At 42.5% G+C, this 72,089-nt stretch overlaps 1 protein-coding gene across 2 annotated transcripts; it reads right to left on the minus strand.

Annotated features, from left to right (window-relative positions):
- Nucleotides 1-14,407: 14,407 nt before the first annotated feature.
- LOC307066612 (zinc finger protein 550-like) lies at nucleotides 14,408-49,817 on the minus strand. 2 transcript variants are annotated; one of them, XM_079723815.1, is made up of 6 exons: nucleotides 49,795-49,817; nucleotides 44,943-45,084; nucleotides 37,984-38,021; nucleotides 22,025-22,151; nucleotides 19,738-19,833; nucleotides 14,408-14,544 (listed from the first exon to the last, which is right to left on the minus strand). In XM_079723815.1, exons 3-5 carry the CDS (start codon nucleotides 38,014-38,016, stop codon nucleotides 19,751-19,753), a joined length of 243 nt encoding a protein of 80 aa, XP_079579941.1. In that variant the 5' UTR covers nucleotides 38,017-38,021; nucleotides 44,943-45,084; nucleotides 49,795-49,817; the 3' UTR covers nucleotides 14,408-14,544; nucleotides 19,738-19,750. The 2 variants fall into 2 exon arrangements, with proteins under 2 accessions (XP_079579941.1, XP_079579940.1); XM_079723814.1 differs by lacking the exons at nucleotides 37,984-38,021; nucleotides 44,943-45,084; nucleotides 49,795-49,817 and adding exons at nucleotides 33,391-33,461; nucleotides 34,973-35,041.
- Between the last annotated feature and the right edge of the window lie 22,272 nt (nucleotides 49,818-72,089).

Here is a 72,089-nt window from a genome sequence, read left to right on the forward strand (position 1 = left end):
TCTCCTGAGAACCAAGGTCTGTGCTGGGCTCAGGAGGGAGGTAGATGGTGCCTTTGACAGAATACAAAGGTGCAGGAGAGAAAAGCCGCCTATATGGGAATCCACTGGAGAGTGACACAAAACAATGGTAATCTTGTGTGGACTGTGAGTCCATTACTGTAATTCAAGTAATGATAACAGCAGCAGCAGCTGAGCCTCATTGGTCTGCACTGTTTGCCTGCACCTAAGGGCTTTCGATGCTGTGTTAAAGCAACTACAAGTCTCTAGGTCTGCAGCTAGACTTCCTGGGGCTTAAATCCAGCCTTTTGACGCTAATTTCTTTGAGCCTCAATTTCCACATTAATAATAGTACCAACTTCACCATGTTGTGGGAATTTAAGTGAAAATGTTCATAAAGCAAACACTTCAGCGCCCAGCATATGTCAGTGCTCAGTGTGTATTTGTGAATCTCATTAATCCTCCTGCAGCCCACGGGGTAAACACCATCACTGTCTCCATTTCACACGCAGCAAATGGGGACTCAAAGTCAAGCTGCCCAGGGCTTCCCTGGTGGCGCAGTGGTTGAGAGTCCGCCTGCCGATGCAGGGGACACTGGTTCGTGCCCCGGTCCAGGAAGATCCCACATGCCGCAGAGAGGCTGGGCCCGTGATCCATGGCCGCTGAGCCTGTGCGTCTGGAGCCTGTGCTCCGCAACGGGAGAGGCCACAACAGTGAGAGGCCCACGTACAGAAAAAAAAAAAAAAAAAAAAAAAAAAGTCAAGCTGCCCAGAGTCATATGTCTAATGAGAAGGGGCAAGATTTGAAACCAGGTCCCTCTGGTTCAGCCACGGTGGGGGAGTTAGATTTAAGTATGATGGGAGCCCCAGAAGGTAGAATCTTTCACTCATCAACTGCTTACTGAACACCTGGTACAGGCCCAGCACTCTTCTAAGCCTGGGGATAAAGCAGAGAACAGGACTCACACTCTTGTCAAGGAAAGATCCTTGACAAGAAACTAAATAAATGATCAAGATAAAGTCATATGGCCCTAAGGGCTCCGAAAAAAAACGCCAAAAGTAAGTGACATGACTACAAAGATTATGGGAGACTTTATGATACGGGAGGCTTTAGATGGGGCACCTGGGGAAGACCTCTCTGAGTGCATGTGGAACAAGGCTGGAATGAAGTTAGGGAGCAAGTCAGGTGAGGAAAAATGGGTAAATAAGAGAAATAAGAGAAGTTCTGAAGGTGATCAGAGCTATGATGAGAGCAAACAAGGTGGCATGCTGAAGAATAACTTAAGGCCTGTCCATGTGTTTACATGCCTTGAGACAACATTCCTATGCACTGTCATTAAGGAATACTGTAATGGATTCACTTTTCAAATATAAGTAAATGTGCTAGGAAAATGGGTTCACTGCCATAAGTGGCAAGACAACTTCACTTGTGGTACCCAGATGGCATCTGCAGAGATAAATTCAGTGACTGGCTTGTCTTCTGGTCTGTCCAGGGAACTTCTACTCCTGTTAGAGGAGCAGCAATTCCAAAAACGCTGCTCCCACCTCACCTCTGCTCTAGAGGCTCTCTCATCCCAGTCTCCCAGCTTTCAGCTGGGTTGAGACCCGAGGCAGGGAGGCGTGAGGGTCAGACTCCACCTGGGTGTGAGACTAAGATAATAGCAGGACCAGGAGAGTCCCTCTCTGGAAACCACATCGAGAGTGATGCTCTCTGGGTCCTGCTGAGCACTGAAGGACATTCGTCACACGCATATCCTCTCCAGTTCCCTCAACCGAAAGAGAAAAATAGTTAATAGTCCAATTTTAGACCCGAGGGAATGGAGGCCAATCGACAAGCTCAAGGTTAGAGCCAGAAATGGGTGCCTCTCCACATCTGAACCCCTGGCCCGGATTCAGAAGCCTGGGTTGGAAGTGATTAGCACTGTCGTTCCCACACCCCATTCTCACTGGACCTCCAGATCCGAGAGTATTAAGAGGGAAAGGCGAAAGGTCCCGGGATTCCCTATATCACAGCGAGTGGAACTGTGCTGACAGCGACCCCAGCGCACATGGGCCTGCGGAACCCTCCACTCACCAGCTCCGGCGCCGCCATGGGGCCCAGTGGGCAGAGCGCGACGACGAGAGGCGGCGACAAAAGCCGGTCCAGCGGGCTCAGCCGACTCCTCAGGCCAGCCCTGGGCGGGGGCACCTGGAACCTGAGTGTCCGCGGTGTGGGATGCGCACAAGGCCCCGGGAGCCGCCTCCGGGACCTGCGGAGACCGAAAGCTGGGGCCGAGCTCGGAGAGTGCTCGGCTGACAACCCGCTCGAGGGAGGGGGTCACGGCTCATACAAAAGCGTAGAGGTGGGTCCCATTCTCCTCGCGGTCCTTTGCTCGGTCTTGAAGACCTTTTTCTGAGAAGCGGCCAATGCCCAGTGCTCCAGCCAGAAAGGCCCGTAAGGACATACCGGCCACTTCCAAACGACGCCCTAAGACCCGACGCCAGAAGCTCCGCCCAAGCTGCAGCAGGCAGCACCCGCCTCCGCCGTCCGTCATTGACCCAGCGCCCACCGCCGACGTTCGAAGCACTGCCTTGTGGGTAACGTGATTTCTGACTGCATCCGGGTGAACTGGGGAGCTCACTTCCTGTTTTCTGTGAAAACTGTACCCTGAGGTTCCAAAGAGGGGGCGTGGCCTCGTTTCTTCTTAAAGGCACGCAGATTTCCTTGTCCCTTCAGGCAATGCCCCGCCCTTAAAGGTCTGTAACACGTGACCCATGCCTTGACCTTCCGCACTGTACTCCTGCCCCAGGGTTTCACTTCTCTGAGCCAGGATTTACAATGAAAAATGAAGATTATTCTTTAAGGTAGTAATTTAAAGTGTTTCCCTAATCCGTGGTTTCCAGCCCACAGACCACATCAGCATTACCTCGGAATTTGTTACAAATACAAGCCCTAAGACCCCACTTCAGACATACTGAATCATGTACTCTTGGGTGGGGCCGCGTACCTGTGCCTAAGCCCCCCAGGGGATTTTAATGCTCCAACACAGTTAAGAACCGGACTCTTTAAATTCCAGTGAATGAGACAAAACTATCTACTTCCTGGGAGATAACTAAAAAGTGCTTAGCACTAGGCCTAACATAATGATAAGTACTTAAGAGCTTTTGCTGTCATTATTATTTTATATTAGTATTATTGGCAATGTCTTCACAAGGATCTGGCATACACTGCTGTGAGAGTAAGTCTGATATAATTCTTTGCAGAGTCATTGGTGATATTTGTCAAAACATGAAATACATTGACTCTCTGGCTCAACAAGAAGCCTCCTAAGTAGTGTTTAAAACTTTTACATAATACAGTGTTGTACCATTTGGCACATGTAATTTTGTTTTTTTTTAATGGTCCATGCAGCAGCGTTTCATAATATAGGTAAATCTATTGCCCAAGGGATACTTCCTTACAGGTCACATGATTCAAAATTTAGCATCACCAGGAGTAATTGCCTGCAGGCCTAAGTAAAGAGTAAAGTTGACATGGTTTCTAGTTTGTTGGTTAAGATGACGTTATTTTTCATCTTTAATTCATAGGAACCAGGACCTCACCCTTCCAGCCTTCAGGGCAGCCAGGCACAAATGAATGGTCATGAGACAGACAAGTCTAACACCCAGGGTCTCAGGGTCACCAAGTCTTGTTCTCATCAAGGGACTGTCAACCCATCACCCAAACTTAGAGTCCACAAGAAGATGGCAGTAAATCCTGAGGGTTGTGAGAAGTGAAAGCATTAAGTCCAAAGAGGCATTCCGAGGATGGAGCAGAAATGAGAAAACATAATGATGACAGCTTCACAATCACTTCTGCCCATATTCCATTACCCACAACTCATTCATATGGTCCCCAAATGGATTGATGACCACCCAGCCATTTTCTAGCACAATCCTTTAATTTGGTCATCAGGTCTCCTTTTTATTATTTATCCTCTATATTCCACACTCTCACTTACTCCTTAATGTGACAAGCCAAAACCCTGTCCTGTCTCTGACCTCATCTAAATGTTAGAATCTCTGAGTGATGTGTCATATTACGCATCTGGTCCAGATTTTGTCCCTCTAAGATCAGGAAGCTCAAAACAAAGCTAAATGTGGCTTCTACCCAGACCTGATGTGCAACTGCCAGTCAAAGACATGATGGAAGGACATAAACTACTGGGGAAAAAACCCCTGCCAGCTGAAATTTCTATGCACAGCAAAGTACCTTCCAAGAACAGTGTGAAATAAGACCATTTAAGGCCAAAAATGTGAAATTAATGGAAAAATAACCCTCACAAAATGACAATCTAAAGATCATGTTTAAGGTCAAAGTAAAGTGATTCCAGTTGAAAATTCGGCAAGATAAAAGGAATAAGTATACAAGAAAGGTGTGTTTGTGCATTTATACAACCACTCATTAGCTATATGAAATCATTACATTTCCATTTTGAGTTAGAAAGATGAACTTACCATATATATCCTCAATAACACATAATTTAATATGGGGAAATTGTTCTAAATCCATTATATTGTCCAAGTGGAAGTAAAGGAATTTATAAATCTATACTTTAATATGTTAAAGATGTAAAAAGATGGAAAGATATTTTGTGTTAATGAATTGGAAGACTGAACACAGTAAGGATGTCAAATCTCCCCAGACTGATATATAGGTTTAATACAATTCCTATCAAACTAACAGGGCAGGGTAAACAATTTATATTCAACTAGTTTGAATAATTTCAATGGGCTCTAAGTCATAGGGGTGGTAGCTGGTTGCCTGGTACCTGGCCCTGGAATGATTAAGGCAGAGGAATATTGCTTCCTGGGGCACACAGGCAGATAGAGGAGGTATGGCTCTGGATTGATTAGTTTGCATGTTCTGGGCTGAGTCCTTTGCTATCCTCAAGAATTGGCTAGCCCTGGGAGGGGTAGTCTCTCCCCATTCAGAGCTGCCCCTTCTAGGGCTAGCCAATTCTTAAGGGCAGCCATACCTCCTGAAGATACATTGTTTACCCTGCTCTGTCTTGCCTTTCTCATGGAAACCCCAATAGTCTGTGGCCTAAACCTGTCTCTTGCTCCTGCTTCTGTTTTCTGACCAAAATCTCCTGTGGCCCTGCACGGCATGCCATTCCTCTTGTTTCCAGGGTAACTGAGTGACATTATAGGCTACTTTCAGTGGCATTGAGCTCTCTATGTTGTCACTCAGTCACCTTTAAAGATTAAGACCCAGGCACAAAACAGTATGAGTGCAAGTGAGAGAGGAGAGGGAGAGAGAGGAGGAGAGACTATAAAGGGATATCATGAGGGAGATTTTCATGGAGATAGAATGGTTCTGTATCTTGATTGTAGTGGTGGTTACACAATTCTGCATGTGATGCAATGATGTAGTATTACATGTACACATATTGTATGAGGGTTAATTCCTGGTTTTGATGTTCTAATAATTACCTAAGAAGTAACCATTGGGGAGAAACTGAGTGAAGGGTAACATGACTTCTCTACTATCTTTATGACTTATTTTGAATCTATAATTATTTCAAAAACAGATCATGTCACTATCCTACTGAAAACCTCCTATGGACTCCCAGAGTAGTTAACGTAAAATCCAAATTTCTCATCATGACCTACGAAGACTTGTGCCCCAGCCCCCTGTGCCCTGTATCTCACTGCCTTCCACTTTTTTCCTTCAGCCACATTGGCTTCACTTGCTTTCTTCACTAGACCAAGCTCTTTTCAGCCCAGGGGTTTTGGCACATGCTAGTTCCTTTATCAGGAATGCTGTTCCCCACCTTTGAACCTGGTGAGACTATTCCATCCTGCAGGGGACTGCATGATGTCAGCTTCTGTTTACTGTGCTTTCCACCCTGAAGTTTGTACCTTAATGTCCATTGTCCCTCTTTTACCAACGAGAACACTGAGAAGTGATATTAGCAGGAAATGACAGATCAATATCCCTTACAAATATATCAACAGATACAAAAATCTTCAACAAAATATTAGAAACCAAATCCAACATCATTTTAAAATTTATAAAGGATTATACACCACAACCAAGTGGATTTATCCCAGGAATGCAAGAGTGGTTCAATATAAGAATATCAAGTGGGGACTTCCCTGGTGGTGCAGTGGTTAAGAATCTGCCTGCCAATGCAGGGGACATGCGTTCAAGCCCTGGTCCGGGAAGATCCCACATGCTGTGGAGCAACTAAGCCCGTGTGCCACAACTACTGAGCCTGTGCTCTAGAGCCTGCGAGCCACAACTACTGAGCCCATGCGCTGCAACTACTGAAGCCTGAATGCCTAGAGCCAGTGAGATCCACAACAAGAGAAGCCACTGCAATGAGAAGCCTGTGCACCGCAACAAAGAATAGCCCCTGCTCGCTGCAACTAGAGAAAGTCCGCGTGCAGCAATGAAGACCCAATGCAGCCAAAAATAAATAAATAAAATAAAATAACATTAAAAAAAATAAAATCAATAGACCACATTAATAAACAGAAAAAAGACATGATAATCTCAATTGACAAAGAAAATGCATTTGATAAAGTCCAACACCTTTTTATAGTAACAATAATAGTAATAAACACTCAGAAAACTAGAGACAGAGGAAACATTTCTCAATGTGATAAGTGGTATTTACAAGAAAGCCACTGTTAAAATTATACTTGATAGTGAAAGACTGAAAGCTTTCTCCCCAAGATTAGGAACAAGACAAGGATTCCCGCTTTTACCACTATCATTCAACAATGTACTAGAAGTTTTAGCCAGAAATTAGGCAAGAAAAAGAAACAAAAAACATTAAATTTGGAAAGGAAAAAGTAAAACTACCTCTATGCACAGATGACATGATTCTAAGTATAGAAATTATCATAGAATCTACCAGAAAAACTACATGTATTCAGAAAAGTTGCAGGGTACAATATCAACATGCAAAAATCAGTACATTATTGGTGGGAATGTAAAATGGGTCAGCTGCTGTGGAAAAAGAGTTTGGTGGTTCCTCAAAAAGTTAAGCATAGAACTACCACATGGCATATGATTCCATGGCTAGGTATACACCTCAGAGAATTGAAAACAAGTACTTCAACAAATACTTTCACACAGTGTTAATAGCAGCACTATTCACAATAGCCAAAAGGTGGAAATAACTGAAATTTCTATCAATGGATGGGTAAACAATGTGTGCTATAAACATACGATAGAATGTTATTCAGCTGTAAAAAGTAATGACACAAGGAATTACACAATGTGGATGAACCTGGAAAACTATGAAAGATTTATAGAAAAATAGAGAAAATGGCGAAGCCTAGATAAAGAATTCTTAGACATGATTGCACAGGACAAAAGGGAAAAAACTGATAAATGAGACTTTATCAATTTTAATGATATTTGTTCTGTGAAAGTATTTTGAACTGAATGGAAATGAAGACACAACATATCAAACTTTGTGGGAGGCAGCTAAAAGAGTATTTAAAGGGAAATGTATCACATTAAACACATTTTAAAAAGGAAACGTCTTAAATCATGGATCTCAGTTTCCACATTAAGAAATTAGAAAAGTAAGAGAAACCAGGAAAAGGATATAATAAAGATCAAAATGGGAACCAATGAAACAAAGAAACAAAAACTAGAGAAAATCATTGAAACTAAAAGCCTCAAGATATGTAAAATTGATAAACCTCTAGCCAAATTTTATTAAGAAATAGAGAATACATAAATTATGAAATCAAGAATAAGACAGCAGACAGACATCACCACAGATTCTATGGATATTAAATGTTAATACGGGAATACTGTGAACTTCTTTTATGGCATTAATTGAAAAACTTAAATGAAATGGACAATTTCCTTTAAAGACACAAACCATGAAAGCTCAGTTAAGAAAAAAAAATAGTTAACTTATTTAGCCCTATATCTATTATAGAAATTAAATTTCTATTTAGAAACATTCCCACAAGGCAAATTGCAGGCTTAAATGGCTTCACTGTGAATTCTACCAAACACTTAAGGAAGAAGTAATAATTCTACACAAACTCTTCCAAAAAGTGGAAGAGTAGGGAATGTTTAACCAATATATGCTGTGAACTTAGCATTCTGTTGATACCACAACCAGACTAAGGCATTACAAGAAAAATGCAAACCAACATTCCTTATGAACATCCATGCAGAAATCCCAATAAGATCTTAGCAAATCAAATCCAGCAATGTATGAAAAGGGTTGTGCATCAAGACAGAGAGGAGTTTATTTCGGAAATGTAAGGTTTGCTTTTCCACTTTCACTGCACTCATAACTCAACTCTTCATTGTCAACTCTTTGATGAGCAATGAGAGTGGAGGTCCGTCTAAGGAATTCCCCACACTACGCCACTCCACTCATAAGGCCTTTCTCCAATATGGCTTCTCTAGGGCTGACCAAGTGTGAAATTGTAGCTGAAGGCTTCTCCAAATTCACTTCACTTGTAATGCCTCTGCACAGTGGGAAAGGCCACTGCACACTTGGTGCTCCTGTGAGGTTTCTCCCCTTCCTGGTCATTCCCTGGTGAGTGACCTGACACTGGAGAAAGCCTGATGTGACCAAGCAGTCCTTCCCAACCTCCCTGCATCTGAAAGGTTTCTCTGATGTGTCATCTCTACAGCTCTTACAAAGGAGCCCCTTCCCTCCTCCCAGAATGCTGATGGACTTCTTGACATTCTGCTGCATCTGTTGCTGGTGAAGTTTTACACTAAATCAGAACCTTCTCCACATGCCACACCAGTGTGTGGTCTCTGCCCTGGGTGTATGGCTTGGTATCCAGCCAGGTGCAAAATGTTTTTCAAGAGTAGACCATGCAGGGCTTCCCTGGTGACGCAGTGGTTGAGAGTCCGCCTGCCGAAGCAGGGGACACGGGTTCGTGCCCTGGTCCGGGAGGATCCCACGTGCCGCGGAGCGGCTGGGCCCGTGAGCCATGGCCGCTGAGCCTGCACGTCCGGAGCCTGTGCTCCATGGCGGGAGAGGCCACAGCAGTGAGAGGGCCGCGTACCGAAAAAAAAAAAAAAAAGACTAGACCATGCATGTCACAGGGGTAGGTCTTCTGAGTGGAAGGACCTAATTGAGTGGGATTCCTAACATGCGACACTCCTACTATGCTCAGAAGGGGACCCCTCACCCTCCACTCTGTGCCAGAACACTGAAAGCTGAGACATGTTGGAGAAATTATTGTTAACTTTGGTGGGAAGAAACAGCCCATCACAAACATATGCCTGACCCAGGAATGAGTGCATGGGATTGTTGGGAAGGTTAAGGTGTTGAGGGCAGGGTAAGGAAGGGAGGCTGTGCACTAGTCAGCCTCTGAAGGTCACAGAATCCAGGGGCAGCCTTAAGAGTGCCACATACTCGGGCTTCCCTGGTGGCGCAGTGGTTGAGAGTCCGCCTGCCGGTGCAGGGGACACGGGTTCGTGCCCCGGTCCGGGAAGATCCCACATGCCGCGGAGCAGCTGGGCCCGTGAGCCATGGCTGCTGAGCCTGCCTGTCCGGAGCCTGTGCTCCGCAACGAGAGAGGCCACAACAGTGAGAGGCCCGCCTACCCCCCAAAAATAAAAAAAAAATAAAAATAAAAAGAGTGCCACATACTCACCAAAGCCAAGAATACAAGGATGGTACATGGAACTGGATGGAGAGGCAGGGTTCTCAGGTTACTTCTCTGTAAACACTTTTTAGCGAGGCCTTGGCTGCCAGTAACACATGAACCCTGTGCAGAACCAGGCCCCAGGAAAATCTGATTACAGCTGAGTTGCTGGTGTCCAGGGGCTATTAACAGAAATGTGCACAAGTCACAACACATTAATCATAGGCCAAGTTGGAGAGCCCTAGGGGTAGTGGAGAGGGTGAGATGTGGAGACTGCAGGGGGATGGAGAGTGCAGCCAGGGACCCACAGTCAGAGTAGAAATAACAAGTGGTCAAGTTTCAAGAATGGGGAAGGAATGATGTAGAGGAGGTATGGCCATTAGCTTTGGAACACAATAGTGAATAGGAGACATGTCGCTGGTGTGATTTGAACCTAGTCCTGACGTCATGCCATCCCCCAGCTCCCACTCAGCAAGGCCGGACCACCTTGAGCACCCCTTGCCACAGTTGCAGTCATGTTTGCTTTGCTCAGGCACATAGGGCTCTTCCTTCAACTCCAGTTGGGAACTTAGAAGATGAGAGTCCTAAGGGAAAGATATGGTAGGTAAAGTTGCCCAGGTGAACTACTCTACCATAGACTACAGGAAAGAAAACCTAAATGAAACAAAATAAAACAAACAACCCCCTCTGAGGAATGTCTGGCAGGAATAATCCAGTGGTCCCAGACACATAGTGCCTATGTCAGTGTCTGTAATTCCTGGCACAGCCAGAACCCAGGAAATGTCAGCTGAAAGGGGCGGCAGAACCCAAGTCCCAGAACTGTCCCAGAACTGGACAACCATTTAAGGAGGGAATGGCTAAGCCTGATGGGATCCACCAGACTGACCTCAAGATTAATGACTCTCGCCCCTTAGCTGCAGGGCTTCAGGGTGGCAGCTGTTGGGGCTGATAGAGGACTATACTGCTTAGAGTAGTGCATACAGCTCAGCCCTGGAACCCTGGCACCTATGCCAGGAAAGTGGGAAGGAAGACGTGCCCATGCTCCAGCTGTGGGAATGAGAGCTGCCTCTGGGGAGAAGGGGACAGGCAGAAACCAGCTCAGGTCACTGGGGTAGATGTGAAGGCCTTATGCAGTGAAGCTATAAGTGCAAAGTTGTCCAGCACCACTTCCCAGTACAGGATTCTCCGAGCCTCATCAGGCTGTCCCCATTGCCCCCAGGGAAAACTAAATGGCAATATCCTCAAAGGTCATACAGCACTTGGTGTGGGGGCAGTTGATTCCATGATCGGCAGGGCCCCAGTCCATCCTCCCATAATCCATCCCACGCTCAACTTCTTCCCCAACTTCACAATTCAGAGGAGATACCAGACACTGGTGCTCACTCTCAACTAATACCCCATTGATCACTGTGTTAACCCACAGTGACAACAGACAGGCAGGCAGATAGACAACAACTAAGCTCTGGGCCTTGTAGGCAAGGTATTTTAAGATGTACCTGGGGTTTGTTTTTATCAGGTATGGTAAGATGACAGACACGGAGAAAACTGTCTTTGAAAGAAGAGTTTATTACTTACAACTCCCATGAGGAAGGAGCACAGCAAGCCATGCTGGGCCACATGGGGAGGCACCAGGGTTGGTCAGGAGGCAGAGGAGTGAGAAGAAAACAGGCGCCAGAGACCATTGTGGTTTTTCCAGGAAGGAATGGGCAAAGCAGGGTAGGCAAGCTGAACAGGTTTAGGATTGGAGAGTTTGAATAATTTTGGTAAATTCTGGGCTATGAGGTGGCATCTAGCTGTCCAGTACCTGGCCCCGGGGCAATTTTAGGGCAGGGGGATAGTGTCCTAGGCTGCAGGAGCCTGATAAAAGGAGGTGGGTGGGGGTATGGACCCAGATTGGTTGGTTTGCATATCAAAGACTTGCTCACAGGTAACTTTTTTACTGCCTCTAGGAACTAGCTAGCTCTGGGAGGGGCAGTCTCTCCAGGATCAGCAAGGGCCCCAAGACTTCAACTCATCATGAATACAGAAAATAAAAAGACATGATGAATACACAAGGCCCAACCCCATCTCCTGGTGGCACCAAGATCATAACTCAGTCTTCTTCAATCCCCAAAACCAGGGCCCTAGAGCCAACAGTTAACACTTCCTCCCTACATGCATATCACTCTTTAGACTGCACTTCCCTCGTAACTCTAGACCCCCCTTCCCCATGAACCCCCAACACCACTGCTACCCAATCCCTGGCCCACACCCTAGCCTTCTCCATAGACTCCCCACAAATCACTCTGCACCTGGCATTCAGAGAGCGTTTTGCAAATGCAACCAGGATCTCATCCTGCCCAAGACCTTCTGTATTCGTTTTCTTTTTTTTTAAATTAATTAATTTCTTTTTGGCTGCGTTGGGTCTTCCTTGCTGTGTGCGGGCTTTCTCTAGTTGCAGCGAGCGGGGGCTACTCTTCGTTGCAGTGTGCAGGCTTCTAATTGCGGTGGCTTCTCTTGTTGCGGAGCACAGGCTCTAGACACGTGGGCTTCAGTAGTTGTGGCACGTAGGCTCAGTAGTTGTGGCTCGCGGGCTCTAGAGCGCAGGCTCAGTAGTTGTGGCGCATGGGCTTAGTTGTTCCACGGCATGTGGGATCTTCCCGGACCAGGGATTGAACCCGTGTCCCCTGCACTGGCAGGCGGATTCTTAACCACTGCACAACCAAGGAAGTCCCTGTATTAGTTTTCTAGTGCTGCTGTAACAGAGTACCACACACTGAACAACAGAAATTTATTATCTCCAGTCCTGGAAGCTAGAAGTCTGAAATAAAGGTGTCGGCAGCACCATGCTCTCTAACGGCTCTAGGGGAGAATGCTTCCTTGCCTTGTCTAGCTTCTGGTGTTTGCTGGCAGTACCTGGTGTTCCTTGGTTTGTAGATGTACTGCTCCAGTCACCTGGCCATTTTCTGTGTGTCTTCACATCATCTTCCCTTTGTGAGTATCTGTCTCTGTGTCCATTTTCCCCCTTTTCTGAGGACACCAGGCATATTGGATTCAGGCCCAGTTTAATGACCTCATTTTAGCTTAATTACCTCTATAAAGACTAATTACAAGTGAGGTCACATCCTGAGGTGCTGCATGTTAGCACTTCCACATATCCTTTAGGGGAGACATGACTTAACCCACTGGCAAGGGCGGCACCCAATCCTGCTCTGCCGGCCTCCCACCGGGCTCTGTTCCTGACTTCAACCTCAGTCATAACTACACACAGATGTCTGATGCCCTCGATCATTTTCTCATCTGTGTTGCACATTCTGTCCCTTCATCACCAATGGTCACCAGGTCAAAAGCCTGGTATGTCCACAGAGGGGTGAATAAGCATTAGGCCAGGCCTTATTGTAATTTTACTTCCATTCCTGCTAAACCTCAGCATCGATCTAAAATCCATTCCCCCTTGGAATGTTTGGCCACCTGCTAGACCCTGATCTTCCTGCAGGCACCCCTCATGGCCACTGTATTCCCTCTCCTGTCCTTGTGGGGCCCACCATCCTCATTCATTTGCCCGAGCAAGATAACCGGTCCTCGGGCCCCACTCTCTCCTTTCTTTCCTTGCATTTTTCTTGCCACCATGACCAGAAGATTCCACCTCCTAAATCTAACCCACAATTCCATGCTCATCCATACACCAGGTGCCACGTTTTGGATGCTTATAACCTGAAAGCCTCCCCAGCACACCATAGTTGTGTGTCTAGTTCTGCCTATTCATAACCTCCACTCAGGGGTCTCTGCAACGTCAGACTCAACATGACTAAAACCTAATTTGCACCATTTGGCTCCTTTAAATTTTTTTATTCTTAAAAATAGATCACGAAGAAGGGTTTCATAACTATAGGGAGGCCTACTGCCTAACAGACAAATTCTTTTTTTTTTTTTTTTTTGCGGTAAATGGGCCTCTGACTGCTGTGGCCTCTCCCGTTGCGGAGCACAGGCTCCGGACGCGCAGGCTCAGCGGCCATGGCTCACGGGCCCAGCCGCTCCGCGGCATGTGGGATCTTCCTGGACCGGGGCACGAACCCATGTCCCCTGCATCAGCAGGCGGACTCTCAACCACTGCGCCACCAGGGAAGCCCCTAACAGATGAATTTTCACAAGGCCATATGATTCAACACTTGACAATATCATGTGTAACTGCCGTCACGCCAAAGCTGAAGTGGAAATGATGTGATTTCAAGAGTGTGACAGCAGTTGACAAGTCACCATTCGTCTCTAATTCTCAGGAACTTCACCTTGCTCCTGCCTCCTCTCTGGCTCTCAAAGCAGCCACACCCAGGTACATATGTTTGACCAGGAGGTAGCACAGCCTGATGACCAGTGACTCAGAGACACCAGGGACTGCCCTCATCAAGACTTCGTCAGTCCATCACCTGAACCTGCCATCTGCAAGCAAGCACCAATTAAGTGTAAGGGAAGCTGGGTGTCCAGGAAGAGAAAAAGGGATTGCTGAGCACCTAGCCAGTTTCTACACGATCAATCAATTTGGCCACAAGATACCTGTTATGTTATTTCTCTCACACCCTCAGCACGCTCATCCTTTTTATGTGACAACCCCACAGCCCATTCAATCACTGCCTCCATCAATGCTAGAATTTCCGTTCCTAACCTAACCTCAGACCTGGAGACTACAAACATATAGTTGTTGTTCAGAGACACAGTGAAAGGGACCTATTCAAACTGCTGAAGAAATAACTGCTAACCTAGCTTTCTAAACAACTCAGTAGTGCTTCTGAAGCAAGAGTATGAAATAAACTACTTCACATCATAAATGAGAAATTTAATGTAAAATTAATCTGCAGAAAACAAAATTCTTCTTTAAGGATTTTCTATTTAATGATGATGAAAAGTGATCCCAGGTGAAAGATCTGCGATGATAGAAGAAATGAGGATCCAAGGAGAGGTGCATCTGTGGATTTAAAAAGTGCTCATTATCTGTCTAAGACATGAATAATATTCCGTTATGAAGTTAGAATGATAGCATTACCATGTATAGCCTCAATAACATGTATATATATATATATATATTTAAATTGAAAACCAATATTTTATTTTTTAATAATATGTACATATTGAGATGGGACAAATTGGTTAATGTTCTAAGTCTCTTAATATGGTGGAGGAGGAAGGTAAAGTGTCTGAAACTCCTTGTTCTATTATGTTAAATAAGTGTTTGTAATTTTTAGATTAAACAATACTAAGAATCAGGGTATACACTTCCAAACTAGAAGAAAATTTGGATTGTAAATAAGTAATCAATGGAAACTTTATAAAAAATGACCACCTAAAGAACAGTGAGGCAAAGAAACCTACAAAATAAAAGAATATATTTAAAGCCAAATACATCAACTATTACATTAAGTGAATATGAGAGAAATGTTCAAATTAGCAGTCAGTGATCTTTATTGGCCCAAAATACCCTGTATGAGGGATTTAATTTTCAGTGAATTTAAATTTTTATTCAAAGTACGACTAATTCCACGACATCCTCAGCCACCACCAGTGGAAAAGGAGCCAGAGGGTGGGTAGGGATGTCCTACGTTTGGCTGGAGAGGTGCCAAGATCTTATGTTGAAGGTCATCAGGGTCACAACCAAGGTACGTTAAGGCCTAAAGCCAGCTGAGATGTCATTGGAAAACTGTAGTACATGTGCTTTTATTCAGAAAATCCCTAGGTCAGCAGCACTCTCTGGTGAGGGAGATGGGGTTGGGGAAAGGACAGTACAAAGGAGGAAAACTGTGATAGTAATTACAAAAATAGCTGCCCTTTATTAAACATGTTTATATATCAAGCATACCTATGTGTACAGACTCTGTATCCTTTAATCTACACAGCAGCCTGGAGAGGTGATCTGCCCAGTTTACAGAGAAGGAAATCAAGACCTAGAGATCCCTGAGTTGTCCTCGGTGATGCTTGGTAAGTAGCTGGGAATGGTGCCCCACAGAGCTGCAGCTCTGCCCACCACCCACATGGTCTCCTTCCCAGTATCATCTAATCTGGGCAGGGCCAAGGCCCCTCTGTGTTAGAGAAACAAAGCCATAGAAAAATGAACTGCCCAAGTAACCCTCCTGGGGACAGGGAAGAGTCTTGCTTTTTCTATGCCCCAGAAATGGCAGCCTTTGGCTTCACTCACTCAACCTGTTACTGTGTACTGATTGAGAAATCTAAACATGAGAATAGGACACGCCCTGCAGTCCCATGCATGTAGTGGGTTTTTACGAGATGGGAAAAGTCATTCCCTGGGGTTCACCACCTTATCTCAACCACCCATACATCCATACATCCTGTTAGCTCTGCTTCCTAACATGTCCCTGGGCATACTCTTCCCCCTAAGCTTAACACTGCAGTCCTGAGCCAGTCCACCATCAACACACTCCTGGATTATACTGCGGCTTGGCCACATGCCCTGCATCTGTTCTTGGCTCTACTGAGTACCTTTCTCACACACTAGTTAGAGGGAGATTTAAGAACAAATCAGATCATGTCTTTGTCCTATTGAAACCCTCCCACAGCCTCCCAGAGCGATTAGGATAAAATCTACATTTCTCACATGGCCTACAAAAACCTGTGCGTCCATCTCTGCATCCCACTCTACTTCACGCCTGCTACTCTCCTCCTCTCCACACTGGCCCAGCTCTTGGCAGCCTCAAAATCTTGGCCCATGCTATTGTCTTTTGCAGCAATACTATTCCCTATCTTTGAATCAGGCTTCCTGCCTACCAAGGAGTCTGCATAAAACCTATTCTGCTCTCCTTATTGGGCTCTATAATTTATTGATCATCTTCCCATTTTTACTGACAAGAATGCTAAAGCCTGGGGAAAAGAGACTTGTCAAAGTCTGGTGATGGGAATAGCTCAGAAGTGCTGGAATTCCAATCTATACTCAGTATCCAAGCCCTTAGCAACCAGCAACTAGACTACTCTTGCTCCTGTACATCTTTCCTCCAAGACCCAAGTTTTGAACCTATTCTTTTTTATGCCTTTGGGGGCCCTGGACAGGTTTCTACTGTAGCAGCAGAGTTGTTTTACTGCACCTGTTTTCATGTGTGTTTCCCACACTATACGGTGAGTTCTCTTCTTGCTCAAGAGCCAAGTCTTAGTCACCCATGTGTCTTTATTATTGATGATGTGTCAAGGACACAGTGTGTGGTAATGTGGATGAAGGATGACTCATGACTCTTGCTTATCATACCAGCAAGAACATACCAGACCCCTTTGGACACAGAAGTGAAGACTGAATGAGAGAACTGAACCCCAGGGTGTCCTTCCTCCATTGGACTGTGCATCATTCCTGCTTTGGAACAATTGGAGGCTCGTGTTTTTGTGTGAGCCATGTTATGGCACAGATCTTCCTGGTGTGGAACCAAGGTGTGATCTAGGAGAGGAGGACCTCCAACCTCTGCGATGCAGGGGTTCAGCTACCTGAGGCAGCTGAACCCCTGCATAGCTACAGCAGAGACTGTGTACCTGAGGGATGATAGGGTTTCTCTTCAATATGAATTCTCAGATGTTGAGTAAGATTATTCCACTGACTGAGCAATTTGCCACAGTGGTTGTATTCAAAAGGCGTTTGCCTACTATGAGTCCTCTGAAGTAGACTGAGGTTTGCCCATGCGTGAAAGATCTACCCACGTTTGTCATACTCATCGGGTTTCTCTCCACTATGAATCCCTCAGTGGCTAGTGAGGGATGAACTAAGGCTTACAACTTTTCCACATTCACTGCACTCACAGGGCTTCTCCCCATTGAAGAAGACCTCACACATCTAATTGAGGATAGCTTGTCACAAAAGGTTTTCCTACATTCTTTACAGTAAAAAGGGCTTTCCTCCGGGGTGGGTCCTATGATGCAGATAAAATCAGAGCGGTAAGTGAAAGTCTTTCCATATTCACTGCATTTATAGGACTTCTTTCCAGCATGAATCCATGTATGTCAAGTTAAGGAAGAGCTGTCACCAAAGGCTTTTTCTACATTCTTTGCCCTCCAGGAGTTTTTCCCCCACTGGATAAAATCAGAGTGGTCTATGAAGGTATTTCCACATTCACTGCACTCATAGGCTTTCTGTCCAGTGTGAATATGCTGGTTCTCTGTGAGGTGTGACCTGTGATTGAAGGCCTCCTCACACTCAATGCATTCATATGGCTTCTCCCCAATGTGGATGCTGTAGTGTTGAGTGAGGCCTGCCCTCTTGAGAAGGGTTTTCCCATATTAATCGCATTAACAGGGCTTCACTCCAGGTTGAGTCCACTGATGTTGAAGATGGAAGCAATTATATTTTTTAACATGGATTTGGTTATTTACTGAGACTTCAGCAACTGTGAATTTGTCATAAGGTCTGAGTGGCTGGGGAAGCTGATGCAAGAGAGGGAGTTGACCAGAGGCACAGAGCAGATGTGCAGAGATCAGGTGGGAATCTGTCAGCATCATGCAGGCGAGAGATGACCATAGCACGGACAGGGTGTTAGTGGTGGAGCTGATGAGCTGATGGATTCAGGAGATGTGTATGATGTAGAATGGACAGGTCTCAGGATGGCTAGATGTTGGACTTGATGGTGATAGAGGTGTTGGGCTGTTGCCTGTGTTTACTGCCTTCTCAACTTTCTAGATGGCAAGGTCATTCACTACAACTAGGGAGGTAGGAGAAGTGGTCAAGATCATGAGTTCCTTCTCAGGCATGATGAATATGAAATGCCTCTGAGACATTCACGTGGAGACGTGGGATTGAGGAGAGGGGTGAAATTTTGGAACAAACTCCAAGGGGCTGAGGAGGGGTTGGGCAGAAATATGTAGCTGGCTGTGCAGCCAGAGGGATGACCAAAGAGAGACCATCACTCTCATATGGTGCCAATCAACACAGTGATGGCTTCAGGTGCTCTCAGCAGCCCAGCTGTGAGACAGGCAAGGCCAAAGACACCTAAACGTTTTACAGAACAGAAGGGATGACATGGGGAAAGGATTGCTTCTGAGTGTCTGATTGCCAAACAGAAAAATGTGTGCATATATGGAGAGATAAATGGATAAAGAAGGTGGGAAATGGTGGGATGCAGAGTATAAATGGAGGTATTAATGGTAGAGAAAGAATGGCTCTTTTCATCTGAACTCTGAAGGAAATGTATGATATTACTCTTATTCATTATGATTAATATCATTACATACATGATATCAATATCAGTATCAAAGCTAACTTTTTGTGAGGCACTATGTGTCAGGTACTATACTAAGTTTACATATTTTCTAGTTAGATCCTCAAACAATCCAATGGGATAAAATGAGATAATATTGGGTTGGCCAAAATGTTCGTTCGGGCTTTTCTGTAAGATGTTTCCTTTGGAAAAACACAAACGAACTTTTTTGGCCAACCCAGTATTATTACTATCATTTTCTAACTGTAGGCTGAGTGTAGCAGACCAAGTAGAGGTTCACCAAACCCATTTTCTCTTCTCCTTGGGCACACAGCTAAGCCATTTCCTAGCTCTGAGAATACAGGTGTGGCCAAATGCCCAGGTTTCATTAGTGGGATGTTAGTTTCGTGGTGATGGCAATATTATGTGTACAAGTGGTATGACTTCTTTCATTCCTCTCTCATTTCCCCTCTGCTGGACAGAGAATGCCAGGAAAGCCTAAATTAAGCCACATGTTGACAGTAAAAGGTACCTTGTTCCCTGAATAGCTCTGTGGTACAGAGCTTCCCACTGACTTATGCAGATCTTGACATGAATGAGGAAAAGAAAAAGACAAAAACAAAACTCCCTCTGCTGAGCTGCTGAGATTATAGTTTCTAGCATTAATTTAAATAAGCTGGCATTAACTTAGCTTATTTCTAACAATGATGAGATCACTCAACATCCCCATGGTCACAAAGCTGAAGAGAGACAAAGCCAGGTGTTAATCTCAAAGATATGGAGCCTACAGCCTGACATTTACCTAAGACAACCTACTCCTCCCCAAGTAATGGGGAAGAGTGTGACTGGGTGAGAGGACAGGCCAAAGGGCTCCATGGCCGCTGGGCCCCCAGGGAGGTCACAACAAGAGGCTTCCCAGTGGTCCCCTGCTGGTCTGCAGGGTGCAGTGACCCACCACCTGCTGGCTATTGGTCACCCACCTGGATAGGAACTTTAGGAGAGGCCTCTCTTCAGCATGCACAGATTTTGCTCATTCTCCAGCAGGTGGATCAGTTCTGGTTTTTGATTAGGATACTCTGATCATGGAAAAAAAGGACAGCAGTGTTTGAGTAAAGGCACAAATGAACCTCTCTTCTTCAGTATGATATTCAAAGATGGGATCTTGGAATGAGGCTGCTCCCACACCTGCAAAGAAATTGCTGACCTGTGAGTGACCTGGAAACCAAGAGCACAAACACCATCCTTGGACCAAAGGTCTGTAGAGGGTGGTGATGGCTGTCTACCTAACACCCATTCCCCCTGATCTCCATCCCACAGAGTCAAATTCAAGGGTACCCTTCCCTTTATACACAGCCATGGGACCCCAGGAAGGTGACACCCTCATCTTGTAAGCTATTTTCAGTGTTCCAACCTCCCTGGGCATCAGAAGCACTTGGGAATGCCCGGTTTTGACCATGAGCCAAATGGAACGAAATTTCTGGGGAAGAAGCCTGGACAAGAATGCCTTAAAAGCTCTCCAAGTCACTCTGATTCACTCTGTTATAAAGCAGAAACTAACACACCATTGTGAAGCAATCATACTCCAATAAAAATGTTTAAAAAAATAAAAAATAAAAATAAAAAATGAATAAAACTGTTTAAAAAAAAAAGGCTCTCCAAGTGATTCAGGTACCCAGGGAGGACTGAAAAGTGTATGTTAACTGATGCCTGACTGTCTGACCTCTTTCTGTTTCATTTGGGAAATGTTGAGTGTTCTGCTGTCCTGGAGCTATGATCTGTGATGGTGCAAAGTGAGGCAAAGGGAATCTGTATAAACCAGAAGACATCTGCATCAACAGTCTCAGGACCGAAATTAATCCTTGTACTATGAATCTCACAAAAAAGGATGTTGAGTGAAAGACTCCGAACATAAAGCAGTGTACACTGTGTGATTCCATTCGTATAATGTTCAGGAACGGGCCAATCCAATCTCTGGGTGTGGAGGTCAGCAGAATGGTGTCTTTGGTGGGGAACTGACTGAGAGACTGGGGAAAACCTGCTTTGGGGCAAAAATTGCTCCATAACTTGATCCAGGTGGAAGTCATATGAGTGGGTACACAGAAAAATGTACAATTGAGCTAGACACTGAAGACTGTACATGTTATTGAATATAAGTTATACCTCAAATAAACAAGCATATTCAAATAATAACTCATGCTAAAAACTGTCATAGTTGTCTTTGGGCAGCAGCTTCCTGGAGGGGAGAGAACTGGGTTCAGAATGAGCAAAAGATACTGTGAGAATTAGTGGAGTAGCAACAGTCATGTCAGGAGCAGGGCCTGCCATGGGGTGTGAGTGACCAGGGAGCATTAGCTGTGTCCACTATTATAAACTGCTCTTTTAAAAACAGTTGACACATATTTTGTTTACTTAAATTGATTTCTTCAGAAGGGGAATCTTGTATCACTTGTAAATGGTAAAACTAGATTCCCTTTTCACAAATAGGTTACCATCAAAATATAACAATGAAAACAGAATAATGTTATAAGCTCCAGCAAGCTTATGTGGCCTGCCGTGCAGTATGAGTCAGGGACTGCTCCTTGTGTTGAAAAGGAAAATTAGCCAAAGTTAGGGGAGACATCAATGATCTCTCACTAAACTAAGACTCTCCTGACAAGAATCAGAGGCAGGAAAGAGAAGGGGAAAAGGAACGGCTTTCTCATGTATCCATCAATGACAGCTGATATTGTCTGCACACCCTCGAACATCATCTTCTGTACCAGCAGAGGATTGTGGCCCAGGCCTTAGGAAGCAAGGGATGATCATGCAGGCATCTGGGAAAAAAGCCTTTAAACTGAGATTGTGTAGTTTCATTGTTGCTGGGTGGCCTGCCTGACCCATGGACGTTTTGGAAAATGGTCTTTCATCTCTAGCCCCTGCTCACTGGGTTATGGGGACACCTAATCCAACAAAGCTTGACCATTCAGTTTCGCTCCAGTGAGAATCTGGAATAAGGGCCTCAGACTAAAGCCAGCCTGTACTAGGTATTGGAGTGAAGGTGGGCTTCATTTAGCTCTTGATTTTACTTCCTGTTTTTTGGCCCTTCATGGTGCTTGGCTGGACACAGGGAGACCAAGAAAGAGGAGGTGGGACAGGAACACAGCAGGAGTTACGGGTGGGAGGGAGGGTGGACTCCAGGGGCCTTGTGTACCAGTCAGGCCTGGAGTGAGAGGGTAAAATGAAGAAAGAGGCTGCGGGTTCCCCACACGGGAGGGAGGTGATCCTTACCCGGTAAGACCAGAAGACTGCAGGCCTCCAGGATTACCTCCTGATACAGGGTCTTCTGTGCCAGATCCAACTGCCCCCACTCCTCCCAAGTGAAGGTCATGGTCAAGTACCTGGAGATTATCGACATCTGGAAAGTCAAACAGAGACAGCCACCTTGACTTTGGGACTGTTAGATGAGATTAGAGTCTGTTGCTTGGTCACTGCTAAAGATACAGAGAGACTCAAGGCCTTAATCACCAAGCACATCTAGTGAGCCAGGCTCTTTGCTGTGTTCAATGTGGAGGCTGATGCTGCCTTTGACATAATGCAGTTGTGCCAGAGAGAAATGCCATCAATGGGCGAAGCCATTGGAGAAGGACACAAGGTTAGGACAAGTCCATAGGACTATAAGGTGCAGACAGTAAGTGCTCTGGTATGTCAGAGAATGGGAAAATAAGATAAAAATTCCAATAATAATGGCAGCAGCAGCTGAGCCTCACTGGTCCTCAATGTGTATCAGCACCATGCCAAGGGCTTCATATGGTCTGTTAAAGTATCTAAAGTCCCAGGTCTGGACCCAGAGTCCTAGGTTTCAGTCCATCCTTTAGAAACAAAAATTTGCCAGGTACATGACCTTGGGGAAAGCACTTCATTTTTTTTAACCCTCTTCACAAAAATTATTTTAAGTTAATTTTTATTGGAGTATATTTGCTTTACAATGTTGTTAGTTTCTACTGTACAGCAAAATGAATCAGCTATACATATACATATATCCCTTCCTTTTTGGATTTCCTTCCCATTTAGGTCACCACAGTGCATTAAGTAGAGTTGCCTGTGCTCTACAGTAGGTTCTCATTAGTTATCAATTTTATACATAGTATCAATAGTGTATATGTGTCAATCCCAATTTCCCAACTCCTCCCACCCTCCCTTCCCCCTTGGTATCCATACATTTGTCCTCTATGTCTGTGTCTCTATTTCTGCCTTGCAAATAAGATCATCCATACCATTTTTCTAAATTCCACATATATGCGTTAATATATGGTATTTGTTTTTCTCTTTTTGACTTACTTCACTCTGTATGACACTCTCTAGGTCCATCCACATCTCTACAAATGACCCAGTTTTGTTCCTTTTTATGGCTGAGTAATATTCCATTGTATATATGTACCACATATTCTTTATCCATTCCTCTGTTGATGGACATTTAGGTTGCTTCCATGTCCTGGATATTGTAAATAGTGCTGCTATGAACATTGGGGTGCAAGTGTCTTTTTGAATTATGGTTTTCTCTGGGTATATGCCCAGCAGTGGTATTGCTGGGTCATATGGTAGTTCTATTTTTAGTTTTTTAAGGAACCTCCAAACTGTTTTTCATAGTGGCTGTATCAGTTTACATTCCCACCAACAGTGCATGAGGGTTCCCTTTTCTCCACACCCTCTCCAGCATTTCCTGTTTGTAGATTTTTTGATGATGGCCATTCTGATTGGTATGAGGTGATACCTCAGGGCAGTTTTGATTTGCTTTTCTCTAATAATTAGTGATGTTGAGCATCTTTTCATGTGTTTGTTGGCCATCTGTATGTCTTCTTTGGAGAAATGTCTATTTAGGTCTTCCACCCATTTTTTGATTGGGTTGTTTGTTTTTTTGATACTGAGCTGCATGAGCTGCTTGTATATTCTGGAGATTAATCCTTTGTCAGTTGCTTCATTTGCAAATATTTTCTCCCATTCTGAGGGTTGTCCTTTCCTCTTGTTTATGGTTTCCTTTGCTGCGCAAAAGTTTTAAGTTTAACTAGGACCCAACTGTTTATTTTTGTTTTTATTTTCATTACTCTAGGAGGTGGGTCAAAAAAGATCTTGCTGCAATTTATGTCAAAGAGTGTTCTGCCTATGTTTTCTTCTAAGAGTTTTATAGCGTCCGGCCTTACATTTAGGTCTTTAATCCATTTTGAGTTTATTTTTGTGTATGGTGTTAGGAAGTGTTCTAATTTCATTCTTTTACATGTACCTGTCCAGTTTTCCCAGCACCATTTATTGAAGAGGCTGTCTTTTCTCCATTGTATATTTTTGCCTCCTTTGTCTAGATTAGGTGATCATAGGTGCATGGGTTTGTCTCTGGGCTTTCTATCCTGTTCCATTGATCTATATTTCTGTTTTTGTGCCAGTATCATACTGTCTTGATTACTGTAGCTTTGTAGTATAGTCTGAAGTTGGGAAGCCTGATTCCTCCAGCTCCATTTTCCTTTCTCAAGATTGCTTTGGCTATTCGGCATCTTTTGTGTTTCCATACAAACTGTAAAAATTTTTGTTGTAGTTCTGTGAAAAATGCCATTGGTAATTTAATAGGGATTGCATTGAATATGTAGATTGCTTTGGGTAATATAGTCATTTTCACAATATTGAGTCTTCCAATCCAGGGACATGGTATATCTCTCCATCTGTTTGTGTCATCTTTGATTTCTTTCATCAGTATCTTATAGTTTTCTGTGTACAGGTCTTTTGCCTCCTTAGGTAGGTTTATTCCTAGGTATTTTATTCTTTTTGTTGCAGTGGTAAATAGGATTGTTTCCTTAATTTCTCTTTCTGATCTCTCGTTGTTAATGTATGGGAATGCAAGAGATTTCTGTGTATTAATTTTGTATCCTATGACTTTACTAAATTCATTGATTAGCTTTAGTAGTTTTCTGGTGGCATCGTTAGAATTTTCTATGTATAATGTCATGTCATCTGCAAACAGTGACATTTTTATTTCTTCTTTTCCAATTTGGACTCTTTTATTTCTTTTTCTTCTCTGATTGTCATGGCTAGGACTTCCAAACTATGTTGAATAATAGTGGCGAGAGTGGACACCCTTGTTTTGTTCCTGATCTTAGAGGAAATGCTTTCAGTTTTTCACCATTGAGAATAATGTTTACTGTGGGTTTGTCATATATGGCCTTTATTATGTTGAGGTAGGTTCCCTCTATGCCCACTTTCTGGAGAGTTTTTTTTTTTAACATAAATGGGTGTTGAATTTTGTCGAAAGCTTTTTCTGCATCTATTGAGATGATCATATGGTTTTTCACCTTCAATTTGTTAATATGGTGTATCACATTGATTTGCATATACTGAAGAATCCTTACATCCCTGGGATAAATCCCATTTGATCGTGGTGTATGATGTTTTTAATGTGCTGTTGGATTTGGTTTGCTAGTATTTTGTGTTTATGTTCATCAGTGATATTGGCCTGTAATTTTCTTTTTTGTGTGATATCTTTGTCTGGTTTTGGTATCAGGGTGATGATGGCCCCGTAAAATGAGTTTGGGAGTATTCCACCCTCAAGCACTTCATTTCTTTGAGCCTCAACTTCCCCATAGATATAGTAATAGTTACCACATCACTAGGTTGTTCTGAGAATTAAAGAAAAAATGTTGCAAAAGCAAACACTGGAGTGAATGGCTTATGTAAGGACTGAGTGTGTGTGTGTGTGTGTGTAAGAGTTTGGAAGTTTCTTTCTTCTTTTTTTGTAATTACTAGTAATTGTATTTCTTAGAACCATATCAGATTTACAGAAAAAGTCAGCAGATAATAGAGAATTCCCATATCTACCACTTCCCTCCCCAGTTTCCCCTATTATTAACATCTTACATTAGTATGGTATATTTGTTACAATTAATGAACCAGTATTGATATGTTATTATTAACTGAAGTCCATAGCTCATTCTGACTACCTTAGTATTTATCTAATGTCATTTTTCTGTTCTAGAACCCCATCCAAGATACCATACTACATTAGTTATGCCTCCTTAGGCTCTTCTTGGCTGTGACGGTTTTTCAGACTTTGCTTGTTTTTGATGATCTTGACAGTTTTGGTCAGGTATATTGTAGGATGCCTCTCTATTGGAACTTAACTGTTGTTTTTTTTTCATGATGGTGGGACTTTTCTAATGGGCCTATCATTGTGGGGGAGGAAGATCACAGATGTAGAATGTCATTTTTACCACATCATAGGAAGGGTACATACTATCAACATGATTTATGGCTGCCTATTGATGTTCACTTTGATTACTTGGTTGAAGTAGTGTTCATCAGGGTTCCCCACTGTCCATACTGTACTCTTAGAAAGTAAGTCACTATGCACTGCCCATACTTAAGGAGTGGGGAGTTATACTCCCTCTCCCTTGGTGTGCAGTATCTACTAAGTTTTTTAGAATTCTTCAGCACAGGAGATTTGTCTTTTATTCCCCATTTATTAACTTATTCAATAATCTATTTGTATCAATATGTATTCATATACTGTTGTACTTTGAGGTATAATTATATATACACACACACACACACACAGATACACATATATATATATACTGCTACTCAAATTTTTCCATCTTTGGCTAATGGAAGCTCTTTCAGTTGGTTCCCTGTGTCTCTTTGACATACTCCCATAATTGTGTGTTTTTTTTGGAGAACTTCCTTACTTTCTGGCATTACTAGATTGACCCAGTCCTAGACTCAGCCACTTCTCCAAGAAGCCTTGATTCATTTTATTAGAGAATTTTATTAGAATCAAGATCTGAGCACTAGGTGTGCTCACTGTTACTTGGGATGTCATTGCTTTCAGGCCCTCTCATCTACAAAACAAAGAAATAGGTGTATACACTAATCTGTATCTGTATAGACCATCTGTATCTATATAAAATTAAACATGAGTTCTTACTGATGCCTCCACTCTAACCCACTATCACATGGATCATTCTAGTCTCCTTTCTTTACTTATCTGTAAATTCCTGCTCCAACAGTGAGACACCTGGCTCCTACCACCCACCATCCATTTACTTAATAGTTCAATTCCAGGGTACATATATAGCACTATCAGAATTGTTAACCTGTACTCCTGCGGGGACAACTTTATCAACTAAAGTGCATATTTGCAGTTCAATTTGCCTTTAGTCTTATAGATCCCATTCATTTCCAAAGTTACTTAGGTCAGCACCTTTTCCCCATTCCCTCTGAGGTTGTTTCATACATTCATAATAGAGTTAGATTGTCTGGTTGCAGTATGCTTTATTTTCTGGGACCTCTCAATCTCCTAAATTGTTATTTTAATTTGCACACATTAAGGTTCACTTTTTGTATTGTACAGTTCTATGGGTTTTGACAAATATATAACAGTATTAGAGAATAATTTCACAGCCATAAAAATCCCCTGTACTTTAAATATTCATCCCTCCAACCTTCCCTCTAACCCCTAGCAACCACTGATCTTACTGTATCTATAGTTTTGCCTTTTACCGAATGTCATATAATTAGAATCATACAGTTGCCTTTCCAGACTAGCTTCTTTCACTTAGCAATTTGCATATAAGAATACACATTAAGGGGCTTCCCTGGTGGCGCAGTGGTTGAGAGTCTGCCTGCTGATGCAGGGGACACGGGTTCGTGCCCCGGTCCAGGAAGATCCCACATGCCACAAAGCGGTTCGGCCTGTGAGCCATGGCCGCTGAGCCTGCGCATCCGGAGCCTGTGCTCCGCAACGGGAGAGGCCACAACAGTGAGAGGCCCGTGTACCGCAAAAAAAAACAAAAACAAAAGAATACACATTAAAAAGGAGAATTTAATGAGTTCCCACATACGGATCACTCAATTTCAACATTTATCCTAATTTTTGCTACTCTTGTTTCATCTGTCCCCTCTTTTTTTTCCTGGTTGGAGCAGTTTAAGGAAAATCCTATAATTACTTCAGTATGCATCTCCCACAGATAAGAACATTTAAAAAATATAACCATGCCAATATCATACCTAAAAAATGTAAAAAGATTCCTTAATACTCAGTTTGTACTTAAAATTTCCTGATTATATCAAAGATGGCATTTTATTGTTGGTTTGTTCAGTTCATCATCCAAACAAGACCAAGCTCTCTTGCTCTCTCTCTCTCCCTCTCTCTTTCAATCTCATAAAGAAGAAAAATCTTTTGTCATCACAAATGAGATGTTGGGCAATGGAATAAATTCTTTCATCAAACTCATTTTGGTGTTGGTTACAAATATAAACATCAAGAGATTTTTTTCAGAGAGCCCAAGAGAGAGTAGATATTAATTAGAATGAAATTTCAGCAAAGCAAGCTGAATTTTGTTTTGTTTTGTCCTGGTGCTGCATCATTTCTGCATCATATCCACTTAACATGAGCAGAAGCAAGAACTACAATCCTGAAGCCTGTGGAACAAAAACCACGTTCACAGAAAGATAGACAAGACGAAAAGGCAGAGGGCTATGTATCAGATGAAGGAACAAGATAAAACCCCAGAAAAACAACTAAATGAAGTGGAGATAGGCAACCTTCCAGAAAAAGAATTCAGAATAATGATAGTGAAGATGATCCAGGACCTCGGAAAAAGAATGGAGGCAAAGGTCGAGAAGATGCAAGAAATGTTTAACAAAGACCTAGAAGAATTAAAGAACAAACAAACAGAGATGAACAGTACAATAACTGAAATGAAAACTACACTAGAAAGAATCAATAGCAGAATAACTGAGTCAGAAGAACGGATAAGTGACCTGGAAGAAAGAATGGTGGAATTCACTGCCGTGGAACAGAATAAAGAAAAAAGAATGAAAAAAAAAAAAGAAAAAAGAATGAAAAGAAATGAAGACAGCCTAAGAGACCTCTGGGACAACATTAAACGCAACAACATTTGCATTATAGGGGTCCCAGAAGGAGAAGAGAGAGAGAAAGGACCCGAGAAAATATTTGAAGAGATTATAGTCAAAAACTTCCCTAAGTTTTTTTTCCCTAGCCACCCAAGTCCAGAAAGTGCAGAGAGTCCCATACAGGATAAACCCAAGGAGAAACACGCCGAGGCACAAAGAAATCAAATTGGCAAAAATTAAAGACAAAGAAAAATTATTGAAAGCAGCAAGGGAAAAATGACAAATAACATACAAGGGAACTCCCATAAGGTTAACAGCTGATTTCTCAGCAGAAACTCTACAAGCCAGAAGGGAGTGGCATGACATATTTAAAGTGATGAAAAGGAAGGACCTACAACCAAGATTACTCTACCCAGCAAGGATCTCATTCAGATTCAATGGAGAAATCAAAAGCTTTACAAACAAGCAAAAGCTAAGAGAATTCAGCATCACCAAACCAGCTCTACAACAAATGCTAAAGGAACTTCTCTAAGTGGGAAACACAAGAGAAGAAAAGGACCTACAAAAACAAACCCCAAACAATTAAGAAAATGGTAATAGGAACATACATATGGATAATTACCTTAAACGTGAATGGATTAAATGCTCCAACCAAAAGACACAGGCTCGCTGAATGGATACAAAAACAAGACCCATATATATGCTGTCTACAAGAGACCCCCTTCAGACCTAGGGACACATACAGACTGAAAGTGAGGGGATGGAAAAAGATATTCCATGCAAATGGACATCAAAAGACAGCTGGAGTAGCAATACTCATATAAGATAAAATAGACTTTAAAATAAAGAATGTTACAAGAGACAAGGAAGGACACTACCTAATGATCAAGGGATCGATCCAAGAAGAAGATAAAACAATTATAAATATATATGCACCCAATATAGGAGCACCTCAATACATAAGGCAACTGTTAACAGCCATAAAAGAGGAAATCGACAGTAACACAATAATAGTGGGAGACTTTAACACCTCACTTACACCAATGGACAGATCATCCAAACAGAAAATTAATAAGGAAACACAAGCTTTAAATGACACAATAGGGCCTCCCTGGTGGCGCAGTGGTTGAGAGTCCGCCTGCCGATGCAGGGGATACGGGTTCGTGCCCCGGTCTGGGAGGATCCCATATGCCGCGGAGCGGCTGGGCCCGTGAGCCATGGCTGCTGAGCCTGCGCATCCGGAGCCTGTGCTCCGCAACGGGAGAGGCCACAACAGTGAGAGGCCCGCATACCACAAAAAAAAAAAAAAAAAAAAAAAAAAAAATGACACAATAGACCGGATAGATTTAATTGATATTTATAGGACATTCCATCCAAAAACAGCAGATTACCCTTTCTTCTCAATTGCACACAGAACATTCTCCAGGATAGATCACATCTTGGGTCACAAATCAAGCCTCAGTAAATTTAAGGAAACTGAAATCATATCAAGCATCTTTTCTGACCACAACGCTGTGAGATTAGAAATCAGTTACAGGGAAAAAAATGTAAAAAACACAAACACATGGAGGCTAAATAATATGTTACTAAATAACCAAGAGATCACTGAAGAAATCAAAGAGGAAATCAAAAAATACCTAGAGACAAATGACAATGAAAACACGACGATCCAAAACCTATGGGATGCAGCAAAAGCAGTTCTAAGAGGGAAGTTTATAGCAATACAATCCTACCTCAAGAAACAACAAACATCTCAAATAAACAACCTAACCTTACACCTAAAGGAACTAGAGAGAGAAGAACAAACAAAACCCAAAGTTAGTAGAAGGAAAGAAATCATAAAGATCAGAGCAGAAATAAATGAAATAGAAACAAAAGAGACAATATCCACTTAGCACCACCACCTGTGCAGAAAATAATCTATGCAAATAGTTGGTCTACAGAAGTCATGCTCAAAGTGTGAAGCAGAGACTACTGAAGCAGAGACTCTGGCAATGGAGCCCAGCAATCTCTGTGTTAACAAGCCCTCCAGGCGAGTCTCTGCTTAAAATATAAGTTTCTGGTGTACAGCATTATAATTCAGTATCTGTACAAACTGCAAAGTGATCACCATCACAAGTCTACCATCCGTTGCCATACAGTTGACCCCCTTTATTTTTGCCCATTCCTCATCCCCATTCCCCTCTGCTAATGACTAACCTGAGCTCTGCATCTATGAGTTTTATTTCACTTGTTTGTTTGTTTTTAGAGTCCACATATGAGTGACAAGGGGTTAATATCCAATATATGTAAAGAACTCATACAAGTCAACAACAAAAACCCAAACAATCCAATTTAAACAATGGGCAGAGGATCTGAATATTTTTCTTAAAAAGACATACAGATGGCCAATTCAGGCACATGAAAAGATGTTCAACGTCACTAATTATGGAAAATGCAAATCAAAACCACAATGAAAAAGGTATATGTAGGGCAAACAAAATGAAAAAAAAAACCCACAATGAGACATCACCTCACACTGTTAAAATGGTTATCATTGAAAAGATAGGAAATAACAAATGTTGGAGAGGGTGTGGAGAAAAGGGAATCCTAGTACACTGTTGGGACTGTAAATTGGTGCAGCCACCATGGAAAACAGTATGGAGATTCCTCTTAAAAATAGAGCTACCATATGACCCAGCTATTCCACTCCTGGGTACTTATCCAAAAAACACAAAAATACTAATTTGAAATGATATATGCACCTATATGTTCATTGCAGCACTATGTACAATAGCCAAGATACAGAAACAACCTAAATGTCCATCGATGGATGAATGGATAAAGAATATGTATATATACACAATGGAATACTACTCAGACAGTGAGAGGCCTGCGTACCGCAAAAAAAAAAAAATCACTGAATTCCATTGTATGTATGTACATTCATAAGGCCTTCCTCTAACGTGAACTATGAATATTTAATGAGGCTGAAGCTTTCCTAGAGACTCTCCCATACTCATTGCATTCAGAAGGTCATTCTCCAGTGTGAAATCTCTGGTGTTCAATAAGGCTGGAGCTTTGGCTAAAGGATTTCCCATATTCATTGCATTAATAAGGCCTTTCTCCAGTGAATTCACTGGTGAGAACAGGTCTGTATTTGCACACTGAAGACTTTCCCACATTTGTGGAAAGCCTAAGTCCTTTTTCCATTGTGGACTCTCTGGTGCTAAACAGGCATGTGTTTGTGGTTGAAGGCTTTCCTGCATTTGTCACACTTCTAATCATTTTTCCTACTGTGAAAAGTCACCCCACACTCAGTGCTGCTGTGTGGCTTCTTCTGTTGTAAGTGGCCTGGTGCTACAAGAGGCCCAAACTGACCAGGAAGCACTGCCCAACTTTGTTACAGGTGAAGGAATTCCTTGGCACATGGAATGTGTAGCTCTTCACAAACGAGGCCCTGCCACATCCCTTCTGAAAGTTTTTCTCTACAGTGCTGCTTCTGGTGAAGGTTTACACTGAAAGAATTGTTTCCCACATGCTCCATAAGTGTATGGTTTTTGTCTGGGATGTGTGCCCCTTTCCTCAGCCAAGTGCAAAATGTCTTTCAAGAGAGAGGCACTGAGAAAATATTTGCAAATGAAGCAACTGACAAAGGATTAATCTCCAAGATTTACAAGCAGTTCATGTAGCTCAATAACAAAAAAACAAACAACCCAATCCAAAAATGGGCAGAAGACCTAAATAGGCATTTCTCCAAAGAAGATATACAGATTGCCAACAAACACATGAAAGAATGCTCAACATCATTAATCATTAGAGAAATGCAAATCAAAACTACAATGAGATATCATCTCACACCAGTCAGAATGGCCAACATCAAAAAATCTGGAAACAATAAATGCTGGAGAGGGTGTGGAGAAAAGGGAACACTCTTGCACTGCTGATGGAATGTGAATTGGTACAGCCACTATGGAGAACAGTATGGAGGTTCCTTAAAAAACTACCAGTAGAACTACCATATGACCCAGCAATCCCACTACTGGGCATATACCCTGAGAAAACCATAATTCAAAAATAGTCATGTACCAAAATGTTCATTGCAGCTCTATTTACAATAGCCCGGAGATGGAAACAACCTAAGTGTCCATCATCGGATGAGTGGATAAAGAAGATGTGGCACATATATACAATGGAATATTACTCAGCCAGAAAAAGAAACGAAATTGAGCTATTTGTAATGAGGTGGATGGACCTAGAGTCTGTCCTACAGAGTGAAGTCAGTCAGAAAGAGAAAGACAAATACCGTATGCTAACACATATATATGGAAATTAAGAAAAAAATGTCATGAAGAACCTAGGGGTAAGACAGGAATAAAGACACAGACCTACTAGAGAATGGACTTGAGGATGTGGGGAGGGGGAAGGGTAAGCTGTGACAAAGCGAGAGAGAGGCATGGACATATATACACTACCAAACGTAAGGTAGATAGATAGTGGGAAGCAGCCGCATAGCACAGGGAGATCAGCTCGGTGCTTTGTGACCACCTAGAGGGGTGGGATAGGGAGGGTCGGAGGGAGGGGGACACGGGAGGGAAGAGATATGGGGACATATGTGTGTGTATGACTGATTCGCTTTGTTGTGGAGCAGAGACTGGCACACAATTGTGGGGCAGTTGTACTCCAATAAAGATGTGAAAAAAGGGGAAAAAAAAGACAGAGACACATGTCTCACAGGGGTGGGCTTTCTGGGGAAAGGGACCTGCTTCGGGAGTCCTGACCTGTGACATTTCTTCCACAGAAACACTCTGCTCAGAAGGTGCCTCCTCATCTTCCACTCCATGCCAATTACCTGAAATCAAAGAAATACAGGTGAAGTGCAGTTGGCTCTGGTGGGACAGGGCAACCCCAGTCACAAATGTGCATCTGATACACTAATGAATGAGTGTATGTGAGTCCATAGGATTATTGTCAGGAGGAGGGAATTGGAGTCAGGTTGAGAAGTAGCTGCTGTGCAGTAATGGTCCTCTAAAGGTCACAGCATCGGGGAAATGAAGGATACAGTGAAGGACCAAGTGAAGGAGAAAGGGTGGGGTGCAGCACGAAGAGGAGAGCCAGGTCTACAACTCACTCTGAATGGTTTTCAGCACTTGCCTGCTGATAACACAGGAGTGCTGTGCAGAAGGATGTATATGGGCCCAAGAAAACACAATTGCATCTGAGTAGCTCTTGTTCAAAGACTACTTAAAGATATGTGCACATCTCACAACATAATACGTGTGGTGCAATGGTGGAGAACACTGTGAGATGGAGCAGTGGAGAAGAATGGGTGAGATGTGGAATCCACTGTGAGAACTCAGGATTCACCCTGGGCTGAGAGTCAGTGTAGAAATGACAAGTTGGCAAGGTGTCAAGAATGAAGAAGGGAAGGTAGAAATGAGGTGTGGCCACTGGCACCAAAATAGTAATGGAAACAGAACGGAATTATGGTATGAAGTGAACACAGCCGTGATGTCACATCCTCTTACCTGCTACTCAATAGGGCCAGGGACCCTCTGAGCCCATTTTGTGGAGCTGGAATCATGCCCACCCTGAGAAGCACCCATAGCTCTTCCCCTATCCCCAGGTGAACATAGTACCTGGATGACGCAAGTTCTAAGGAGAAGACTGGACAGGTGAGTGGCCAGCACTGGCCAGAGCAACTCATAGGAAAGAAAACTCAATATTACCAAAAAACCCTCAGAGGAGGATCTTGCAAGAATAGCCCGTGGGGGACTTCCCTTGTGGCGCAGTGGTTAAGACTCCGCGCTCCCACTGCAGGGGGCCCGGGTTCGATCCCTGGTCAGGGAACTAGATCCCACATGCATGCTGCAACTACGAGTTCGCATGCCACAACTAAGGAGGCAGCGAACTGCAACTAAGGAGCTCACCTACTGCAACTAAGACCCAGTGCAACCAAATAAATAAAATAAATATTTTAAAAAAATAGCCCATGGGCCACAAAAGTAGTGACCATGTCAGTGACTGCGATTACTAGCATAGGCAGATATAAGGATACATCAGCTAGGGGAAGGGAGTAGACCCTAGGGCAGAGGCGTCACCTGGCCAGAGAAAGGGAAAGCAAGGTGAGGTCCCAAAGGCTAACTTCAAGACTCCTGACTCCTTCCCTGCAAGGCTTTGGGGCAGCACGTATTGGGGCTAAGTGGGAAAAGGACAGGACAGTACAAACAGCTCAGCCCTAGCAACCAGAGCACCTACCCGGGGAACTGGGGAAGAAAGCAGGGCCCGTGGTCCTGATGTGAGAAAGACTAATCTGTTCCTGGGGAAAAGGAAAAGGTATTGGGGCAGGTATGAGGGTCTTACCTACAGAGGCCATAAGTGCAAAGTTCTCCATCATCACATCGTTGTATAGGAGTTTCTGAGCCTCATTAAGGAGAGCCCATTCCTCCCTGGAGAAGTAAACTGTCACGTCCTCAATGGTTATACTGCCCTGCCATGATGAGGAGAGAGGAAACCATGAACAGCCTCTCTCTCAAGGACCTCCAATCCATACCCCCACATATCCAGCCCACACTCACACTTCTCCCCAGCTCCACAACTCAGGTGAGGTATCGGACCCTGGTGCCATTTGCGTCTACTCTCTCCTCATGGCCCCGTTAATTACTGTGTCTGGCCCTTGGCAACATTAGGCAGGTGGGCACATGGATGCCATTAAGATCTGGACCTGCCATGCAGGAAGTCTCCCAGATGGTGCCTCCCAAGCACCACCTGGGCCCAAACTTGGGTCCACCTTCATCCTTCAGTCCCCAATACCAGGACCCTGGCGACATCAATTCATACTTCTTCTCCACATGCACATCGTTCTTTAAACTGTGCCTCTCCCAGACCCCACAGCCACCACCACCACCTCCCTGCCCCATGCACGTGGGGAGACCATAAATCTCTCCCTGGCTTCCTCATGTGTTACTTCCCTCATGGCATCAAGATTATGCAAATGCAAACAGGATTCAGTACTACTCCAGACCGTCAATGGCTCCTGCTGCCAGGGCAGCCTTGAATCCTGCTATGAAAGCCTCACTTCCTGGTTTATTGCTTGTGTCACCCCTGGCCATTCAGAACCATATGCAGACTTCAGATCCCACTGGTCCTCTTCCACTTCTGTGTTGCACTTGCTGTCCCCTTATTAGTCACAACCCTCCTTTCTCAACCTAACCCTCATTCAGAGACCAACCTCAGGGCTCCCCTCCCCCAGCTTAGTGACTCTATCAGACAACCACATTTTCCCCTGAGCTAATCCACCAGCCTGACTGAAAAACTCCAGTGTCACCAAAAATCCTGGGAAGTCCATAGATATGTGAATAGGAATCAGCCTCAGCCTCATGTTTCCTCAATTATACCTAGGCCTCTGCATCCGTCTCAGTGTCTACTCTACCCTTGGAAGTCTTGACCACCTGCCAGACCATCCTCTTCTCAAATCCCCTTTCATGGCCGGTTCTTTCCCTCAACTGTGCTTGTGACGCATACCACCCCTAACCAGGTGCTCTAACAAGAGACCCAGTCCTGGGGCGCCACCTTCCCTTTCCTGGACTGCTAATAGCATTGCCCCCATAACCTGAAGATTCCTCCTCCCAAGTGTGATCCACAGCTCCACCTCCTCTTTTTTAAATTAATTAATTTTTGGCTGTGTTGGGTCCTCGTTGCTGCGTGCAGGCTTTTTCGAGTTGAGGCGAGCTGGGGCTACTCTTCGATGCAGTGTGCAGGCTTCTCATTGCGGTGGCTTCTCTTTGTTGCAGAGCAACGCTCTAGAGCGCAGGCTCAGTAGTTGTGGTGCATGGGCTTATGTACTCCGCAGCATGTGGGATCTTCCTGGAACAGGGCTCAAACCCGTGTCCCCTGCATTGGCAGGCGGATTCTTTTTTTTTTTTTAACATCTTTATTGGAGTATAATTGCTTTACAATGGTGTGTAAGTTTCTGCTGTATAATGAAGTGAATCAGCTATACATATACATATATCCCCATATCCCTCCCTCTTGCATCTCCCTCCCAGCTTCGCTATCCCACCCCTCTAGGTGGTCACAAAGCACCGAGCTGATCTCCCTGCACTATGCAGCTGCTTCCCACTAGCTATCTATTTTACATTTGGTAGTATGTATAAGTTCATGCCATTCTCTCACTTCGTCCCAGCTTACCCTTCCCCCTCCCCATGTTCTCAAGTCCATTCTCTACGTCTGTGTCTTTATTCCTGTCCTGCCCCTAGGTTCCTCAGAACCATAAAAAAAATATTCCATATATATGTGTCAGCATACGGTATTTGTTTTTCTCTTTCTGACTTACTTCACTCTGTATGACAGTCTCTAGGTCGATCCACCTCACTACAAATAACTCAATTTCGTTTCTTTTTATAGCTGAGTAATATTCCATTGTATATATGTGCCACATCTTTATCCATTCATCTGTTGATGGACACTTAGGTTGCTTCCATGTCTGGCAGGAGGATTCTTAACCACTGCGCCACCAGGGAGTTCCCTCCACCTCCTCTTGGATACACAGAGTAGCCACCACCATTTGGATGTCTCCACCTTGAACAATTCCCTGGAGTTTCAGACATTTATGTCCAGCTGCCAACCTGATGCCATCAAGCAGTATTCTCTGAAACATCTCAGATTCTTAACATGGCTAAAAAAACCCCAAACTCCAAATAGTCCCATTGAAAATTATTGCCAACCTTCCTTTCTTCCTTCCAAAACCTCAGGGTAATCCCTGACTCCTACCTTTTTCTCTCTCACCGTCAACATCAGAAAATCCAGTCAGCCATACACAAAAACAGATCCAGAATCTAAACACTTCTCCCACTTCCACGGCCACCACACTGTCCAGTCACCACCAATACTCACCAGGACTATTGCAGTAGCCTCATCCCTGGTCTTCCTGCTTCCTCCCTCACTCCCTCAAATCTGTTCACTCTGCAGCCAGAGAGAGTCTGCTAAGACCTGAGTCACATAACCTCCTTGTTCTCATCCCATTGCTCCCATCCCTCCAGGAAAACATCCAACTTCTCAGGCTACCATTCCAGGCCTGACTCTTCCTCTCCTGACTGCTACAAAGGAAAGAGAAACACCGAACACTCCCAGCTCAGTCTGCTCTTCAAGCACTTGGACATGCTGCTACCTGTGCCTGGGATAAACTACCACACCTCATTCCCGTGGTTGCCAGACATAGGAATTATTTCATATAAACTCTGGCCTAGGGTTTGGCGTTTCTCAAGAGTCCCCAGGCCAAAGGGCTAGGAGAGTGGCAGTCTGAGTCCTAGAGCATCACAATGCCAGAGAACATGTGTGTGTGAGGAGGTTGGGACTGGTGAGAGCCCACTCACCTGTGTAGGGTCCTTAAGCACTTCTGTGGCCATGGAACCTGTGGGAAGAGGGAAGCTGTGAGAAGCAAGCCACCATGGAAGGGCTCCATGGGCTCAGGCCTCCCTTGTACCCTTGCCTAGCCCTGGAACCCAGTGACCTTGGGCTTACTCTACCCTGGCCTTCAGTAATGCCTCTTACCAGCTGTGTGACTTTGGAGAAGGACTCAAACTCCCTGTGACTCACCTTTTCCAGTTTGGGGGAAACTCCCTAACTCAGACCATGGTCCTCCTTTGTTAATAAGCCTCCATGGTTCTAAGCACCGTATGAACCTAGGTACACCTCTTCCACCTGCCATTCCAGGCGTGACTCGCCTTCACACTCTGTTCTGTACAGACACAACATGAAGCCCAGGTTTCCCCAACAGTCCTGGACCAGTAGCCCCTCCAAGCCTTTGCACATGCTGATCCCTCTGCTTGTAACACTCCCACACCTCATCACACTGACTTTCAGAAACGGGGATATCACCCACAAGTGGCCCCTCTCACACCCCTGCAGGTGCTGGATGCTCGGGCCTAGGCTTCAGTGATCTGAACAGGCTCCCAATATTTGGGGCTTTAGGATTCAAAAGTGGGGGTGGTTCGGGGGAAGGCCTGAAGGTCTCAGCACCAACTTGTGTCAGGTCCATCAGTGAGGCTTCTGAGAACTGAGCCTGTGGGCGGGAGTGACGGGTGACCAGGGTGGGGACTCCACCACCACCACTTCCAGCCCAGCCGCGACGCACAGTCCCCCTCCGAGCCTCAGATTCACCTCTTTGTAGTGAGGACAACACCTTCTCTCGACCTTTCAGCCTCCCGTTGCCTCCAACCTGACCCAGCTCTCGGGAGCTACCTCCAACCCGACCCAGCTCTCGGGAACTACCTCCAACCCGACCCAGCACTCGGGAGCTACCGGTCAAGTAAACCAGACCGAAGCCAGTCACAATGACCGTCACAAAGTGAGACCGGAAGTCCCGCCCCTATCCTTCACGCCAAGGACGGATTGCCCCCCTCCTGTGTCTTCATTGGATCAGCGCTGCTGCCACTCTGCGCAGAGCACTCTGGGTAATATAGTCACAGCTCCTAACGCGGCAAAGGGCGCGTGCCTCATCCCCTGCAAGCCGCAGAAAAGGCACTTTGCTTCCTCTCAAAGGGAAGGCACCCGGATTTCTGGGCAGTGTTGTCAGCAATCGAGCCAACACCAAAGTGTTGTTACGTATTATTTCATAGTCCATCAAGCTCAGCATGCTCTTAGAGGCTAAACATATTATTTCCAATGCTCCAAAGGCTACAAATCCAAATGGAATTATCATTCCATGGTGTCACTGAGGCCCAAAGTGCTTCCACACCTGTTATCTAGGATGTTCCACACCTAGGATAGGATGTTATCTCCAAATGTGATTCTTTTTCATTCTTGAAAATACTGAGCATTCCCTTCCAGCTTAGAGGGAAAACTGAAGAGGACATGTAGAGTTACCAAAATGGTGAAAATGAACAGGGATCTATGGTGGCATGTTCATTCATTGCTCTAACAAATGTTCAGTGAACATCTGTTCTAGGCGCATGGGAGACATCATGAAACAATTGAGACAAAACCTCCTGCCTTCACGGGGCTTATATTATTTTCAAGAAAGACAGGCAAAATGAAAGAAGAAATACTAAATTATATAAATATAAGTAGAAAGTAGTAGGTAGAATGGATAAGAGTGATTGTGTGCTGAGAAGTAGGGAGATAGGCTGTAATATTACACAGTGCAGTAAGGGAGGTCTCTTTAGTAAGAGGATAATTGAGTAAACACTAGAAGGAGGTGAGGAATGAGCCATGTAGGGTTTTTTGTTTTCTTTTTAAGTTCCAGGCAGAAGAAACAAGTGGCTTGGGGCCTTCTGTGGGTGGAGCTTGGCCAGGGTTTGTGATCACCTGCATCCTGGGGCTTCCTCACAGGGTCCCTTAGCAGTGGAGGGACTAGGACCCCCAGGTGGCCATTTCTCTGTTTTACACACTGCAGAGACCTTCAGGAATGTCGGTGAGAACTCCTGGGGTCTGCCCCTTGGAGTGAGCAAACCTCCAGCCCTGTGGACTGGGGCCTGGCACAGCATGCAGCATTGCCTTTCCTGGAACACTGCTTCTCTGAGTTTGATCTTTGAACCAGAAGCAACCGCATCACATGGGAACTCTTTAGAAGTGAAACTTCTCATTTGTGAACCCAGAACTACTGAATCAGACACTCTGGGGTTAAGGAGAAGTCACAAGTCAGGATGGCTGCTGCTGGCAGGCTGGCCCCTCCTCGGGCACCTCCTGGCGGCTGCTGGTCAAGGTTGGGACTCGGCCTAAGAGCCAGCCTGGAGCACTCAGCCTGAGGAGGGAGAAGTGGAGACAACCTCTGGAGCCAAAGGTCAAGACTTAGTCCCCTGGGCGGAAAGCGGGACGCAGCTCCTGACCAACTGAGTGATGGGGACTCAGCTTCTGAGACCAGGTGCTGAGAGAAGCCAGGGACTTAGGCTGGTTTCCTACCCTGGGAAAGCACCCTGGAGAGGACTAAGCATCCTCTCAGGGGCCTGTCATTTCTCCCTACTAGCAGGAGACCGATTAGCTACAAGAACTGACAGGGAAAGTTAAAAAGAACTTTAAAACGAGTTGAAGAGAAAGTTTCCATCTGCTGTGGGTCAGCTGTGCCTGTGGCCATTTCCTCTGAAACCCTCTACCAGCAGCCACCGGCCCTCTGGAGAAGGGGCATGCATGCTGGGGCACAGGGTTACTTCTAAGGTGTGGTCTCTCTGGAGTCTCCACTGAACACCCAGGGTGTTCAGGGAGGAGGTCTCTCCCCTCTGGCTGCTCAGGATTCAAATGAATCTCACACTGTAGACCTCTGCAACCCCCATTCAGTGCTCAGCCCCCAGCAACCGTTCTCACCAGGTCTTATAGAATCTTGTCCAGGGAATTTCCTGGCGGTCCAGTGGTTAGGACTCTGTGCTTCCAGTGTAGGGGCATGGGTTTGATCCCTGGTCATAGAACTAAGATCCCGCAAGCAGAGTGGCAAAAAAAAAAAAAAAAAAAAAAAAAGGAATCTCGTCCAGAACCCACCCAGCTGTCTTCCACCAAAAAGCCAGGGGAACCCATACAGATTTCTGTGGCTGCTTCTCTATGCATATCCCATTTTATGGGAGGCCTACACACAATTGCCTGAGCAGCCTGAAGCTCTGATCTCTGTTGCTTCCACCCTATCCTCTCTGGCCTGCACTTCCAGGAATAGTTGTTTTCGAAAATGGGGAACCGGGTGGGAAGAGTAACCGATTGCCTTGATTTGACCAGATTGTCTTGCTTTTAGCACTGAAAGTCCCAGGTACTGGGAACACCCTTCCCATGACAGAAGTCTCAGTGTTTAGCGATTGGTACAGGATTTTATAGCAAAGTACAAAACTCATACAGTGACCAAAAAATATGGGCTGAAAGCAAAACTGTTTTCCTTTTGTTTTTTGGCGGCACATGGGCCTCTCACTGTTGTGGCCTCTCCCATTGCGGAGCACAGGCTCCGGACACGCACGCTCAGTGGCCATGGCTCACGGGCCCAGCCGCTCCGCAGCATGTGAGATCTTCCCGGACCGGGGCACGAACCCATGTCCCCTATATCGGCAGGCAGGCTCCCAACCACTGCGCCACCAGGGAAGCCCTGTAAAAGTGTTTTTAATGTCAAATAGATATGGTATAGATGATCTGTTTTCTGTAGTTGCTGTAGCTGACCCAGTTCACACCTGAGTAATTTTATGGTGAAGCATCATATATGAAATATACCTTAACTTCATTATACCTAATGTATATAATTAATCAATGAAGCCACAGAAAATGAAGCAGTTTCCTTATCCACATTGATCCCACCCCATCTCACAGTCAGAACTACCTCACAGAGCAGTGAACATTCGCTGACTTGCTCTGAATTCTTCTGTCTCAGTTCTTTCTTCTTGCATGTCTGTCCCTGTATTTGTTTTCTATCATTGCTATAAAAAAAATTACCACAAACTTAGCAGCTTAAAACAACACAGCTTTCACAGTCTCTGTAGATCACAAGTTCGAGGGCTCAACTAGGTCTTCTGCATAGGGTCTCACAAGACCAAAAATCAAGGTATTGGCTAGGATGGCAGTTTTCATCTGGGGCCCTGGGTGCTCTTCCAGGACCATTGTTTTTGTTTTGTAGAATTCGTTTCCTGCCCATGGTTTCCATGTGATCTCCTTGATGTTCAAATTAGCAACAGTGGGTTGAGTGCTTCTCTCATGCTTTGACTCTCTCTTTTTTCCTCTTTTACCACCAGCCAAAGTTATCTGCTTCTAAGGGTTCATGAGATTAGAATAGGCCCACCCAAACAATCTAGGAAAATCTCCTTATTTGAAGGTCAGTTGATTAGTAATTTTACTTACATATGCAAAGTCTCATTACTATGTAACCTAATATATTCATGGGAGTAACACCAGGAGGCAAAAGATAATAGGTTCCAAAATTCTGCCTACCGCAGTTCCCTTTTATCTGTAAGCTTATCTGTATCTATAGATCCATATCTATCTATAGGTTCTATAGCAGATTTTATATTTTCTTTACAGTAGGTCTGGAATTATTTATATGAATTTAGTAACAACTTATCCACACAACTCAGGTTTCCTCATGTCAATTTAGAACATGAGAAAACTTATTATTACAGGCTCTGGATGCCAGCCACCACTGCACAGCACAACCTGACTCAAATTATGGTTTGTCGGACTTTCAGACAATGGTCTTAATCATAATAGTTTGCTTCCAAGTAATTCTGATTATCCCTGGTTTTGAAAACAAATGAATCATTTTGGGAAAAGTTTTAATTTTATTTCACTCACTTTTATGGATTTATCTTTCTACTTTACCTAATATTCCCCTGGGGCTTCATATGCTGGGTCTGTGAGGAATTAATACTGACTTCTGTTGACATCTCACTCCTGTCCATGATGACGAACAGACCTGGGACTTAAGCCTAATACCCAGTCTTTTTTTCTTTTTAATCAATGTTCCATTTACACAATTCTTTTTCTTCGTGTTTTCATTGCAGTAAGTCAGGTATTTTTTTTTTAGCTGCATTAAAATTCACACATTTTGTCTGTTTTCATATGGTGGTTGCACTTAATGTAAGAACCGCATTTACATTTATCCCAATTTTTCCCTTAAAGAAAACTTAGTATGTGCATTAGTTTGCCATGGCTGCCATAACAAAGTACCACATATTGGGTGGTTTAACCTACAGAAATTTATTTTTTCACAGTTCTGGAGCCTGGAAGTCCAATATTAAGGTATTGGAAGGTCGGTTTCTTTTGAGGCCTCTCCTTGGCTCTCTGTGTCCTCACGTGGTTGTCCTTCAGTCCATGTTGTCTGCGTCCCAATCTCCTCTTCTTATAAGGACACCAGTCATATTGGAGTAGGGCCCACCCCTATGACCTCATTTTACCTTAATCATCTCTTTAAAAGCCCTATCTCCAAATACAGTCACATTCTGAGGTACTAGGGGTTAGAACTTCCAACATATGAATTTGGGGGAAACACAATTTCACCCATAGCATTGTGGATTGGGCATACACATAGGAAATTTTAAAATATTTATGTAGGTTTTAACGAATCTTTCTAAAGTTGATACCTATGTAACTAACTACCACTAAAGACAATACAAAAGAATATTAGCAGTGCCCATAGTCCTGAGTGATCCATCCCAGTCACAATGGGATCTTCCCCCAACACCAAGAGGAATCCCATATCCTAATTTGAAAACTAGGTATTACCTGACTTTTGGATAGTTCTTACTATGGCTTATGAGTCCTAAAAATAGAATTTGATTGTGGCTGTTATTGATCTTTATATGAATGGAATCATATATTATGTGTTCTGTTTGCCCTTGTATCTTCTTCACAATAAATGCTTTTAAGATTTGCCCATGTTGGGACTTTCCTGATGGCACAGTGGCTGGGAACCTCCCTGCCAGTGTGGGGGACAGGGGTTCAATCCCTGGTCCGGGAAGATCCCACATGCAGCGGCACAACTAAGCTCATGCGCCATAACTACTGAGCCTGTGCCCTAGAGCCTGAGAGCCACAACTACTGGGCCTGTGCACCACAAATACTGAAGCCCGCATGCCATGGAGTCCGAGGGCCGCAGCTGTGGAGCCCAAGTGCCACAACTACTGGAGCCCTTGCACTCTGGGGCCTGCATACCACAACTGCTGAGCTCACGTGCTGCAACTGCTGAGGCCTGCACGCCTGGAACCTGTGTTCTGCAACAGGAGAGGCTTCCACAATGAGAGGCCTGCACACTGCAGTGAGGAGTGACACCCACTCACCGCAACTAGGGAAAGCCCCTGTGCAGCAAGGAAAACCGAACGCAGCCAAAATAAATAAAGATTTGCCCGTGTTATTCCATGTATCTGTGTATCATCCATTTAAATTGCTGTTGAGCAAGCAATTTATCTATCCATGCTACTGCTGATGCACCTTTGTATTGCTTTCAGTTACCAGTAATCAAAAGGATGCTGCTGTGAAAGTTTCTGTCCATGTATTCTGGTGCACATTAAAAAATGTATTTTTTATAGCAGAAGACACACTTTTATTAAGGACTCTTCATTGAGAAGGTATAAATATCTTAAATATTTATGAACTTAATAGAGGAACTTAAAATATATAAGGCAAAATAAACGATAATATACAAATTACAATTATGATTGGAGATGTTAACATTTCTTTCTCATGAATAGTTAGAAAAAGTAGACAAAAACCAAATGAGTACAGAAATTTTATCTTGACTTAATTGCATTTTAAACAATATACCCAAAATTATTTGAACACACATGCTTTTTCAAGTGAACATAGACTATTCCCAAAGATAGGCATATACTGTGTGAAAAAATAAGTCTCAGCAAATTTCAAAAGATTGAACACATACGGGCTTCCCTGGTGGTGCAGTGGTTGAGAGTCCGTCTGCCGATACAAGGGACACGGGTTCGTGCCCCAGTCCGGGAAGGCCCCACCTGTCGCGGAGTGGCTGGGCTTGTGAGCCATGGCCGCTGAGCCTGCGCGTCCAGAGCCTGTGCTCCGCAACGGGAGAGACCACAACAGTGAGAGGCCCGCGTACCGGAAAAAAAAAAAAAAAAAGATTGAATACATACAATGGAATTAAAGTAGAAACCAAAAACTAATGTATCTAGAACGTCCTTAAATATTTATAAATAAAGCAACATGTGCTTTTACATAAGCAATGGGTCAAAGAAATAACAAGGCAAATTAGAAAATAATTTGAAATGAATGATAATTAAAAACAACTTATCAAAATTTGTGGAGTGCAGTTAAAGCAGTGCTTAAGGGAATGTTGCAGCTTTAAGTGTGTATATTAAAAAGTAAGTAATATCTAAAAGCAATGATTTAGTTTTCCATCTTAAAAACAGAGAAATAGAAATCAAGTTAAATCCAAAGTAGAAATAAGTAACAAACATATAAGTAGAAAAAGAAAATCTACAGTAGAGAAAATTAACAGAGCTAAAAGTGGATTTTTCAAAAGACTAATAAAATTGATAAATGTTTACTAAGATTGATCAAGAAATAAAAAGAAAATTCAAATTACCAACATCAAAGAAGAAAGGGGGATATAGCTACAGATCTGGAAGACATTAAGAGGGTAACAAGTGATTATTCTTCCAGGAAGAAACTTGCAGGTCCAAATAATTTTCCTGGTGAATTTCATCAAATATATAAGGAAGATATTTTACCAGTGTTACATAAACTCTCAGAGAATAGGGAAAGAGGCAGCTTTTCCTAATTTATTCTATGAGGGTAGCATTAAACTGATACTACAGCATAGTAATACAGAAACATACAGATTAATATACCTCATGAACATAGATATGAAAATCTTTAACATTTTAGGAAATCAAATCTAACTAAATATGGAAAGATAATCTATTGTGGCCAAATGAAATTTGTACCAGGAACGCAAGGTTAGTTTAATATTTAGAATCAATCAATGTAATTTACCATGTTAAGAAAATAAAGGAGAAAAGCCATGTGAATCTCTCAAATATGTGTAAAGTAATTGACAAAGTTTAACATCCCTTGCAAAAAAAATCTCTCAGTAAGTTAGGAATTGGAGGGATTTCCTTTGTCTCAAGGCAAAGAAGGGCTGTGGAATTATCACAAGAGATTATGCCTTGGAACATAAGGCTTTTAAACCAGAGTGGAGTCTGCACTCATTTGCTGTTCATCTTGTCCTAGCATCTGGGAGAAGGTCACTCACAAACAGCTGTGTGGTTTCCCGAAAGGTTCAACTGGAAGACAATGCCTGACAGGTTATCCTGACAGTTGTTGATCTCTGTCCTACATCTCCTGAGGAGAGCAGAGCCCAGTGTGGCCTGTGGGTGCCTTATGAGTTGAAGGAATTCAGACCTCCTACTATGCACTGCATGCCCATGATGCCTACGTGAAGAGGAGCCACCACAGTCAGGCAGATAATGCATGAGCTCTGGAATCAGACAGCCTCAGTTCAAATCCTGGTTTCTCCACTACCATGCATGTGGCCTGAGGAAGGTTCTAAGGGTTAAATGCTCTTTGTAATTTGTAAACAATATAAAAAGAATTGAAGAGTACCTGCCTGCCTGGAAAGGATGTTGTGGGGTGCAGCATCTGTCTGGTCAAGTCAGGTCAGGGTGCTCTTGCCCCACCTCAGAAAACTCCCCAGCCCTTCTGGGGACACTGAGGACTTCTGCTTTTCCAGGGTGGTCATGGAGGCACACCTAGAGAGGTCCCTGGAGGAGGCAATGTCCAGTAGCCCTGAGCTACTAGCATGAGACTGGGAGTATGTGTGGGTAAACTGATGTGGTCTGTCGTGGCTGCCCGAAAGCAAGAGGCTGGCGTCAGTTGCAGCCCGTGCTGCTTGGTCACTCCTTCCCCATCTTAGCACATGCCCTGCTGCAGCCATCCTTAGCCACCTGGGTGCACCAGTATCTGCAGGAAACAGAGGCCATGCCTGTCCTCTCCATCCCTGTCTCTCTTTCACTGACCTCGGGTAAGCCAGGACCCACTTTGTCAAGATCTAGGTTGCTCCAGCACTTGGCTCTGAGCAGGCTCTGCCTTCCTGTGACTCATGGAGAAAGGGCCAGCAGACCCAGAGGCACAGATGGCTGCAGCTTCTGCCCTGGACCAAGTGCTGAGGAGGCTGCAGACCCTGTGCCCTTGTGGTCCCAGTTCTGCTGGCACCAAGCACCAGCAGTCCTGAGCAGTGCTCATGTAGCACAGGGGGACATCTGGTGCCAAACATCTGCAACCAGGTGTGGGAATCCCAAAGGAACTGGGGAAGGGCCACTGGGCCCTGGCCTTTGCCCTTCGGCACCTTTTTCCCACCTTTGCTGGCATGGCCCCAGTCTGTCACCCGTTCCAGCTCTGTGTCACAGCATTAGTGTGTGGTTTGCCTTGGAAGGGTAGGTATCTAAGAGGCAGCTCCAAACTGGGTATTGCACTCCAGTATCAGACAGCAAACACATTGTTTTTCATGGGTAACTTCTTTTAGCAAGCTTCTCCCCCGCCCCTAGCCAGCTCCTGTTTCAGATCAGCTGTCACCCACACATTCATCCAACTGACTGTGTTCCTCCCTCACTTCCACCAGTACCTCAGTATTCACTGGCCAGCCCATCGCTGCTTCCCCATCACTTCCGCCGTTGGAGTCAGCATGTCAGCAGACTCGACCTACCTCCCAGCTTGCTTTGGGATTAGGTGTAACTGACATGGGCACCACTCTTCTTTCCCAGGCTTTTATCTCCTGGTCTCCCCCAGGATCCAGTGGCAGCTCCCTCCCATTTGACCACTCAATCCAGTGTGGAACAGGTTCCAGTCTCTACCAGTCCACCTGCATTTCTGCCAGGAGCCCTACCCCAACTTTGAACCTCTCCTTTGACCCAGGAGTCACCTCTCAGTCACATTTGGAGTCCCCAGTAGGCAACAGCAGGGAGTCCCTCTCCCCAGTGCTCCTGTCTTTACTAGCCTATCCATCACTGCTTTTGCAGTTGCCTGGTTTACGGCAGCCAAGTCCTCAGCCAACTGGGCATCCAAGCCTGCTTTTGACTCTGATGAAATCGATATGGCTACAATGCCCCCTTCCTAGGTTCCTCCTGACAGGCTCCCCCACCAAACAGCTTTGGTATCACTTACCCCTTAGGAAACACGGCAGTCCCAGTACAAGCTTCAGACTTAACCTCTACTGCAGCCCAGGCACCCCGTGAGGGCCTAACTCAGTCAGCTTTTGCATATGTGATATTCCCATGATCCACCTTTGGCATCTCTGTCAGCACCCAGCCCGCCTTTGCTGGCATCTCAGGTGTTTTTCCCCATTTGCCCAGCTACCACTTCTTGCCTCAGAGCCATCAGCAGGATGCCGAGCACCAGGCATAGCTCACCTTTTGTTAACACCACTCCAGACCCAAATCTATTCATGGCACCTGCAGCTCCTTTGGGCCATGACAGCTCTGGGGTCAGTGTGTCTGCCCCAGAGCCCAGCTCCATGTCTGAAGTGCTCAGCTTTAGGACAGAGCCAAGAGGGACACCCAGCACCACAACTCTTGTTGGAGGAGGCCTAGGACCTGAACACCAGGGTTCTGCCAGCCTATAGCACCTCTGTTACAATTAGAGAGGCCAGCACTACTGAGAGCAAAACTTCCCTGGCAGACACTTTTCTTCTTGCCTAAAAAGGGAGACCACCTGGGACTCGCCCAGCCAAAGCTGGAGGAGACAGCATCATTGAGAAGGAGCATGTGTCAGGTTCCTCCCTGTGTTCAGATCACCTGGAAACCATCTGGCCAAAGCACATCAGTTGCAGTGGGTGGGGTCACCACCATGCCTGTATTTGGAGGCCCTTATGTTTCCACCTACAATCAGAACACCTGGATTCCACTTGTCCAGAACACATGTGTTGCAACGGGAAAGGCCAGGACGATAACTGTGATGGAGAGTCAGTCTTTCTCTTCCTGAAGCTGGTCAGAGTGCTTGGGCCCATATGGCAAGAGCAGACCTGTTACTATTGGAGAAGCCTGCGTCACTGAGAAGAAACACATGCCTGGAGGTACTTCTCTTCACGCCTTCTGTCAGACACCTCACGGCCACGTGGCCACCGAATATCCATTTATGTTGGAGGGGCTGGCACCACATCTGTGGTTGGAGAAACTACTGTCCATGAATACAGAGCATCAGAGCATCTGGGTCCATGAGTCCAGAGTACAGGTGGTGCAATGGGAGGAGACAGCACCAGACCTGTGTTTGGAGATACTTCTGGTTCTACCATCATTCAGAGCTGCTGGGGGTGCTCATGGCCAGAGCATATCTGTTGCACTCAGATGGGACAACATCATACACTTTTAGGAAGACACCTCTAGTCTTGCTTTCAGTCAGAACACTTGGGGCTTACCCAGCCAGGACACCCCCTTTCACTTTGTAGGAGCTGACACCCCTGAGAAAATACCTGTGCTTCAGGCATTTTTTTCACCTACCTTTGACCAGATCAAATGTGCCTCTTTGGTGGACCCAGCAAGCAGCAGCCTTGCCATTGGGGCATCCTAGTCACCTACCCAGGGATTCTTTGGGGACAGAAGTGTGGGGGCAGCAACCCATTCATTATCTTCTCACGCAAGAACTAGGATCTCAGCAACTAGGAGGCAAAAGCTTCCTCTAGAATGGCAGGTGACCACTGTCCCCCATGAATGAAGCTTACTTTGCTGGGAACAGTCTCAGTTCTTCTAGTTATGTCAAACAAACTTAACCTGTTCTCTGTTCTCCTAGAGCCAGCAGGAGGCCAAACACTCAGGGTGTTTGTGTATGTATCTAAGGTTGTGGGTCCAGATGAGCTGGTCACAAGTCAATGCGTTGGCTTGAGAAGTTCCACCCTGGAGAGAAGAGAGAGAGATCTGTATGTATCGACTGTGCAACACTCTGGTTTCAACTGTTAGCCTGGAAGACTCAAGTTCTAGGCGAGTTTTTCTCTAGTCTTGGCACTGCTACTTACCAACTGCTACCTACAACTGCCCCTTTCCTCTTTTTTTCTTTTTTCTTTTTTTTAAAAACATCTTTATTGGAGTGTAATTGCTTTACAATGGTGTGTTAGTTTCTGCTTTATAACAAAGTGAATCAGTTATACATATACATATGTTCCCATATATCTTCCCTCTTGCATCTCCCTCCCTCCCACCCTCTCTATCCCAACCCTCTAGGTGGTCACAAACCACCGAGCTGATCTCCCTGTGCTATGTGGCTGCTTCCCACCAGCTATCTATTTTAGGTTTGGTAGTGTATATATGTCCATGCCACTCTCTCACTTTGTCACAGCTTACCCTTCCCCCTCCCCATATCCTCAAATCCATTCTCTAGTAGGTCTGTGTCTTTATTCCTGTCTTACCCCTAGGTTCTTCATGACATTTTTTCCCCCTTAGATTCCATATATATGTGTTAGCATACGGTATTTGTTTTTCTCTTTCTGACTTACTTCACTCTGTATGACAGACTCTAGGTCCATCCACCTCACTACAAATAGCTCAATTTCGTTTCTTTTTATGGCTGAGTAATATTCCATTGTATATATGTGCCACATCTTCTTTATCCATTCATCTGATGATGGACACTTAGGTTGCTTCCATGTCCTGGCTATTGTAAATAGAGCTGCAATGAACATTTTGGTACGTGACTCTCTTTGAATTATGGTTTTTTCAGGGTATATGCCCGGTAGTGGGATTGCTGGGTCTTATGGCAGTTCTATTTTTAGTTTTTTAAGGAACCTCTATATTGTTCTCCATAGTGGCTGTATCAATTTACATTCCCACCAACAGTGCAAGAGTGTTCCGTTTTCTCCACAACCTCTCCAGCATTTATTGTTTCCAGATTTTTTGGTGATGGCCATTCTGACTGGTGTGAGATGGTATCTCATTGTAGTTTTGATTTGCATTTCTCTAATGATTAATGATGTTGAGCATTCTTTCATGTGTTTGTTGGCAATCTATATCTTCTTTGGAGAAATGTCTATTTAGGTCTTCTGCCCATTTTTGGATTGGGTTATTTGTTTTTTGTTATTGAACTGCATGAGCTGCTTGTAAACCTTGGAGATTAATCCTTTGTCAGTTGCTTCATTTGCAAATATTTTCTCCCATTCTGAGGGTTGTCTTTTCGTCCTGTTTATGGTTTCCTTTGCTGTGCAAAAGCTTTCAAGTTTCATTAGGTCCCATTTGTTTATTTTTGGCTTTATTTCCATTTCTCTAGGACGTGGGTCAAAAAGGATCTTGCTGTGATTTATGTCATAGAGTGCTCTGCCTATGTTTTCCTCTAAGGGTTTGATAGTTTCTGGCCTTACATTTAGGTCTTTAATCCATTTTGAGTTTAGTTTTGTGTATGGTGTTAGGGAGTGTTCTAATTTCATAGTTTTACATGTACCTGTCCAGTTTTCCCAGCACCACTTATTGGAGAGGCTCTCCTTTCTCAACTGTATATTCTTGCCTGCTTTATCAAAGATAAGGTGACCATATGTGCATGGGTTTATCGCTGGGCTGTCTATCCTGTTCCATTGATCTATATTTGTTTTTGTACCAGTACCATACTGTCTTGATTACTGTAGCTTTGTAGTATAGTCTGAAGTCAGGGAGCCTTATTCCTCCAGCTCCATCTTTCATTCTCAAGATTGCTTTGGCTATTTGGGGTCTTTTGTGTTTCCATACAAATTGTGAAATTTTTGTTCTAGTTCGGTGAAATATGCCAGTGGTAGTTTGATAGGAATTGCATTGAATCTGTAGATTGCTTTGGGTAGTAGAGTCATTTTCACAATGTTGATTCTTCCAATGCAAGAACATGCTATATCTCTCCATCAATTTGTATCATCTTTAATTTCTTTCATCAGTGTCTTTATAATTTTCTGCATACAGGTCTTTTGTCTCCTTAGGTAGGTTTATTCCTAGATATTTTATTCTTTTTGTTGCAATGATAAATGGGAGTGCATTCTTGATTTCACTTTCAGATTTTTCATGATTAGTATATAGGAATGCCAGAGATTTCTGTGCATTAATTTTGTATCCTGCTACTTTACCAAATTCATTGAATAGCTCTAGTAGTTTTCTGGTAGCATCTTTAGGATTGTCTAGGTATAGTATCATGTCATCTGCGAACAGTGCCAGCTTTACTTCTTCTTTTCTGATTTGGATTCCCTTTATTTCCTTTTCTTCTGTTTGCTGGGGCTAAAACTTCCAAAACTATGTTGAATAAGTGGTGAGAGTGGGCCAGCTTGTCTTGTTCCTGATCTTAGTGGAAATGTTTTCAGTTTTTCACCATTGAGGACGATGTTGGCTGTGGGTTTGTCATATATGGCCTTTATTATGTTGAGGAAAGTTCCCTCTATGCCTACTTTCTGCAGGGTTTTTATCATAAATGGGTGTTGAATTTTGTTGAAAGTTTTCTCTGCATCTATTGAGATGATCATATGGTTTTTCTCCTTCAATTTGTTAATATGGTGTGTCACGTTGATTGATTTGCATATATTGAAGAATCCTTGCATTCCTGGAATAAACCCCCCTTGATCATGGTGTATGATTCTTTTAATGTGCTGTTGGATGCTGTTTGCTAGTATTTTGTTGAGGATTTTTGCATCTATGTTCATCAGTGATATTGGCCTGTAGTTTTCTTTCTTTGTGACATCTTTGTCTGGTTTAGCTATCAGGGTGATGGTGGCCTCGTAGAATGCATTTGGGAGTGTTCCTCCCTCTGCTATATTTTGGAAGAGTTTGAGAAGGATAGGTGTTAGCTCTTCTCTAAATGTTTGGTAGAATTCGCCTGTAAAGCCATCTGGTCCTGGGCTTTTGTTTGTTGGAAGATTTTTCATCACAGTTTCAATTTCAGTGCTTGTGATTGGTCTGTTCATATTTTCTATTTCTTCCTGGTTCAGTCTTGGCAGGTTGTGCATTTCTCAGAATTTGCCCGTTTCTTCCAGGTTGTCCATTTTATTGGCATAGAGTTGCTTGTGGTAATCTCTCATGATCCTTTGTATTTCTGCAGTGTCAGTTGTTATTTCTCCTTTTTCATTTCTAATTCTATTGATTTGAGTCTTCTCCCTGTTTTTCTTGATGAGTCTGGCTAATGGTTCATCAATTTTGCTTATCTTCTCAAAGAACCAGCTTTTAGTTTTATTGATCTTTGCTATCATTTCCTTCATTTCTTTTTCATTTATTTCCAATCTGATTTTTATGATTTCTTTCCTTCTGCTAACTTTGGGGTGTTTTTGTTCTTCTTTCTCTAATTGCTTTAGGTGCAAGGTCAGGTTGTTTACTCGAGATGTTTTGTTTCTTAAGGTGGGATTGTATTGCTATAAACTTCCCTCTTAGAACTGCTTTTGCTGCATCCCATAGGTTTTGGGTCGTCGTGTCTCCATTGTCATTTGTTTCTAGGTATTTTTTAATTTCCTCTTTGATTTCTTCAGTGATCACTTCGTTATTAAGTAATGTATTGTTTACCCTCCATGTGTTTGTATTTTTTACAAATCTTTTCCTGTAGTTGATATCTAGTCTCATAGCATTGTGGTCAGAAAAGATACTTGATACAATTTGAATTTTCTTAAATTTACCACGGCTTGATTCGTGACCCAAGATATGATGTATCCTGGAGAATGTTCCATGAGCACTTGAGAAAAATGTGTATTCTGTTGTTTTTGGATGGAATGTCCTATAAATATCAATTAAGTCCATCTTGTTTAATGTATCATTTAAAGCTTGTGTTTCCTTATTTATTTTCATTTTGGATGATCTGTCCATTGGTGAAAGTGGGGTGTTAAAGTCCCCTACTATGAATGTGTTACTGTCGATTTCCCCTTTTATGGCTGTTAGTATTTGCCTTATGTATTGAGGTGCTCCTATGTTGGGTGCATAAGTATTTACAATTGTTATATCTTCTTCTTGGATCGATCCCTTGATCATTATGTAATGTCCTTCTTTGTCTCTTCTAATAGTCTTTATTTTAAAGTCTATTTTGTCTGATATGAGAATTGCTACTGCAGCTTTCTTTTGATTTCCATTTGCATGGAATATCTTTTTCCATCCCCTTACTTTCAGTCTGTATGTGTCTCTAGGTCTGAAGTGGGTCTCTTGTAGACAGTATATGGGTCTTGTTTTTGTATCCATTCAGCCAATCTGTGTCTTTTGGTGGGAGCATTTAGTCTGTTTACATTTAAGGTAATTATCGATATGTATATTCCTATTCCCATTTTCTTAATTGTTTTGGGTTCGTTATTGTAGGTCTTTTCCTTCTGTTGTGTTTCTTGCCTAGAGAAGTTCCTTTAGCATTTGTTGTAAAGCTGGTTTTGTGGTGCTGAACCCTCTCAGCTTTTGTCTGTAAAGGTTTTAATTTCTCCATCAAATCTGAATGAGATCCTTGCTGTGTAATCTTGGTTGCAGGTTTTTCTCCTTCATCACTTTAAGTATGTCCTGCCAGTCCCTTCTGGCTTGCAGAGTTTCTGCTGAAAGATCAGCTGTTAACCTTATGGGGATTCCCTTGTGTGTTATTTGTTGTTTTTCCCTTGCTGCTTTTAATATGCTTTCTTTGTATTTAATTTTTGACAGTTTGATTAATATGTGTCTTAGCATATTTCTCCTTGGATTTATTCCGTATGGGACTCTCTGTGCTTCCTGGACCTGATTAACTATTTCCTTTCCCATATTAGGGAAGTTTTCAACTATAATCTCTTCAAATATTTTCTCAGTCCCTTTCCTTTTCTCTTCTTCTGGAACCCCTATAATTCGAATGTTGGTGCATTTAATGTTGTCCCAGAGGTCTCTGAGACTGTCCTCAGTTCTTTTCATTCTTTTTTCTTTCTTCTGCTCTGCAGTAGTTATTTCCACTATTTTATCTTCCATGTCACTTATCCGTTCTTCTGTCTCAGTTATTCTGCTATTGATACCATATACAGTATTTTTAATTTCATTTATTGTGTTGTTGATCATTGCTTGTTTCATCTTTAGTTCTTCTAGGTCCTTGTTAAATGTTTCTTGCATTTTCTCTATTCTATTTCCAAGATTTTGGATCATCTTTACTATCATTATTCTGAATTCTTTTTCAGGTAGACGGCCTATTTCCTCTTCATTTGTTAGGTCTGGTGGGTCTTTATCTTGCTCCTTTACCTGCTGTGTGTTTTTCTGTCTTCTCATTTTGCTTATCTTACTGTGTTTGGGGTCTCCTTTTTGCAGGCTGCAGGTTCGTAGTTCCCGTTGTTTTTGGTTTCTGTCCCCAGTGGCTAAAGTTGGTTCAGTGGGTTGTGTAGGCTTCCTGGTTGAGGGGACTAGTGCCTGTGTTCTGGTGGATGAGGCTGGATCTTGTCTTTCTGGTGGGCAGGTCCACGTCTGGTGGTGTGTTTTGGGGTGTCTGTGGACTTTGTATGATTTTAGGCAGCCACTCTGCTAATGGGTGTGGTTGTGTTCCTGTCTTGCTAGTTGTTTGGCATAGGGTGTCCAGCACTGTAACTTGCTGGTCGTTGAGTGAAGCTGGGTGCTGGTGTTGAGATGTAGACCTCTGGGAGATTTTCGCCATTTGATATTATGTGGAGCTGGGAGGTCTCTTGTGGACCAGTGTCCTGAAGTTGGCTCTCCCACCTCAGAGGCACAGCACTGACTCCTGGCTGCAGCAGCAAGAGCCTTTCATCCACACGGCTCAGAATACAAGGGAGAAAAAGTAGAAAGAGAGAAAGAAAGAAAGAAAGAAAGAAAGAAAGAAAGAAAGAAAAATAAAATAAAGTAAGATAAAATAAAAGAAAGTTATTAAAATAAAAAATAATTATTAAGACGAAGGAAAAAAAAAGGATGGATAGAACCCTAGGACAAATGGTGGAAGCAAAGCTCTACAGACAAAATCTCACACAGAAGCATACACGTACACACTCACAAAAAGAGGAAAAGGGGAAAAAATAATAAATCTTGCTCTCAAAGTCCACCTCCTCAATTTGGGATGATTCGTTGTCTAGTTATGTATTCCACAGATGCAGGGTACATCAAGTTGATTGTGGAGCTTTAATCCACTGCTTCTGCAGCTGCTGGGAGAGATTTCCCTTTCTCTTCTTTATTTGCACAGCTCCCAGGGCTCAACTTTGGATTTGGCCCTTCCTCTGCGTGTAGGTCGCCGGAGGGCGTCTGTTCTTTGCTCAGACAGGACGGGGTTAAAGGAGCAGCTGATTCAGGGGCTCTGGCTCACTCAGGCCAGAGGGAGGGAGGGGTGCGGGTGCGGGGCGAGCCTGTGGCAGCAGAGGCCAGCAGGACATTGCACCAGCCTGAGGCGTGCTGTGCATTCTCCTTGGGAGATCCCGGGACCTGGATCCCGGGACCCTGGCAGTGGCGGGCTGCACAGTCTCCCAGGAAGGGAGGTGTGGATAGTGACCTGTGCTTGCACACAGGGTTCTTGGTGGCGGCAGCAACAGCCTTAGTATCTCATGCCCATCTCTGGTGTCCGCGGTGTTGGCCGCGGCTTGCGCCCGTCCTGGAGCTCCTTTAAGCAGCACCCTTAATCCCCTCTCCTCGCACACCAGGAAACAAAGAGGGAAGAAAAAGTCTCTTGCCTCTTCGGCAGGTCCACACTTTTCCCCTCTGTGGGGGAATCTCTCCGCTTTGCCCTACGCAACCCTGTTGCTGCGCTCTCCTCCGCCGCTCTGAAGCTTCCCCCGTCCGCCACCCGCAGTCTTCGCCCATGAAGGGGCTTCTAGTGTGTGGAAACCTTTCCTCCTTCACAGCTCCCTCCCACTGGTGCAGGTCCCGTCCCTATTCTTTTATCTCTGTTTATTCTTTTTTCTTTTGCCCTACCCAGGTACGTGGGGAGTTTCTTGTCTTTTGGTAGGTCTGAGGTCTTCTGCCAGCGTTCAATAGGTGTTCTGTAGGAGTTGTTCCATGTGTAGATGTATTTCTGATGTATCTGTGGGGAGGAAGGTGATCTCCGCGTCTTACTCTTCTGCCATCTTCCTGAAAATCCTCATATATGTTGATTTTGTATTCTGAAACTATCCTGAATTTGTATCTTGGGTTTGATAGTAAGGATTTTCTATACAAGATCATGTCATTAGCAAAGAGAGACAATTTTACTTCTTCCTTTCAAATTTTTTAATAAATTTATTTATTAGTTTATTATTATTATTATGTTTTGGCTGCATTGGGTTTTCGTTACTGTGCGCGGGCTTTCTCTAGTTGTAGTGAGTGGGGGTACTCTTTGTTGCAGTGCACAGGCTTCTCATTGTGGTGGCTTCTCTTGTTGCAGAGCATGGGCTGTGGGCACATGGGCCTCAATGGTTGTGGCTTGTGGGCTCTAGAGCGCAGGCTGAGTAGTTGTGGCACACAGGCTTTCTTGCTCCGTGGCATGTGGGATCTTCCCAGACCAGGGCTCAAACTCATGTCCTCTGCATTGGCAGGGAGATTCTTAACCACTGTGCCACAAGGGAAGTCCCCTTCCTTTCCAATTTAAATACCTTTATTTTTTCCTCGCCAAATCACTCTGCTTGGACATCCAGTAGTATGTTAAAGAGGAATGATGATAATGTCTTTTTCCCTGATCTTAGAGCGATAGCTTTTAACCTTTCACCATCGTGTATAATGTTAGATGTGGGTTTGTCATATATTGCCTTTACTATGTTGAGGTATGTTCCTTCTGTACGCAATTTGTTGAGAGTTCTTATCATGAAAAGATGTTGATTTTCTCAAATGCTTTTTCTCCATCTATTGAGATGATCATAGAGTTCTTTTCTTTCATTCTGTCAATATAGTGTATTACATTTATTGATTTGTGTATGTTGAATCATCCTTATATCCCAGGGATAAATCCTACTTGATCATGTTATATGGTCCTTTTACTGTGCTCTTGAATTCAGAGGCTAATATTTTGTTGAGAATTTTTGCATTTATATTCATCAGGGATATAGGCCTGTAGTTTTCTTTTCTTGTAGTGTCCTTATCTGGCTCTGGTATCAGAATAATGCTGGCCTTGTAAAAATGAGTTTGAATATATTCCCTTCTCTTCAGTTTTTTGGAATAGTTTGAAAAAGATTGTCATTAATTCTTCTTTAAATGTTTAGTAGAATTCACCAATGACATCATTTGGTCCTGGGCTTTTATTTTGGGCGAATATTTTGATTACTGCTTCAGTATCCTTACTCACTTCTAGTCTCCTCAGATTTTCTATTTCTTCTTGATTCAGACTTAATAGCTTGTATGTTTCTAAGAACTTACTCATTTCATAATTTGTTGGCATAGAATTCTTCATAAGTAGTCTCTTAAACATAGTAGTATATTCCTAAGAATTTATTCATTTCACAATTTATTGGCATATAATTCTTCACTGTAGTCTTCATAGTATTTTGTGGAATCAGCTGTAATGTCTCCTCTATCGTTTTTAATTAATTTGAAGTCCTCTTCCTTTTTTCCTTGTTAAGTCTACGTAAAAGTTTGTCAGTTTTATCTTTCAAAAAAATCGACTCTTGGTTTCATTGATCCTCCATTTTCTGTATTTTACATATTCACTCTGTTCTTTATCTCCTTCCTTTTGCTAACTTTGGGTTTAGTTTGTTCTTTTTCTAGTTCTTAGAGGTGAAAAGTTAGATTGTTTGAGATCTTTTTTTCTAGTGCAGGCATTACTCACTATAAAGTTCCCTCTTAGCACTGCTTTTGCTGCATCCCTTAGTTTTGGTATGTTGTGTTTTTATTTTCCTGTTTCAAGGTATTTTTTCAAATTTCCCTTTTGTTTTCATCTTTGGTTATTTTAGATTATATGTTTAACTTCCACGTTTTTGAACTTTTCAGTTTTCTTTCTGTTATTGATTTCTAGCTGATAGCTTTGTGGTTAGAAAAGGTACTTGGTGTGATTTCAATCTTTCTGAATTTGTTGAAGCTTGTTTTATGACCTAACATATTATCTATCCTGGAGAACATTCCATGTGCACTTGTGTATACACATTCCGTGTGTACAGTTCAAGTCCAATGTTTTGTTACTGATTTTCTCTCTGGATTTTCTATTCACTGTTGAAAGTGGGGTTGAAGTCCCCTTCTATTATTGTATTGTTGTCTATTACTCTCTTCAGTCTGTTACTATTTGCCTAATATATTTAGGTTCTCCAATGTTGGGTGCATATATATTTACAATTATTATATCTGCTTAATGAATGAACTGAACTGTTAACTATTACATAATGAACTTCTTTGCTGTTAAACTTTTTGAATTAAGGTCTGTTTTGTCTGATATAAGCACAGTTACCTGTGCTGTCTTTTAGTTTTCATTTGCATGGAATATCCTTTTCCATCCCCTCACTTTGAGCCTATGTGTGTCCCTGAAGATGAAGTGAATCTCCTCTCTGCAGCACCTTGTTGGATCTTGATTTTTTTTTTATCCATTCAGCCATTCTGTGCCTCTTGATTACAGAATTTAATACATTTATATTTAAGTAATTATTGATAGGGACTTGCAATTGCCATCTTGCTTGCAATTGTTTTCTGGCTGTATTGTAGTCCCCTTGTTTCCTTTTTCCTCTCTGTTGTCACCCTTTGTGAATTTATGATTTTCTATAGTGGTATAGTTTGAGTCCCTTCTCTTTATCTTGTGTTTATCTACTATAAGTCTTTATTTTGTTACCTTGAGTGTTATGTGAAATATCTTATTGCTGTAACAGTCTGTTTTAAGCCAATGACAACTTAACTTTGATTGCATAAAAAAACTCTACCCTTTTACTCCACCCAACCATCATTATGCTTTTGATGTCACAATTTTTATCTTTTAATATTGTGTATCCATTACCAAATTTTTGTAGCTACAGCTATTTTTAATGCTTTTGTCATGTAACCTTTATACTACAGTTAAGTGTTTAACACACCACCATGATACAATATTAGAGTATTGTGACTCTTAACTATAGACTTACCTTTACCAGTGTGTAATACTATTTTCATATGTTTTTGTTTCTACTCAGCAACTTTTTGTTTCAGCTTGAAGAACTCATTTCAGCAGTTCTTGTAAGGCAGGTCTAGTGGTCATGAACTCCCTCAGCTTTTCTTTTTTTGCAAAAGTTTATCTTACCTTCATTTCTGCAGGACAGTTTTGCTGGGTAAAGTATTCTTGGTTGGCAGTTTTTTTCTTTCAGCACTTTGAATATATCATCTCATTATCTCCTAGGCTGAAAAATTCTGCTTAGATATCACTGATAGACTTATGGGGGTTCCTTTTTTTTTTAAAGTGTTATATCCTTTAAAAAATATCTATCTATCTATCTATCTATCTATCTATCTATCTATCTATCTCTATTTGGCTGCACCAGGTCCTAGCTGAGGCACGCAGAATCCTCGCTGCTGCGTGCGGGGTCTTCTTTGCAGCATGCGGGATCCTAAGTTGTGGCATGTGGGATCTTTTAGTTGTGGCATGTGGGATCTTTAGTTGTGGTATGAGAACTCTTAGTTGTGGCATGTGGGATCTAGTTCCCCGATCAGGGGTAGAACCCAAGCCCCCTGCATTGGGAGTGCAGAGTCCCAGCCACTAGACCATCAGGGAAGTCCCTGGGGGTTCCTTTATATGAGAGAAAATTTTTTTCTCTTGATGCTTTGAAAATTCTCAGTCTTTGATTTTACACAATTTTATGGTATTTTGGAGATGACTGTTTTAGAGTGACATGTTTTGGTTTATCTATTAGCTTCATGAACTTGGATGCCAGTATCTCTCCCCGGGTTTGGGAAGCTCTCAAGACATTCTTTCTTTTTTTTTTTTTTTTTGTGGTACGCGGGCCTCTCACTGTTGTCGCCTCTCCTGTTGTGGAGCACAGGCTCTGGATGCACAGGCTCAGCGGTCATGGCTCACGGGCCGAGCCAATCTGTGGCATGTAGGATCTTCCCGGATTGGGGCATGAACCTGTGTCCCCTGCATCGGCAGGTGGACTCTCAACCACTGCCCCACCAGGGAAGCCCCTAGACATTATTTCTTTTAAAGAGTCTTTCTTTCTCTCTCTCTTCTCCTTCTGGTATTCCAATGATGCATAGATTGCTTCTCTTAATGGTGTCCCATACGTTCTGTAGTTCTCAATCTTCTTCTTCATCTTTTTTTTTCTTTCTCCTTCTGATAGGATAATTTTAAATAATCTTCCTTTGAGCTCACCAGTTCTTTCTTCTCCTTATGCTATTTTGATGTTAAAGCTCTCTATTGAATTCTTCAGTTCAGTCATTGCATTATTCAGCTCCAAAACTGTTTGGTCTTTTTACTTAAAGCTATCTTTGTTGAACTTCTCATTTTGTTCTTGTATTGTTTTCCTGATTTTGTTAAACTGTTCTCTTGTAGCTCTCTGAGCATCTTTAAATAAACTATTTTGAATTATTTGTCAGGCAATTCATGTAGCACCTTTTTTTGTGTGAGTCAGTTATAGGATGTTTACTGTGTTCCTTTGGTGGTATCATGTTTCCCTGATTCTTCATGATCTCTGTAGCTTTGCATGGGTGTCTGTCCACTCGAAGAAGAAGTCACTTCTTCCAGACTTTATGGACTGACTTTGGAAAGAACTTCACCTGCCGGTGGAGGCATGCTGGAACATGTTGAGACCCTGGTTCTAGTGCTGCAAGGCATGAAGTGTGAATATGTGTGTTGTCTCTGGGTCTGGGTGGGAGTGGTGACTCTGGCTCAGGCTGCTGAGGTACAAGGCATGAACAACTTCATGGTCATTGGTGAGTGATGTAGGGGGTCCACAGAGGCTGCAAGGATTTTTGGGGTCCTCAGCAGCACCTCCAGGTCCAGTGGCTAGGGAACAAGGCATGGAGCAGTGGTAGCCAGAGCTGGTGGTGTGTATATGCTCACCTGTGGGGGCCAGCTGCAGGTGCATGTAAACTGTCAGGGGCCAGTTCCAGACACATGCGTAGCAGTGGGGGCCAGGGTAAACTGTAAAGGCCAGGGTCAACTGTGAGTGCACTGGCAGTGTGCACAACCAGGGCTGTTGTGTCTTGCCATGGGTGCATGTAGTAGAGGCCTGGGGTTAAGAGTTAGGCTGGGGGTATGCAGGCATACAGCTAGAGGGGCTACCTGAAGGTGAATCCAGTAGTGCAGGTCAGTGACATGAGATACGATCAAATCTGAGGCCTCAAGGAGCTGTGGAGGCCCTGGCTGTTGACCTGCACTACTGTGGCTGCAGGATTTCCCCAGCCATGTGCCACAGCACTGGAGGCCAGTAATGGGGGTTTGGGCCAGGCAGTGCATGTACATAGCTTCAGGAGGCTAGTTGTAAGTAAGCCCAGTGGTGTAGGCCTGTAACAGGAGATAGGGCCTAATTCAGGCCTACAAACAACTGTGGGGGGCTTGGCTGTTGGCATGCCCTTCAGTAGCTGCAGGATCTTGCTACAGGTGTGCACAAAGCAATGGAGACTATTGACAGGTTTCAGGCACGCAGTGTGTAAATGCACAGAAGGAAAGGCTAGCCCTGCGCATGTGCATGGCAGTAAAATTCATTTTTACTTACCTGATTGGACCCCTTCATTAGCCTATAATTCTTCTTAAGACAAACTTCAGAATTCTTGGTCTGTCCCAAGTGCTTATCCAGAACCATCTGTCGATTTTCTTTCCAGTTTCATATCGTGCCGTCCTACCCATGTCTCTATTATTCTCAAAACATCAGATTTCTACCATTACCCTGAGGCTGCACAAGACTTCCATGAGATTCTTCCAGTTGGTTGTCCTAATGTCAGAAGCACCTGAACTATGCTTAGAAAATCCATCACAAACTTTCATAGTGAGAGGCTTCTTTCAGATCTCCAAGCAAAAAATTTTCCTCTACCACACTATTTCAGAATTTCATGAATTTCTTCATTGAAGAACCTAGCATAGTTAATTTGAGTAATCTTTATATAATTAATTATATGCATAATGTTAACGTGTACATCTGTTATAGGATTTATGAGTCCTGGGACATTATTTCTCCATCCACTGTTCATTGAATCACAAATCCCTAGGGAGAATCTGAAACTCGTAAATATTAACAGATGATGGAAAGAATGATTGAATGCCCTTTAGAGAACAGTCATACAGTTACAGTTTCACTGTCCAGGAAGCAAAGCAAAACTGAGAGACATGGGTATCACTGACAATTACTATAAAAGGGCCAAATGTTGAGAAACATGAAGCAACAAACAAGATATGTTCACCACTCACTGGCCTAAAATAACAATAGAGTCCTCTAAACAGTCAAAATGAAAGAGTGTGAGGAAAAGGAAGCAACACCTCACTAGGTATAACATGATGTGTGTGGCTCTGGTTTCATGGTTAGGACTGGGGGAAGGGCTGTTTTTTTGTGACTGGATTGGACTCATGGCTTCAACCTATATAGGATGAATACCATGGTGACACTACCCCAGACGATGGGGCCCAAACACATAGTCAACTGTAGGACTATAATTGTAAGTAGAGGGCTTAGAAATCTATCTGGAAAGAGTAAGGAACATACCCATAATTTATTATTACACTTAAGCTTTGGCTGTTCAATGTACTACTTTCATAGGAACACAGGTATTACCAAGAGATTAAAGATCCAGCAAATAGAGGAAGCCAATGCACTTTTGGGAGCCAGTCTGAGCTCCATCCTCCCTTACTTACTGGGGAAAAGCTTAATGCCCTGGGAGCCACTCATGAGGCTGGTCGTGCTGAGGGGCACCCCTGTGCCCACTCTGTGAAAATACACGTTGTCATCCTGTGTCATCCCAGAAATGTTTCGATCCAAATGCTGCCACTCTCTGAGGCTACCTTGCCTTGTGTTCATGTCACATATATTCTTTCCCCATTCCTTTTTCTGCCTCTTAAAGTATTGACTTAGGTCTTTTTTAATATTGCATTTTAACAAAAAATTTTTGATACACTGTTTTTTAAAAATGAAGTGGTTCTCAACAGGTGACTGTGTTGCCCCAAGGGACACTATCAATGTTTGTTGAAATATTTATTTACTTATTTAAAATTTAAAATTATATTGTGGTAAGACTATTTAATACGAGATACACTTTCTTAACAAATTTTTAACTCTTAACAAATTTTTAACTGTATAATACAGTATTGTTGGCTCTAGGTACAATGATGTATATAGTAGATCTCAAGAATTAATTCATCTTGATGAACTGACACTTTATGCTCATTGATTAGTAACTCTTCATTTCCCCCTCCCCCCAGCCTCTGGCAACCATGGTTACACTCTTTGATTGTATGGATTTCACTATTTTAGATACCTCATACAATAGTGGAGTCATATAGCTTGTTTTTCTGTGATTGGCTTATTCCACTTAGCATAATATTCTCAAGGTTCCTCCACGTTGGCACATACTGCAGAATTTGCTTATTTTCTGAGGCTGAATATTCTGTATTTTATATATAAAAGAAACATTTATATACTTACATATATATTTATATATTTAATATAATATTATCCAGCCTAAAAAATGTGATAGGCTAAATATCTAATATATGTTATATATCATATAGTAATATATATTATAAAATTATATTGCATATATGTATATTTTCTTTATCCATTCATCTGTCAATAGGTTGTTTTCACATCTTGAATATTGTGAATAATGCTATAATGAACATGGGAGTGAAGATATCTCAATACCCTGATTTTGACCCTTTGGGATAAATACCCAGAAGTAGGATTGCTGGATCGTATGGTAGTTCTAGTTTTACTTTTTTGAGGAACCTCCACATTGTTTTCCATAGCTGCTCCAACACTTTGAATTCCCGCCAACAGTGTACAAGGGTTTCAATTTCTCCACATCCTCACCAGCACTTCTTGTCTTGTGGTTTTTTGATAATAGTCATCCTGACATTTGTGAGGTGATATCTCCTTGTAGTTCTTATTTGCATTTCCCTGATGATTAGTGATGTTGAGCACCTTTTCATATATACCTGTTGGCCATTTGTATGTCTTCTTTGGAGAAATATCTATTCAAGTCTTTAGCTAATTTTTTTTTTTCTTAGTGCTTTTTCTATGCTTCATTTTTCAGGTGGATTGAATACCCTGTAAGATACTTTTTGAGTCTTTCCATGGCAACAGCAAGTCACCTTTATTTATTTATTTATTTATTTATGGCTGTGTTGGGTCTTCGTTTCTGTGCGTGGGCTTTCTTCTAGTTGTGGCGAGTGGGGGCCACTCTTCATTGCGGTGCACGGGCCTCTCACTGTTGTGGCCTCTCTTGCTGTGGAGCACAAGCTCCAGACGTGCAGGCTCAGTAGTTGTGGCTCACAGGCCTAGTTGCTCTGCGGCATGTGGGATCTTCCCGGACCGGGGCACGAACCCGTGTCCCCTGCATCGGCAGGCGGACTCTCAACCACTGCGCCACCAGGGAAGCCCAAGTTATTAATTTTTTAAAACTGTTGCTCTGTATATATTTTGGATATTAACCTCTTATCAGATATATGATGTGCAAATATTTTCTCCTTTTCTGTAGGTTGCCTTTTCATTCTATTGTTTCCTTTGCTGTACAGAACTTTAGTTTGAAGTAGTCCCACTTGACTATTTTTGCTTTTGTGACCCCTGCTTTTGGTGTCATATCAATGAAATCATTGTCTAGACTAATGTTGTGAATCTATCCCCCTGTTTCTTTAGGAGTTTTACAGTTTCAGGTCTTATGTTTAGGGGTTTGTGTTTGTTTCTACAGTAGATCTCCAGAACTTACTTATCTTGTATATCTGAAACTCTGTACCCTTTGACCAACATCACCCCATTTCTAAGCCCCTGGAAACCACCATTCTGTTCTCTGCTTTGGGCTATTTTATCTTTTTTCCCCAGGTTTATTGAGGTATAATTGATAAAAATTTTATGTATTTAAGGTGTACAATGTGATGTTTTGATATATGTATACATGTGAAATGTTTACAAAATCAAGCTAATATTTCCCTCATCTCACATAGTTACCATTTTAGTGTGTGTGGTGAGAACACTTAAGCTTTACTCTTAGCAACTTTCAAGTACACAATATTATTAACTATAGTCACCATGGTGTACATTAGATCTCTAGCACTTATTCATACTGCATAACTGAAATTGTACCTTTGACCATTATGTCTTCATTACCCCCAAACTCCAGCACCTGGCAACCACAATTCTACCCCCTTCTTTTATAAGTTTGACTTTTTTAGATTCAACATATAAGTGATATTATACAGTATTTATCTTTCTCATTCTGGCTTATTTCACTTAACTAAATGTCCTCCTGTTTCATCCATGTTGTACCAAATGGAAGGATTTCCTTAGTCCTTAAGGTTGAATAATATTCCATTATATACAGGTTATATATTGGAACTGATTTTTTATATTGTGTGAAACTTCCTTATTCTGCACGTGGATACCCAGTATTCCCAACACCATTTATTGAAGAGCCTGTCCTTTTGCCATTTTGTGTTCTTGGCACCACTGGCAAAGATCAGTTGCCTGTAAATGCATACATTTATTTCTGGGCTCTCTATTCTGTTCCTTTAATCTATATGTCTGTTTTAATTCCAGAACTATACTGTTTTTATTAGTATAGCTTTGTAGTGTATTTTGAAATCAAGAAGTATGATGCCATCAGCTTTGTTCTTGTACAAGATTGTTTTGGCTATTCAGGGTCTTTATGATTCCATATTAATTTTAAAATTGTTTCTTCTATTTCTATAAAAAATGCTATTGGAATTTTGATAGGGATTGCATTAAATCTAGGCATTTTAATAATATTTATTCTTCCAATCCATGAACACAGGATAAATTTCCATTTGTTTGTGTCTTCAATCTTTCACTTAGTTTTTACTTTCACTATATAGTTTTCAGTGCACAGATCTTTCACCTCCTTGGTTAAATTTATTCTAGGTATCTTTTTGTTTTGATGCTATTGTAAATAGGATTTTCTTTTTCAGAATGTTCATTGGTGTACAGAAATTGAACTAATTTTTGTATATTAATTTTGTATCCTGCAACTTTACTGAATTTGTTTATTAGTTCTAACAGTTTTTTGGTGGAGTCTTTAGGATTTCTATGTATCATGTCAACTGCAGAGACAGTTTTTCTTCTTTTCCAATTTGGATGCCTTTTATTTCTTTTTCTTGCCTAATTGCTCTGGCAAGGACTTCCACTACTTTGTTGACTAGAAGTGGTGATAGTTGACTAGAAGTGGTGACAGTGAGCACCCTTATCTTGTTCCTGATCTTAGAGGAAAAACTTTCAGCTTTTCTGAGTATGTTGTTAATGGTGGACTTGCCATATAGGGCCTTTACTATGTTGAAGTTCCTTCTATACCTAATTTGTTTAATCTTTATCATGAAAGAATGTTAAATTTCGTCAAATGCTTTCTCTGCATCTACTCAGATGATCATATGCTTTTTATCACTCATTTTAATGTGGTATATCACATTTATTAATTTGCATAGGTCGAACATCATTGCATCCTAGGAACTGCCAGGGAAGTCCTGTAGTTTTGTAGTAGCCTTATTTGGCTTTGGTATCAGTTTAAAATACTGGCCTCATACAATGTATTTGGAAGTGTTTCTCCTCTTCAGTTTTTTGGGAGAGGTTGAGAAGGATTGGCATTCTTTAAATGTTTGGTAGAATTCACTAGTGAAGCCATCTGGTCCTGGGATTTTGATTACTGATTCAATCTCCTTACTCATTGGTCTGTTCAGATTTACTATGTCTCCATGATTTAGTCATGGTACATTGTATGTTTCCTCAAATTTGTCCATTTCTTGTGGCTTATCCATAATAGCTGTTCATAGTAGTCTCTTTTGCTGATCCTTTTCATTTCGTTGGCATCAGTTGTAATGTCTCCTCTTTCATGTACAATTTTCTTTCCTTGAGTCTTCTCTATGTTCATGGTTAGTCTAGCTTAAGATTTGTCAATTTTGTTTATCCTTTCAAAAAGTCAACTCTTAGTTTTGTTGATCTTTTGTTTTTCTAGTTTCTATTTAATATATTTCTTCTCTAATAATTATTTCCTTCCTTCTGCTAACTTTGGCCTGTGTTTTTTTTTTTTTTTTAGTTCCTTGAGGTATGAAGTTAGACTTTGGAGATCTTTTTTTTAATGTAGGCATTTATTGGTATAAACATCCCTCTTAGAGCTGCTTTTGCTGTATCTCATAAAACTTGGTATGTTGCATTTCCATTTTCATTTGTCTCAAGGTATTTTTAAATTGTCTTTTTGATTTCTTCTTTGACTGAGTGATTTTTCTCAAGAGTATATTGTTTAAATTCTCCATTTTTCATTTTCTTTCTGTTACTAATTTCTAGTTTCATACAATTGTGGTCAGAAAAGATACTTGATATGATTTTAATCTTATTAAATTTCTTAAGACTTGTATTTTGGCCTAACATATGATCTATCTTGGAGAATGTTCTGTATGTATTTAAGAAGACTGTGTATTCTACTGCTTGGATGGAATGTTCTGTATATGTCTCTTAGGTTCAACTGGACTGATAGTTCAAATCTGCTGTTTCCTAATTGATGAGATTAGGATCATTAGATCATTTCTCTCTGAATCATTAGATCATTTCTCTCTGAATGATCTGTCCATAATTGTAAGTGAGGTATTGAAGTCCCCCAACTATTATTGTATGGCTGTCTATTTCTCCCTTCAGACCTGTGAAAGATTGCACATATTTTTAGGAGCTCTGATGTTGGCTATATATAAATTTTAAATTTTTATATTTTTCTTGATAAACTGACCTCTTCATCATTACGCAGTGACAATCTTTGTCTGACAGTTTCTGACTTAAAGCCTATTTTGTCTTATATAAGTGTAGCTACCCTCTGACCATTTTTGGTTTCCATTTGCATGGAATATCTTTTTCCAATCATTCATTTTCAGCCTATGTCTGAGAGTAATTATTGATAGTAAGGAGTTACCATTGTGATTTTGTTGTTTTCTGACCTTTTAAAAGTCATTTTTTACTTCCTCTCTTCCTGTGTTCCTTTGTGACTTTTTTTTTCTTGATTGTGGTATGCTGTGATTCCTTTCCCTTCATGTTTTGAATTGACTAGAGGTTTTTTTCTATGTGTTTACTATGAGGCATACATAAAACATAGATATAACATCTATTTTAAGCTAATGATGACAACTTCAGTAAAATTTGTAACATTTCACTTCTCCAACCCACGTTATTGATTTCACAATTTACATTTTAATAGTTTATCCATATCAAATTACAGTAGTCACAGTTATTTTAATAGTTTTGTCTTTTACCTTTTATACTAGACTTATGATTTATGCACACCACTACTATATTGGCATATTCTTTTTTCCAGTTTTATTGAGATATAATCGACATACAGCACTGTATAAGTTTAAGGTGTACAGCTTAGTAACTTGGCTTTCATATATTGTGAAATGATTACCACATAAGCTTAGTTAATACCCATCATCTTACATAGATACAAAAAAAAGTTTTTCCCCTTGTGATGAGGACTCTCAGGATTTACTCTTTCAAATATACCATACAGCAGTGTTAACTACGGTCATCATGTTGTACATTTCCAGTACCTATCTAACTGGAAATTTGTAGCTTTCTGTATTAGAGTATTCCGAATTTGACTATATACGTGCCTTTACAGTACAATTTATACTTCCATGTTTTTATATTATTTTTAAAAATTTAACATTTATTTATTTTTGGCTGTGTCGAGTCTTAGTTGCAACACATGGGATCTTCATTGTGGCACGTGGGATCTTTCATTGTGGCGTGCAGGCTTCTCTGTAGTTGAGGCGCATGAGCTCAGTAGTTGTGGCATACAGGCTTGGTTGCATGTGGGATGTTAGTTCCCCCACCAGGGGTCAAACCCGCATCCCCTGCATTGGAAGGTGGATTCTTTACCATTGGACCACGAGGGAAATCCCTAAAATTTTTATTGAAGAATTCCATTAGGACTTCCTGTGAAGCAGTTCTAGAGGTGATAAACTACTCAGGGTTTTTTTGTTGTTTTGTTTTTTCCTCCTGGAAAAATCTGGTCTTGCCTTCATTAAAAATTTTCTGACATATAATTGACAAAAAATAAATGTATATATATTATATACTTTAAATATAAATGTTTAAATTATACAAAGTGATTATTTGATATAAGTACACACTGTGAAAATATAACTACAATCAAGTTAATTAACACATCCATCACTTTTTTTTACAATTTTATTGGCGTATAATTGCTTCACAATGGTGTATTAGTTTCTGCTTTATAACAAAGTGAATCAGTTATACATATACATCTGTTCCCGTATCCCTTACTTCTTGCATCTGCCTCCCTGCCACTCTCCCTATCCCATCCCTCCAGTCCATCACTTTTTTTGGTAAGAATGCTTAAAATCTCCTAGCAAATTTCATGTATGTGATACAATACTATTAACTATAGTCACTGTGCTGTACATTAGATCCTCAGAGTTTATAATGGAAAGGGTACAAACGTTTCTGAGAAGAAACCCACGACACTCCTCCAGAATCTCTTGTGTATAACACTGCTTTTTCTTTGCTTTCAAAAATCTGTCTTTGATTTTGACAGTTTGATTATAAAGTGTCCTGTTGAAGTCTTCTCTGTGTTGAAACTGACTGGGGAACTCTGAGATTCAGTTATCTGGATGGTCCACATCTCTCTATATATTTGGGATGTTTTCACACGTTATTTCTTTAAGTTTATTGCCACTTCTCTTCTCCTTCTAGAAGGACTCCCATAATGCATATATTGGTTCTTAAAAGTCTCATAGGCTTTCTTCACTCTTTATCATTCTCCTTTCTTCCCCTCTCCCAACTGTATAATTTCAAATGATCTGTCTTTGAATTCAGTGGTTCTACTGCATGATCAAATCTGTTAAAGCTCTCTATGGAATTTTTGATTCATCATTGTATTCTCAGCTCCAGAATATATGTTTGGTTGTATGTTAAAGTTTCTGTCTCTTCATTTAACTTATTTTGATCATGTATTGTTTTCCTGATTTTGTTGAGTTGTCTGTTTTAGCTCATACAGTTTTTTTGAGATGATTATTTTTCAATTCTTTGTTCACCTATTCATGGATCTCAATTTCTTTTTGACTGGTAACTGGAAAATTATTGTCTTCCTTTGGGGGTAGCATTTTCCTATTTTACTGTCTTTGCCTATACTCTGCATCCCACCCTTTTCCATCCATTCATTCACCTATCTTCCCATTTGTCAGATAGAAGCAATCCCTAGCTGCATTATCTTCCTGGCTCTCTACTGTAAAACCTCAAGATGACACTTGGCTATGTCTGGCCCACATCTGGGCTGCTGAGAATAGTTGGAGTCATCAAGTGTCTAGATTGGCACCACTGCAGAGTAATGCTCTTGCCTCTCTCCTGCTTCCTTGCACAGCTCAGTTGATGTGTCTCTAAACCCCTCCTCAGCCCGACAGCCTCTTCCAACTACTTACTTTTGCATTATATCTCACATGTTCCATCGAATTCTTCATGCATAAGAAGGAAATAATGATCTTGCCCACTCTTCCATCCTCCACAGTTTCAGTAGATGGCCCTGTTTTTCAGAGTTGAGAAGGTGGGACCTTGTGCAAACTCATAACACTGTGCCTCCATCTAACCCAACATTCAGCCATCATCATCGTGCTTATTTTGTTTTCCATATTGCATGAATCCATCACCTTTGCCACCTCCATGGGTTCCACCACAAACATCCTGGTCTAAGCTCTCATCTTTTGCCAAGATGATGCCAAAACACTTCTAACTGGTTGGCGCACATCTGCTCTGTCTTTCTTCTGATCAGCTCTCTCTCCTGCACCAGCTCCGCCATCCATGCAAGCATTGATCCAGACATTCACCACTCACTCCCTGAGCCACTGACGTCTTGGCATACAACGTACTTCATGCCCTTCTTTCTTGCTGCTCAACCTAACAGAGCATCTCTATCTGTCTCATACCTGTAGCTTCCCTTCCCAACTTTGTGGAAGAGGTCTCGCCCCCTGCCGTGGCTACTTCCTGCACCAGAGACTAAATCACACCTTCTCCTGCAACTTCGGAGGCTTCTCATGCTTCCTCCTAGAAAGGTAATCAGTATTTAGACTCTGTCACCATAGAGTAGCTTTG

This window comes from Hyperoodon ampullatus (assembly GCF_949752795.1).
Source record: "Hyperoodon ampullatus genome assembly, chromosome: 18".
Lineage (NCBI taxonomy): Eukaryota > Metazoa > Chordata > Mammalia > Artiodactyla > Ziphiidae > Hyperoodon > Hyperoodon ampullatus.

Coding starts and splice junctions, on each gene's coding strand:
- LOC307066612 (XM_079723814.1), bottom strand. CDS start 35,006: ATGATGGAGAACTTTGCACTTATGGCCTCTGTAG. Junction 33,462..34,972: donor TGCACTTATGGCCTCTGTAG/GTAAGACCCTCA, acceptor CTTTGATTTCAG/GTAATTGGCATGGAGTGGAA. Junction 22,152..33,390: donor CTGTGGAAGAAATGTCACAG/GTCAGGACTCCC, acceptor TTGACTTTCCAG/ATGTCGATAATCTCCAGGTA.